General features: G+C 48.0%; 2 long non-coding RNA genes across 2 annotated transcripts; both read left to right on the top strand.

Moving 5' to 3' along the window:
• The first annotated feature begins 31750 nt into the window (after window positions 1-31750).
• Window positions 31751-43338, top strand: LOC135825086 (uncharacterized). Its single transcript, XR_010555013.1, has 4 exons — window positions 31751-32559; window positions 32787-32991; window positions 38219-38436; window positions 43152-43338. It is a non-coding gene; the product is annotated as an uncharacterized LOC135825086 (long non-coding RNA).
• A 16295-nt stretch (window positions 43339-59633) lies between these two features.
• On the top strand, window positions 59634-65704 carry LOC135825263 (uncharacterized). Its single transcript, XR_010555043.1, has 3 exons — window positions 59634-60295; window positions 60523-60727; window positions 65620-65704. It is a non-coding gene; the product is annotated as an uncharacterized LOC135825263 (long non-coding RNA).
• Window positions 65705-72089: the final 6385 nt, after the last annotated feature.

Raw genomic sequence — 72089 nt, 5'->3', positions numbered from 1 at the left:
CAATTGTTTGGTGTTACTCCTCGTCGAGGTTAAAGTGTTGACTTTTTCTCTATTTTTCTATATAGTTATGTGTTTTTCCAAATTTCCAACATTCCCTGTACTATCCTGAAGAGAAGGGAAAGAAAACGTTTGATAGAAAAGAAGTGTCTACTGAATTGTGTGGATTTGCGTCGTTGCATGCGAATAATAATAATAATAATAATAATAATAATAAACACCGGGGAGTGCTTGAGTCAAGTGATGCGGAGCCTGTCGAAACACTGTTGGGTATGGCTTTACCCACCTTGCAAGAAGAAATTATGTACAAATACCTCGGATTCATTGAATCGGCTGCGCTGCCGCATGGTGAGATAAAGAGCAAGCTTCGTGAGGATTATGGAAAGCGATTAGATGCGATCTTCAAGTCTGGATTAACGGCTGGATATTTAGCAAAGGCAGTAAACACATACGCGGTGCCACTGCTCACCTACAACTTTGGCATCATCAACTGGCGACCCGTTGAATTGGAGCAGCTGGATATCTTGCTCAGGGAAAAGCTCACCAAGAAGGGATGGCATCACCCTCGGGCTGACAGAGAGAGGGTGCATTTGGTGCGCGCCGAAGGCGGCCGTGGATTCCAAAGTGTGGTAGATCTACATGAACGATCCATCATCCAGATTAATAAATACATCGAGGGCCACCAAGACCACATTGCCATTGCTCTCCTAAAACAGTACCATCATAAAAAAGCAAAATACTCTGTCTCCAGTGATGCTGCAAAATATTTGGCAAAGATTGGTATGGAGGAGTCAGCCACAAAGGAGCAAATACGCCAGGGATACCAGCGGCATCGGGAGGAGACAATCAGAAAGAAACCTCTGCATGGCCAATTTTGGCTTATGCTGCAGGATGCTGAGCTGGATCGAGGGCTCTCCTTTGCGTGGTTGCGGTCTTCCGCTTTGCGTCCGGCGACAGAGAGTATTGTCATGGCCATACAGGACCAGGCTATCCCAACACGGAACTTACAAGAGATATTTAATCGAGGAACAGGTGTGTCAACGAAGGCGTGTTGCAGGATGTGTGGCAGGGACAAGGAAACGGTTTTCCACCTTATTGGAGCGTGTACAGCTTGTGCGGGGAGTCACTATATCAATCGCCACAACAGGTTAGCAAAATATCTCCACTGGACATTGTGCAGGAAGTATGGTGCATCGGACATTTCGAATACCGTATATTCTCTATTATAAGCGCCGTGCTTATATTTTTTCAACACCCCTCTACCCCGTGCTTATATTAGAGATCGCGCTTATATTGGAGACTGCGCTTATATTTTTTCAACCAATACAATCCATACAGAGCAAGAAGAAATACATGCTAGATATCATGCATGCAGCATTGATTTCCACCAAGACCATGCTAATAATAGAGACTGTGCTTATAATGTTTCGAAAGGTGCTCACAGTGTGCTAGTATTAGAGACTGTGCTAGTAATGGAGACCTGTGCTTATAATAGAGAATATACGGTAAGTACACAAGTCACCAACTCACCAACGTCGTGTACAGTGCTGAAACGGATGTGTCAATCTACTGGGAAGTGCCAATTCCAACAGCAGCGCCCGTTGGAGCAAACAGACCCGACATTATTATCAAGGGCAAAGATGAAGCGTTCCTTGTGGACGTAAGTGTCCCTCTGGATAGGAACATCCGCCGAAAATCTGTGGAAAAGATACAGAAATATCAAGGCCTGAAGCGTGAGGTGGAGCAGATGTGGCAGGTGCGGGCCAAGATCGTGCCAGTAATTGTGGGGGCATTAGGTGGATTAACCCCCTCGACTGCTGACTTTGTGAGGGAACTGGATGCCGGAGCCAGTGTATCGATCTTGCAAAAGGAGGCGCTCCTTGGCACAGTTGACATCATCAGGTCAATAACTCAGATGAAATAATAATTACACTCTACTAAGTTACATTGGTTTGCGAATGCCCATGGTTCGAACTATTAGTTGAAGCACCTATTATTTTGCAGAAAATAATTATGATCATAATATTAATCACTTGCCAATAACAAAGACAACAATAATACCATCAGCCCCCATTCACCGGTTTTGACGGTGCTTCACTGATGTTGAATGAGAAGAATTATATTGCTGCCTTCAGTGCTATTGTGTCGCTGAAGGGCTCGATTTCAGATTTGATGACGGTTACTTTTCAACGGATTTTGTTTTCTGATTTAGCTATCTTGCTATTACTGTACCTGCTTGTGTTAAGTCTCATTCTCGCAGATTAGTTCTATAATAGATTGTACATGCATCATTGTAGATTTGCTGTTCACAGTATTTCTCTCTTTTTTCTTTCTTTTTTCTCAGTCTCCCTTATTATACTTTCTTCACATACAACTGCAGTACTCCCCATGGTCTTAAATGACCCGGGATGCTGCATAATACAAACACAAAACCTATAAAGCCACCCCCATAATAATAATTTCAGAACTAAATATTGCGACAGAGCTTTCGGCCATATTTGCTGGTGTCTGTATGGTTCGGCTGAAGAGCGCGTGATTGTGATGAGTTGGGAATGCAATGAATAACAATAATAATAATTTTAGAATTGCGATCAACAGAACGAGCTGAACCGACATTTTCACAAAGGCTTTTATTGTATTCAAAAAAAACGAGTGGATACGAAGGCAGTGAAGAACATGGAAGAAAGAAAAAAATGTGATATGGAAGAAATGATGAACAAAAAATTGTACTTCGAACTAGTTTTCGCACAACACTCCTCAGGAAGCTACGTTGTACTAATGAAAAACAATCCAGAAAGATACTAATAAAGAGAAATGGAGTGAGAAGAAACAACACCTATTATTATTATTATTATTATTATTATTATTATTTGTGCTCCCGCGTCAATGGGCTCGCCCAAATTCGCTTGCACCGAACCATGCGAAAAAAGGCCACCCGCAGGCAGGCAGGCAAAGAAAAATAGAAAATGGTGTCACATAAACTAATACAAACAAGAATATCATTATTGATGACATTAATATACTGAATGAATGGCAAAGGCCATGTGAATACGGATAATACGGATAATCAGAGTACCAACAACAAAGAATGTAGCTCGAACCATTGCAGTGCCAACTTCCTTCACCAGTACTCTGCCTTGTACGCATCTGTAACTGCGTTGCACAGAGATGTCCATTCACGGCGATCCAGTGCTCGCTGAGCCATCAGCTGCAAGTCCCTTGGAGTCCTCAGACGGCAGCCGACTCGCTCCGCGTCTTGATTCAGCAGGACTGGTAGCGTGATCCGCGGCCGCCCACGGTATCCCGGCACGGAGCAGCCAAAGAATCCACACACCTCCCTAGCCGGTGTGTGCTCATCTGATCGCAGGATGTGGCCAAACAACCGCCATCTTGCATTCACCAGAATGTTGCCAAGTGGAGCAGCACTGCAGCGCTCGTAAACCAAATCGTTTGAAAGTCGGTTGGGCCACCTGATACCCAAGATATGCCGAAGTTGCCGCCGATGATACGATTCCAGCGCTTCAATTGTCTGTCGAGTGATGCCCCATGTGGAGCAGTTGTAAAGCAAGACAGGTAACACGAAGCAGTTATACAGCCGGACGCGCACCTCCAGACAACACCTATGACAATGATAATCCTAGCACTAAGGTAATAACAGGAAAAACTGCGAAAGCACTTTTAAAACGAACTTGTAAGGACTACTAGTATACTGTGACACAAGATATGACAACATGGCCAACCAGTGAGTGTGAGAGCGAGAATGATTGTGTGAGTAAGAGTGGGTGCGAGCGTGTGTTTTCTAGTAGGAAGTCATCAGTGTATAAGCATCTTGCATCTCGTCCTGATTGCTGTAAGGTTTATTCTGATTCTTCTTTTTCTGTTTTGTGCCGTGCTCGTCATGGTTATAAGTTGCAGTTGAGTGTGTTAGAAGCCGTTTGTCAACGTATTCATAAGCCTAATCTGTGTGTCCAGAAGGACAGCATTATTCGTTTGAAATTGTTTTAGTAGCAACTTGTTCTGTCTGTTTGGCTCTGGTTGGCCATGTTGTCATATCTTGTGTCACAGTATACTAGTAGTCCTTACAAGCTCGTTAAGTGCTTTCGCAGTTTTTCCTGTTATTACCTTAGTGCTAGGATTATCATTTTCATAGGTGTTGTTTCTTCTCACTCCATTTCTCTTTATTAGTATCTTTCTGGATTGTTTTTCATTATTACAACGTAGCTTCCTGAGGAGTGTTGTGCGAAAACTAGTTCGAAGTACAATTTTTTGTTCATCATTTCTTCCATGGTTGATAAATATGGTGGTAAAGACACACCTGGCAATATGGCGGTAAACACACGCCTGCCCACACACGCTCTCTAGGCTGCAAAGTTCTGGCACAGAGCTCTCCTTCTCACCACCACCACCATCAGTTCGCGCCTGGCGCCTGGTCGATGCATGGTTGGCGGTATCCGGCATAGCAGGCTGGTACATCAAGTAGTGCATGGCACATAGCAGATGACACAGCAACGACATAGCTCGATTGCGACGTACGTTTCGTCCCCGCTGGACTCATCAGGCAATCTTCTTCTTGGATGTCTTCACACGGAGCTTGACTCGGGAGAATGAATTTGAAGACACCACTGCAGCTGTACTTATGGTTGATTCCATATCACATTTTTTCTTTCTTCCATGTTCTTCACTGCATTCGTATCCACTCGTTTTTTGAATACAATAAAAGCCTTTGTGAAAATGTCGGTTCAGCTCGTTCTGTTGATCGCAATTCTAAAACTATTGTCGCCTCGACGCCTATTTACATATTTCAGATTGAGGTACACACAAAATCGGATAGATTTGCTGAATGCTGTGCTGAGGAAACGTTTCTACTGCCGTAATGTCGCGTATAACGTTTCGTTTCTGACACGGTGTCTGAACACTGGTGTCTGTCCCTGTGGTGTTCAGAAACGCGTTCAGAAGACCAAGGCCTATCATTCCTTATCAATAGAGAGAGTATTTCTCAAAGATGATATTGCCAGGTCGCGTGACTCTTTGTCTAATGCCCGTGTCCAGTTTAAGTACTTATATGACCGTGCGCGTTCGTTTTTGTCTGCCCATGACTTCCTACGCTTCTCGCTGCTCTTATCTGAAAACGATGATAGACAACGCATACGACTGATCGCTAAGTATGACAAGACCTTCACCTGGCTTCGAAAGAAAAGATATGGCCAGGTTACCTTCAATCCAAACAGCATCATCAACATGTCAGCCGTGGAATTGACTGATGTGCAAAAAGAACTCCTTTCCCGTGGAACAGACTTCGGAATTCCGCCTTCTTGTAACAACAAAGAAATCGTCATGACAGAATTTGAACTGTTTTACAGGAAACTATTATGCTTTTCGCCGATTTCCGAGGCTCAACAGTCGGTGTGCGCAGCTAAACTTGGAGCAGAGGCTGAAGAGCATTCCGAACAATTACCAGACCGAAGTTCTTTCTCATTATCTCGCGAGCATCTCAAAGCCCGTAAAGAATTGCGAGCGAATAAGGACATCATCATAACCAGACCTGACAAAGGTCGTGCTACAGTCATTATGAACAAAGCTGACTATGTTGACAAAATGATTGTCATCCTTGCTGATACATCTAAATTCCAAGCAATTGGCCCAGTTGGACAGTTTGACAGAACCATGAAAGTAGAGGCAGAGCTTATCAATTACCTAAAGAAATTAAAAGCCGACAAGAGTATCTCTACACATGAATTTGACTTGATGAAGCCGGTCGGATCAATACGTCCTCGCCTTTATGGTCTACCAAAAATACATAAGCCTACATGTCCTGTCCGGCCAATCGTCTCCATGACAGCTTCGCCACAATATTCAATCTCTAAGTGGTTGGGTAGGTTGTTGAAAGTTGTGGAGGAGCACTACTGCCAACACACTGTTAAAGATAGTTTTGATTTCGTAGAGAAGCTACGGGCCCGACCTGTTCCAACTCACTCACATATGTGTTCGTTCGAAGTAGTGAGTTTGTTCACAAACGTACCGCTGGAGGAGACAATTGATATTTGCGCGGATGTGTTGTACCGTGTTGACGAAGTTGACACTCCGTGGCTACCTGAATGTGCTTTTCGACGTTTGATGTTGTTAGTCACAACTGACGTCGAGTTTTCGTTCAATGACGTGATGTATAAGCAGATAGATGGAGTAGCCATGGGCTCTCCGTTGGGTCCCGTGTTAGCTAATGTCTTTGTCGGTTACTGTGAGTGTAAGATTGATGCGTCTCTATGGCCGAGTCTGTATTTCCGTTTCGTTGATGACTCTTTCACATACTTTGATTCCATAGAAGACAGCGAGGTCTTTCTTGGTGCTCTCAACAGCCTTCACCCTTCCCTCCGCTTCACATGTGAGCACGAGCAGTCAAGCACGTTATCCTTCCTCGACGTACTTGTTGAGAAAACCGAATTTGGTAGCGTAACATCGGTGTATCGTAAACCGACATTCACCGGACAATACATTTCCTATGACTCGTACTGTTCATCTAATTATAAAGTCAACTTAGTAAAGAATCTCGTGGATCGCGCCAAACGGATCTGTTCACCTTGTAAACTCAGTGGTGAGCTCGAATTTCTCCGTTCAGTTTTCACCAAAAACGGATACCCAGGCGACGTGTTGGCAAACCTGTTGTCTACAGCCCCCACGCCGAAACATGAATTGATAGGGCCTGCTCGTTGTCCTGTCTTTTGGTGCTTACCATGGAAGGGCAAGAAGTCTGACAATGTGAGTCGTGAAGTTCGTGCGATCATCAAACAAACCTACTATGCGGTACACTTCATACCCGTCTACACAACGATGCGTTCGTTCACGGTGTTGAAGGACGTCCTACCAACCCATCATTTAAGTCATGTAATCTACAACTTTGAATGCCGGAATTGTGCTAGCCGGTATGTTGGTAAGACTGTTCAGCACCTGAGCGAACGCATCAAGCAACACACTCCTTTACACATTATCCCACGCAGCGCACAACTGGAGCGTCCCACGCGGGGAAGACCCCGTAAACAACCACTACCTCCGCCAACACAGGACCTAGCGTCTCGCTCGACAAGTCCATCATTGGCTCCCGTGGCCATGACCAAGTCACTCCCTCCACCAGCGGAGGTGGATGTGGCTTTGGCGACGCCACGTGTGTTGCATGCAGACACGTTTGCATCAGCATCGCTTGCTGCATCACCGGCAGAGACGACAACAATACCTACCTCAATATCAACGAGACCCAGAAGAACAACTGCTAATTACACCATGACCTATTTCAGTACGAAATTACCGAGCCAACGGAATACACAACAGGAACGTGAGACGAGGGATGGGAGGAGACGGGACCTGATTGCTCCGAGGCAGGACGTCGTTGAGGAGGATTCGGCCAGTGAGTCCAGTGATTCCGGTGAGTGTGAGAGCGAGAATGATTGTGTGAGTAAGAGTGGGTGCGAGCGTGTGTTTTCTAGTAGGAAGTCATCAGTGTATAAGCATCTTGCATCTCGTCCTGATTGCTGTAAGGTTTATTCTGATTCTTCTTTTTCTGTTTTGTGCCGTGCTCGTCATGGTTATAAGTTGCAGTTGAGTGTGTTAGAAGCCGTTTGTCAACGTATTCATAAGCCTAATCTGTGTGTCCAGAAGGACAGCATTATTCGTTTGAAATTGTTTTAGTAGCAACTTGTTCTGTCTGTTTGGCTCTGGTTGGCCATGTTGTCATATCTTGTGTCACAGTATACTAGTAGTCCTTACAAGCTCGTTAAGTGCTTTCGCAGTTTTTCCTGTTATTACCTTAGTGCTAGGATTATCATTTTCATAGGTGTTGTTTCTTCTCACTCCATTTCTCTTTATTAGTATCTTTCTGGATTGTTTTTCATTATTACAACGTAGCTTCCTGAGGAGTGTTGTGCGAAAACTAGTTCGAAGTACAATTTTTTGTTCATCATTTCTTCCATATCACATTTTTTCTTTCTTCCATGTTCTTCACTGCATTCGTATCCACTCGTTTTTTGAATACAATAAAAGCCTTTGTGAAAATGTCGGTTCAGCTCGTTCTGTTGATCGCAATTCTAAAACTATTGTCGCCTCGACGCCTATTTAAATAATAATAATAATAATAATAATAATAATAATAATAATATTGACTGGTTTTGAGGGAAAGAGACAAACGGGAAAAGTCTGAAGAAAAAATTGACTGTCACCACCAGGAATAATAATAATAATATTAACTGGTTTGAGGGAAAGAGATCATAATAATAATATTATAGAATCGCCGAGAATTTACCAAATCTTCCAATATCTCACCAATTTTGAAGCCAATACCCATATATGCCAACAATTGTTCTAGCCGACTTTCCCATAAATTCCAATTTTGCAACCGATTTCGAACAATTACATGTAGCTAATTTTGCAGCCAAATGATCTGATGTATTTTTGAGCCCAGCGAACAGCCGAATAGGCACAAACCGGCCGATTTTGGGAAAGCCTACGTACAGTGGTCACATCAGAGGTCATGACCGGTCAGTGAACTCTGATGCATGCAGCTGCATAGTGCATGCTGTAGGATACTAGCAAGAGTAGATAAACAGTTTGTTTATCTACTCTTGATAGTACTATACTGTACTACAATGCCGACGCTACAAAAAAGTAGTCTGCTACTTACATACATGTACATGAAGATCTCCGTACCGCCGTGTAGATCTACGGGTTGCGCCGCGCCGGTGCAACAGCAGCTGCGTGGTCGTCATGGATACCCGTTTCGCGCCTTCCTGGCCTACATTCTCAGTAGTCCTGAGTACTCAGTAGCCTCGAACTCCATAGCAGCAGCTGCTGCGCATACTCCTCATCGGAAGAGTTTGCACGAGCAGTTTTTCGGTCTTGGTCAGAGAAGGTGGAAGCACTTTACTCTGCTCCCGTTTGTAGACGGTCAGTTTTGTCCTAAACCCTTTTTCCTGTCAATGCAGTGTACTCAGTCCGTTCTTGAAGAGTCCCTACATCGAAGTGACAAAAGATTCCAAGTTATAGTGAGTTTCCAGACCGCGTAGGGGAAAACGAAACGAAGAGTTTATTCTTGAATCTCCAGAGAACCCCTTGTCTCCTTACCGCCAGTAGTTCTTCGTTGCCCCTGCCCATGACGGGTAGAGATGAGTAGATCCAGTAAATGTTTTCAAGCAGTTGAACCGAGGAGCTCTAAGTTGCGATAAAGACGGACTTGATTGCAATACTCGATACCATCATGTGAACTTCCGTCCTTTTCAGCAGTAGCTTGTGTAGCCATTTTGGCAATATGTTGCGCAAGAAAGCAGTAATCGCCAGGTATTTCTCCGTGACTTCAGCCGGGTGTCGGACACGGAAACTGCACACATAGCGAGGTGAGCTATGCTGACATTGTGCATTCTCTCTGTCATCAAGCGATAGTTTTCATAGTGCGCTTTGTGCTGGCTTGCATCACAGCTCTAGGCCGTTCAGTGACTTGTCTACTAGTTCGAAGTACATGATATTGTGTAGTTTGGTGTGAACGCTTGTGGGCGGCTTTCCCAAAGGGATGTCGACTAATGTCGTCGGTGCCGTGCGTTCTGTATGGTGTTTTCATTTGCAGCTTCGATGGCCGGTGATTTGAGCAACATGTTCTCCGCGTTACACTTCGCAGAGCAGAGCTGATTGCCGAGCAAGAAGTAAGTTTTGGCGAGGTGCTGAGAAGGACCATCAGATAGCGACAAGAAGCGGGGAATCGTCTGCAACGACATCCATCAGCGCTGCTCAGCGTCAGCTCTGGGAATGGCCGTTCTGGGCCGTCGCCGTTCGAAGACGCAGCAGGTAAGAGGATTTGCTATGCGTTTCGTACTTGAGGTTGGTGAGCAATTGTCTGTTGGTTGTGCAGTGAGTTCATCATACAGTTGAGCTCCATTAAATCCGACCCGGAGTGCAAAGGTGGTGCCCTGGACTGGTTCCGATCACATTGCATTTTATTTGTACTTGCACGTGTGCAAATTCCAGCCGCATTCGTGCTACTTTCAGGGCGTCAAGCGTGTGCTAGTCGAGGGCGCAAAAAATGCACTCTGGATCGGATTTTATCCAGCACACCTGTACTCTTCTTTCCTTGTAGACACGCGGTGAAGTGAGAGAAAAAATAACGTTTTTCCGAGAATAGGGATGGCCGTTTTGCGGGCGTGTCTCTCGCTTCCTCACTACAGTCAACTACACTTGTAACGAACTCGCATGATATAGGGAATTTCGTGATAAAGCGACGAATCCTTGTCCAATTCACAGTTTGAACCCACAATGTAAGTGCATCCCTGTTCCAGGCGAACCTCACGATTGCGGATACTCAAGGGACTAAGGTCAAATGTCCTCAATTTACAGATGTCCTCAATTCTCAGCAACTTGCACCCAGCATCATACAGTATGTATGTCATTTTGTTCGTTGCAATGGATGCAACCATCATAATACAGTACAGTCAGACCTCGCTTATCCGGTCCTCTTTTATCCCGATCCCTCGTCATTCGGCAGAAAATCGTTGGTTACCGATTTACAGCATATGTCATGCATACATACAGTGTGTGTGTGTGTCCGATTATCCGGTTCCCTCGCCTATCCGGATGGTTTTTTTTGTGGAAAAGGGATGTGTGCGGTTAAGCGAGGTCTGACTGTACATGTCTCGAGTAGGTGCTTTATGTACATGAGCATGATCCCATCCAGGACTGAGGTTGCCACATACTAGTGTACACTCCTGTAAGATAGTATGACACATGGCACATAGTGCATGAACCCTGGTGCACCAGCCAGTATGTCCGCATTTGCCAGGCTGACATCAGTGCAACACACTTTGTATTTGTATTTTATTATATTTAAGGATTTCCCAAAGGCTTTGGGCCTGTCGAGGGGATCTCCTGCAAGAAGAATGAAATGAAAACTTTATGTAGAGGGAGCAGTTAATCGAGGATAGGCTAAGGAGATAGATGGAGGCATACAAAATCTGGTAATTAAGGAGTTGGGATACCGTCAGTGTAATGAATATATCTTACCTAAACACAGTACTATGGGGCACGCGTGTTAGTGTCCGCATTTCGCATTTCGCAGGTGACCGCATTTTCAAGTGTCATCGCATACAGTAAAACCTATGACTAACGACCACCCCTTGGTGCCAGAGAAAGCGGTCTTTAGTGGTAGGTGGTCCTTAGTGGTAGGTGGTCTTTAGTGGTAGGGGGTCCTTAGTTAGGTGTTTTCACCGCACATCCATAAGGTTCAACTCGAGTGACAGAAACTCGCCCAAACATGCTGTAAGTTGCAGCCTGCAGGCACGGTGACCAGGTGACTGGTGTACGCCATGTTCGATTGGGAATAAGGACCGAACGCTACATCCCAGCCTTTTCGGACCAAAACCAGTCGACTCAGCGTCAAAAGGACTACAAAATATGGGCCAATCGCGGTCTTCCGGGCTTTTATAAGAACGAAATGTGTAAATGAGATAGGCATTGTTCATACCTTGCTCCAGAATGTGCGTTGCCACTTTTCTGTACCACTTACATGACTTGCGAGTGGCCGTATACAAAGAGATCATGCCATCATTCCAATCCACTCCTCCCAGATGCAGATTGTAGTCGTTCACACACGTCAACTTCCGAATGAGACTCTTCTCGCAGTCGGTTACCTGGCCCATGCATATTCAGGAAGGTAGCATGCCAGTTCAATACTGCTGTACCAGTTGTCGATGGACAACTGGTATCCCTTACCCAGCAGTGGCTGAATAGTCGGCCCTTCCAATATTTGGCCACCTGCCGACCCTTCCAATAGTTGGTTAGGTGCGCCACATCCATCAAATGGATGACAAGGGCTTGAACCCCCACCAGCCTTTCTCCACTGTAAACAAGAAAGAAGCCGCAGAAAGCACAATGTCATAGAGCTCTATTGCTGGGGGAGAGAGCTGTGAGCACTGCACTCTTACCAAGTATCACAATATAAAATAACCAAGAGGCGACGCTTGATGGACCGCCTCAAGTGCTGGAAGAGGGGTATTACCCCTGTCAGTTTAGCCCCACAATGACACGTGAATGCCATTTTAACTTGATGATACGGAAGTGAAGGTGTGAACCGCAAAGCAAGACCTTTCACAGCGTCTTGGTATTCCGACTGCAGAAGCAGTCCGACCTGCCGGTCCTTCCAGTATCGGTTTCGATGGGCCGCATCTGCAAGGTGTGCGGTCACGGCTGGGGCCCCCACCAGCCTTTCTCCACTGTAAAAACGAAAGAAACAGCAGAAAGCACAGTGTCAGTGTCCTGATAGTCGGACTGCAAAAGGAGTCCGACCTGCCGGCCCTTCCAGTAACGGCTCAGGTGAGCCACATCCGCGAGATGCGAAGCCACAGCTGAGCCTCCCACCAGCCTTTCTCCACTGTAAAAACGAAAGAAACCGCAGAAAGCACAGTGTCATAGAGCTCTTTTGTTTGGGGAGAGAGCTGTCAGCACTGCACACTTACCAGGTATCGCAATATACAATACAGGGTCCTAATACGCTCTACGGCGTCCCGGTAGTCGGACTGCAACAGCAGTCCGACTTGCCGACCCTCCCAGTAACGGGTTAGATGGGCCGTACCCGTGAGGTGGGCGACCACGGCTGGGCCTCCCACCAGCCTTTCTCCACTGTAAAAACGAAAGAAACCGCAGAAAGCACAGTGTCATAGAGCTCTTTTGTTGGGGGAGAAAGCTAGGAGCACTGCACACTTACCATTTGTCACAATATATTATAAGAAAGAGGCGGCGCTTGACGCACCGCCTCAGGTGCTGAAACAAGGGTATAACTCCTGTCAGTTCCACACCGCAGTGGCAAGTGAACGCCATACTGTAAATGTAATGATACTGAAGTGAAGGTGTGAACCGCAAAGCAAGGCCTTTACCTTCTTCCTGTCGAATTCGCTCCCCAGCTGCATACCGACATCATCGGCTAAAATCCAATCATACCAAGTAATGCAAAGGTCATCAGTTGACCTTTTGGACTTTTCAACTCTTATCCAAAACCACCAAGAGGAAAAAACCCAGGATGAAGAAGACGTCAGTTGTCGAAGCGTTTGTGGAGGAGTTGTTACATTATTCTCAGTAAATAGATATGGCTGATACATTCGGTGTAGACTTGGACGACCGGTCGTGGTCTCTCACCACGGGTCCTTTACTAATAGAAAGGCGGGCGCCAATAAGAACTGTTGTGGAGTTGGCATATCAAAAAGCGCAGCAAGAAATTTGGCACGTCGATGGTAGACTCCATCGGGAGGACGGATCAGCTCTTGTTGATAGTAGGGGAGTCCGCCTGGTGCTATGGAGGTCGCCTTCATCGCTTTAATGAACCTGCTTGGATAGGACGGGGTAGCATCGAGTACTACCTCAACGGCGCCCGTCATAGAGCCGACAGTGTCGGACACGGAAACTGCACACATCGTGAGTTGAGCTATGCAGATCCCAGACCTTCACACATCATCAGGATACTGATACGCTCCACGGTGTCCTGGTAGTCGGAGTACAGAAGCAGTCCGACTTGCCGGCCCTTCCAATATTTGCCCAGGTGGGCCACATCCATCAAATGGGTGGTAAGGGCCTGAACTCCCACCAGCCTTTCTCCACTGTAAACACGAAAGAAACCACAGAAAGCACAGTGTCATAGAGCTCTATTGTTGGGGGAGAGAGCTGTCAGCAGTGCACACTTACCAGGTATCGCAATATACAAAAACCAAGACGCCTCAACGTCAACATCAGGCACTTGCAAGTCGTCACCAGGCACGAACCAGTCATCATCGTCTTCATCCTCCAGGTAGGGTCCTGATCGCTCGCAGCATCAACAAAGATGAATTGGATGGCCTCTTCCTCCGTGAAGCGACGACGCGACATGACCGAAATGTGAGCGACCCGACCAAAATGTCGATAATTTGGAATAGTCAAAATTTGAAAATTGCATTGTACTCAAGGACTCCCTGGGCCGCGTTCACGCGGCCTACGGGCGAAGTTCGACCTGCAGATGACGCACACCCACGTGCGGGTGACAGCCATCCACTTTAGCACTCTACATCTAGTCCACGGGTGCAGTATTGGACAGCTCGCGATGTAGTGTTTTCATGACCTATATATACGTCATAAGTGGACGGGCGTCATTCTCAATGACGTATTTATACGTCATTGGCCCTAAAAGGGTTAAAGGGGAAGTTCACCATAAAATCAAAATTTCAGAACCTGTAGGGAAAAATCGACTGTTTCCAATTGCGGAAGTCCGAGGTTGATCTGAGCAACCGTTCTGGAGTTATAGCATCTGGAAGTTTAGACTAAATTCGATGACGTCATGATGACATCATAATTTATGACGTCATGTGAGATAAACTGATTTTTCAAAATTTGATATGGGATATATGACACCTTACTGGTATCTAAACTGGAAACATATCTCCCAGAAAGCTTGTTGCAGCAACGAAAAACGACATAAATTGGCTATTTACCATCTATGGACCACTTGCCAGAGACCTTGTTCACATGTGACATTATTTCTGATTCTGTTTTTCTCATACTCCCCTCGCTGGGAATACATATTTCTGTTCTCTTCATGCTCCCATCCCTGGGAAATATGTTTCAGATGCATGCAGAGACAAGTCAAGTCGGACGCACCTGTTTCGCCACAAAACCTGACCAGGGAAGTGGTATGACTGTTTTTGTGTGTGTGGGGGGGGGGGGGATGGGTGGGTGGATGGGTGGGTGGGTAGATGGGTGGGTGGGTAGATGGGTGGGTGGGTGGATGGGTGGGTGGGGGGATGGGTGAGTGGGGGGATGGGTGAGTGGGGGGATGGGTGAGTGGATGGGTGGGTGGATGGGTGGGTGGATGGGTGGGTGATCTATGTCCAATGAATCTCATAAGCCATTAATTGGTTCAAACGTGTTCAATTCTTGGCTTATTTTCTCGTTTTTAGGGAAATCCTTTGGGGAGGTGGTGCTCCGGGTTCTGTTGTGTATACATGGATGGAAAATAATGTTCTACATAGGATGAAAGCTAGCGTGGATATCAGTTAGACGTGTGCACACGTCAGGCAGTTTCTTGGGATCGGGAGAGCTTGATTTGACTGAATTTGACTGACACTGCACAAGAGGTAAATAATTCTTGTTCTTGCTGTGAACTGAAAGAAGACGACGACTAATGCGCAAGGCGCTTGCGCATAGAGAAAAGAGGCAGGAAAAAACATGGAGGACGTAGCTAAGAGGTGAGTGAGTCAGTAGAAATAATAAACTCGCGGCCCAGCTTCGGTGTGGGAACGCGGAAACAAAACCGGGATAGAGAACACAAACCATGACGTGTACTGCAAATAATCTCAAGACATTGAGCATCATGTCAACGTCGTGACAAGACTGTTAACCCTTTATGGGTCTCACATAAGCGTAAGGGTCGTATGTGAACCTTACAGTAAAATCGCATTTTCGGTGAGTTTTGTTGCTAGGAGACAACTAAAATGGTGCTCCATGCGTAGCTGAGGTCCAAGGCTTTCCAACGGTGTAAAAAACAACCATACTTACCATATACATTTTGCAGTATCAATCGACTGAAGTCTGGTGAAATTGGAAAAGACGATCATCCGCCATGTGCGCATTTCGAGAATGGGAGTGCATCTCTTGAGGCCGTGTCAGAAAAGCTTTCTGAGGACACTGACGGCACCAGTCTAGGCTGGATGTCCCTGGAGTATTTCCAGTGTGATGTGGTGAGAAAGAGAGCTCCGTTGAGTCCTCCTTGCTCAAATAAATCGTCCCCGAATGAAGAAATCAAATTTACCAAACAGCGAGGAAGCACAGCAACAGCAACTCTTACAAGGACTTGTCAGGTGCGATCAGCTGATTCGCCTGGCCGTGAGAATCACGGCATGCGTGACATCGCGCCTGAGTACTCATCTGAGCGAGAGTGAATCTGATGCGAGCGGCGCTGAGGTGAACGAATCAAAATTGTGATATTGTAGAACTGTTGCTGCTGGTGCATCGCCGATGGCGAGGTATTGGAGTTCAAGGACGGAATTAGGAGCATATTTTCTTCACCAAGACGTAGCGCTTACCTGATTGTTTATCATAGGACTTCAGCCTCATCACGAACTTGGTATGCACTTTGTGCTGTGATTTTTTGGTTTTTGTTCATAATTGTATTTTCTCTCAACTTGAAGGGCTACCACGGGTCATACCCTTGCCTGGACATAGTCATATTTGTGTTTTCTGGACTCGTCCAGGCATACAGATTTTGAAAATATATAGTTTACCCATAGTTTACCCCCATACACACACTTGAGAGGGATGAAAAGCGTTTCTTCTGTAACTCTGAGTTTCACGGTTTTAACCGATCATCAGACAGTACTACCTCTCAAAATTCTCACCATCAGCCGTCACATAACCTTCTCACCACTTGCAGTCGCCGGTGCGGTGCTGCTCATAATTACCCCATTGTCCTTCTTCTTGCCTCCCTCAGAAGAACATGTAGTTTACCCATACATAGTTTACCCAAACTCACAGAACTTGAGTTATGGCTGGTTGTTCGTACGCGTGTTTGCATGACCAACCCTTACGTACATTGAGTAAGACCCACAAAGGGTTAAGATGACCGGTAAAAATGCATTTTCGAAAGGATCATTTTACAGAAAATTGTTTCAACGTCCAGTACACGGCTGTTACGACGCGGCCAGAATCCAAGATGGCCGCTGGAGTCACGCGAGCAAAATGAAGCGCCGCTTTGATCGTGGACTCGAATCTAGGTCTACGATTTTTTTCTTTTTTTTGGAAAGGAGCATTGAACATTGTCATTGGATTTGTTTTCGTCTTCGAAGCATCTCGTTCATGGAATTGTACTTTGTGATTTCTTGGATATTTTGAACAGAAATAAAAGTAGATGGTGTAGTGCTTCATCTGTCTAAACTCTGAATGGACTGCCGGTTTAGTTGAGGGACACTGGCAGCACTGGTTCTATGGAATCAACACATGGGGTCAGCCCAGGATCTCGGAACGACCAATCGTACGAAGCATGACCATTGTGATTATTACCTGCCCTCCTCGAGCTTCAATACCCGGTACCTGTAGTCACTGCTTGGAGCTATAACACTAACAGTAGAAGCATATTGCAGTGATGCAGCGAATTGCCAGCCTGAGGAAACCCGCCACTCACACGCTTCCACAGTGATACAAACTGAAGCTCTGGCACAGCACAGAGGATGGAATTTTGCTGTGCACCAACAACCTCAGGCTGGAAATAAGCTACAATAGTAGTAGTAGTAGTACGTGTATATGTGTTGTAGTACGTTATTGTGTGTACGTCGTGTTTACGTTGTGTTGGTGCATGCGTGTGTTGCCAGGTTGCTGTGGTGTGAAAAGCAGTCTTCGTCTTGAGTTCGTCATGTCCAGTTGTTTTTCCGTAGTCGTCTTGTAATAACGAAGACTGCTTTTCACACCACCGCAACACGCGCATGCACCAACACCACGTACACACGACGCACACAAAATAACGCACTACAACACACGTGGTCGTCGGAATGTACTAGTGCTATGTTCAGGGCTCTCTGCTACGCTTGCGTCTCTGCGTCCGTGGCAGAAGCAGAGTGTGCTGTGGCAGCGCATTCAAGATGTGTGCTTGTGCACATGCATACAGCCGGTTAGCCGTGTTTCGTATGGAGGAATGATTTCGCTCCAGCTGATTGAAGGCAGCATGGATGGACTCTGCCCCCTGCTCATTCAGTAGCCCCATGCCCATTTGTAAATTTTCCAAGCAGCTGACTGCATGGGCCTCAAGAAGGTGAAGCTTTGGTGTGACGTTGCCACGACCACGCGAGACAACTTCCTGCGGCAAGCTGCAAGAAAAGCAGAAATATTGGCACGCAGTTGTGAGAGCGAGTTAACATTTGGACTTACACTGGTGGACAATCCTACATGACAAGCTGCAAATTTAGAAAATAATGAAACATAGCGGTCCTTAACAACAGAACCGAACTTGCACCAAACACGTCATTTGATCTCTCTGTCCTGCACTCGCACCTTCTGCACTAGCCTCTGCTCTCTTGGAGATGACATGTGCGGGTGCAGAACAGAGATCACTTAACACTTTCTCCTGCAATGTGTAAAGGAGGACGTCATGGATGACCGTCTCCGTGCAGTACGACCACTGCAATCGGTGGAAGTTGTGAGAACAATTCTCAACGTGGCTCTTTAGGTCGCAAAGCCTCACCTGCACTGGGCAGCCTGTTAGCGGCGCCTCGTAGAAATCGCACTTCAAGACTGACTGCTTGATGATGTCAGCCACAATAGTATGTGGTGACACTAAATTATCTAGACAAAGTGCATCTTTGCAGTGCGGACATTTCGTGCTTTGCTCCAGCCAACATGAAATGCACTTCGCACAAAACAAATGTTTGCAGCATGGTGTTTCCAGAGCAGCGTCTACAAACAACGAACAAATGCCACACATTAATAAATAATTATTGTTCATGCTGCTCACGAAAGCGACTTGGGACAAGGTCAGAACCAGTTTTCAAGCTACCAGTCGCTTCTTCGGTGACATTGTCAACAGGAGTCAGGGTGGTGCTGATGGGGATGGGTGATGGCTTTGCAAACGGCACCTCACATTTTGCAAGTTTGGACGGTCGTCCAATCACACCCGACCCACAAACACTACAGTTACTATCCTGTGCTTCCCACAGTTTCATTGCCCCCCCCCCCCCCCCACACACACCCACTAATCCTTGCATACCTCTCTTTATTCTCCTGAGCATTCTTATACCGTCGTACAACTGCCATGCATGACGCACAAAATAATTCAGGATATACATCAGCATTTTTTTGGTCTTTTTTAATAGTTGGAAAACAAGATTCTAACTCAGTAATATGATCCGACACAGCATATTTCTTAGAGACGCCTTTCTTCGCTATATTACTAAACTTACAACCACTAACACGGCACATCTGGCGAAGTAGCTCCCTATGCCTATCCATAAGATTGTTTTTGGTATTTTATATTTTTAGACAGGCAATTACAAACTGACCTGAAAAAACAATCGTAAAGGAGCGTAAAGCTACGAGGACGACTCCTCACACAACATAAAGACCTTACCTTCGTACTCCAACAAGAACTGAAGTTTACAAAAACGAGGCACCCACACTAATAGCTGCCAGAAGTCGCTGGAGACGATCGATGACATCCACACAGTGAAGCACAAGAAGAAGAAGAACGATCCGGCACGGACAACTATTTCGACTTCGACAATTTCTTTTGAGAGAACAAGCTGCACGTGAGTGTAAAACACCAAAACCTTCGTAGTAATCGGCCTGAAACAATACTCGGGGCCCCTAACACGACGGCAACTCGTGAGATACTTCCCTAAAACAATGAGGCTGTCAAGGACAAATTTCAAACATGTCAAGGAGTCCTCAACGCATTCTCAGCAGGTCACCTGCGGCCTCGTGCCCAGAGGATTCTGGCCGCATTCAATGCATGCATAACAGCCGTGAGTATGGAACGTTTTATGCACCGTTAGGGACTGAAATAATCGTGAGTAAAAACACACTTTTGTCGTCGGGGTAGTTACCTGCCCGGATGATACACCCTTCCGATTACTCTCACATCACACAGAGGACTGATAATAATGGAGGTTGCTCATTGAGACTCTCAAGAAGAAGGCATCAAGGAAGGAAATGCGTACAGCATAAATAAAGCGTGCATGTGTAGTCTCGGTTGAAAACAAACTGCCTCTTCTACGCTCTCGCCACGCCACATATGCAAGAGGACTTGTAAATTGGTTGTACTCAGTTGGAGAGAGATCTTTTTCTAAACCACACTTCACGACTCGAGGAGAGAACGCCCAACTGACAACTAACAACTAACGACTGTCTCTGAGACAAGATGAGCCAACAGCATATACAGTGAAGGCGTACAACGGGGACAAGACGAGCAAGTGTGTACACAACGGGGACAGAAGACGGTGCAGCCCCATGTACGCAGGAGTCAAAACAGCGCAGCAGCGTGTACCGTGGCTCAGCAGCATGTACAACAAAGAGACACAAAAGCAGCAGCATGTACGACAAAGAGCTACAAGCGCAACCACATGTACAACACTATCCCCCACCAAAAAAAAGACATCCATTCCTGTGGATGGGAGCAAAAGGGAAGTGTATAAAAAACGGAAGAAGACAGACCGGAGAAGAAGACAGAAAGACAGGGGAGATAATGTGAAACAACATATGTACAGGCGACAATTAAACACAAAAGAAGTGGGGCCACAACTGTTGAACGCATGACGAGTAGGCCAGGAGGGTTAACACCAGTCGGGAGCTCCTCAAAACTGTGCACCATCAATCGGAACCTGCAAGCAACACATTGTACAAGGGACCCTGGCTGGCGAGCTGTTCGACCTGTGTTTGTCCCTTTGGATCTTGATTGTTAGAACAGCACCAACCCAGTACGCCACCCACCAAGCAGTCAAGACAAACAAAAGTACAAATGCATGAGAAAACAGGTTATGCCGACGGACCCAGCGGCGCTGCCAGGAGCGGCGAGACCGACGGCACGCACCGACTGAGAAGACTGGGGCAGCAGGACCAGGTATCCAGGCAGCTTGCAGCACAGGACGCACACTGGACGGGTGACCGAAAAACCGATGAAGCTACGGAAACTCAGAGAAACAGAAGGACACACACACACAGACAGAAACACGGACTGACGCAAACATCTCAGCTATACCAGGAGTCAAAATATCAGACGAGAAAACCCACAAGAACAAATGGCAGAACAGCAACGTTGAACACGCCTACGGAAACAGTGGCAATCTATCAATGAGGACACTAAGTTAGATAGCACCCAAACAAATCGGTCACCAATACGCAAACAAAAATTAACGTAGAAAAACCACAGGGCGCTACCCTGAATAACCACAGGTCTCTAACCTACTGGGACGCACAAAGGCCAGCCAGCAAAACACCGAAACCGACCACCGCAAGGCGAACAGATCGGTCACCAATACGCAAACAAAAATTAACCTAGAAAACCACAGGGCGCTACCCTGAATAACCACAGGGCGCTACCCTGAATAACCACAGGGCGCTACCCTGAATAACCACAGGGCGCTACCCTGAATAACCACAGGCCTCTAACCTGAAAACCCCATAGGGATTGAACCTGAATATCACGCGTGAAACACATCCGCTCACGAAACAAAACAAAAAAAAACCGTCCTGGTCCTTACTGGAATGCACAAAGGCCAGCCAGCAAAACATGGAAACCGAACACTCGCAAGGCGAACCGATACAAATAAGCGCTGGATCCCACCAGCCCACCAGGCAGACCGTGGCTCACCATGATCGGACGCCCCCCTAGGTGAAATGGAGAGACCCACGTTCCAAAACACAATGACAAAACGACACGCTCACAGACAGATTGCCACCCGGACCGTCAACGAGACTCTCAGAAGCATGTCACATCACTTGGCGACAGCCATTCCACATGATCGGTGGAGCAACACGGCGGAGCACTAAAACTCTCTACACAAAACATGAATACTAGTAGAACGAAAAAGAAAGCACTTGTACTTGAAACTGGAAACGACGTAGTGTTACCACATCGAGTAAATCGACGGGGACATCTACCAAACTGAAACAAATCGAACGACACAGGATCGGAGCAGTCCGGCGACAAGGAATAGACGTGCACCAGTGCCCAACACGGCGCGAGTAACAATGAGCAAACGAGAGCAAAGCTACCCATGCTGACGACCAAGCAATACGACGAGCATACACTACAGAACGGACAACAGAAGGTGTGAAAACACAGTGCACACGACCACACGAACAACCAGAGGGCGGAGGGCGACAATGTACACTGGTTCAAAACACCGCACACAGAGTTGCTCCACAAGGACTGTGTGCAGTAAAAGCTTCTCAGGTATGTAGTTTGATAAGATTGGTGAGACATTTGACACCTCTGAATAGCCTGCATACATGCGGTGGAAGGGTTTATCGATCTGTAACAGCAGGTAGATCTACACCTAAATTGCCTTATCATACGACGGTTCGTGCTCACGATTGCACGATACTATGGTTCTATGATGCGCGACAAGACCCTTCTACAGTACTGTCGGGCGCTGAAGAACGGTTCACTGAAGAACGTCCAGGCTAGAATTTCACCAATTTTTTTAGAACGGTATAGCTAGATATGTTTACAGATAGGAACGGAATCGTAATGTACACTACAATATACACTAGGTCCCTCGGACGTATAACTCTGTACTAGTACATGTACGGACCGTACCATAGGATAAGAATGAAACTGCTGCGTTCGCTGAAAATAATATCATCCTCGACTAGAACACTGACCCCCCAGTTCTTCGACACCCGAAAATACTGTAAACCCGTTTCGAAATGCATTACAATAAGAAAAATAATTCAAAAATAAATTAAAATACAAAAATAAGTAAATGAATGCGAAACTATAAGATACTCCCTTACTAAGAACACTTGTAGAGGGGTTGTTGAAGGCCCTTCACCTTCTGCCAATGTCCATGGGCCTTGAGGTGATCGACAAACGGTCGATTACCACTCATGGTTTTCCACACGAGTTACACGTGAAAAACATACTCTCTAGTAGATGAAGTTTAGAGGTGAAATGTGATAGATCAAGGCACGACCAATTTCTTTATACCCATAATCTCCTAATGAGAACTAGGATGTTCATTGGTTGAGGGGTGTGGCGCGCGCGCGCTGTACATACATGTGCAGTTATACATGTTATACATGACATGTATAACCCCCCATGACCCAAGAGGCAAGAATGTGCAACTCCTACATTGTTACGGAATCTCGGCCATTCCGTTCCCCGGGAAGACTTGTTTGTTACATTATTATATTATTGACATGACGGAAATGGAGACTAAACTCAGAGGGACGAACAAGAAGACTGACAAAAGGACTGTCGACTACAAAATCGCGCATGCTCATATCACACATGCACGCGACTAGACGAGACAGTTTGGGGGAATGCCATCACACAGGAAAACAACACATCATTTCATAACAACATGCAATACCCTTTCTATGGTGTTCGCCGATAGCACTTGGTGCAGTGTTCCAGATGATCATTTGCAGCTCCGTTCTAGCGAGCAGCGGAGTAATAATAATAAAACCACTCACTGTCAGAAACTTACTCAGCGTGTATGCAACACATCTGCTTGATCACTGCAGATTTTCGGATTGCACGCACGCTATCCCCAGTTGTAGGTAGTACAAAAAATACCTGAGATACGTGATTTGAGTTTTCACCATCGGAGACCCAGTATGAAGAGTTGCACACTCTTGGGAGTTACATTGTATATACTCTTGGTGTATAGTTCGAGAAAGAAATGATTTATGTCTAAAAGAATTATATGAGCGGAAAGCTAGAAAAACTCTACATCACATCAACCATTCAATAGAAGAAACCGATTCGCATCTCGATCTGATATCACAGTTCAAAGATTCCAAACCTGAACAAAAAAGACTCACCGTGACGGGGGCGTCTTTCTGCTTTCGAAACATCTCTTGTTCTCCAAGGTCGTCACCTCCCCTTGGTTTTGTTTGAGACGTCTAGACACAGCCTTGTTTACAAAGGTCAATTGAGAATGCAACTCCTACATAGACACAGCCTTGTTTACAAAGGTCATTTGAGACGTCAAGACACAGCCTTGTTTACAAAGGTCATCGTGGCGTGATCTATGACCTCGATATGAAGTAGTCTCAACCTGGTGTTTCATTATCGACTCCTTTGCAGTGTGAGAAGCTAAAATGGCGTGAACAACTTCTGAGCCGTGTAGAGCAGAGAAATGGTATTTATTTTCATGCGATAATGAAGAATTCTCAATCCGTCGCCTCAGTGCTAGCAAGACAAGCAGGGATCTTGACCCGATGATAGCACATCCCAGAAGATTCGATATGTCACCACTCACTGCTGCTGAGTATATCTGCAGGGTCACCAGTCTGATCTTGAATGTGAAGAATAGGAAACAGCACCTTCCTAAAATCGTCATCGGTAGTGTGGAGGACTACGGAACTATTAGTGAGACTGATGATGGTGTCATACTGCGAAGGTGGACTGATGGTAGACACTCATTCTACAAGCTTAGTGAAATGCGTGACGAACCGTGCTCTCAACACATCATCGACCTCTTCGCTGATGCGACCTATTTGGATTCCAGCTACGTAATGCAACTTGTCAAGGAGGTGAATGAGAATGAAGTCTATCGAGTTCATGATGTGCGTGTACGACATAGTACCAAGGCCGTTCAACTCCGTGCCGTTGCAACAAGAGTAACGCGGATTCGTGTGTGAGTTGGTACGATCGACATCAGCGAGTATGGATTCGTCTCGAAATTACCAGAGTCGACTGTTGACACGATGGAGGTGCAAAGGAGGTCGTCGACTGACAGTTCGATTGCTGACTGGGTGAAACCATTGGTGCACATCAGAGAGTCCGACAACTCCACCTCGTACTGCGTGTAACGGAAGAGGTCATGGGTGAATCCATCCTCACACGTATTCGAAGAGTAAACTTTGTAGTCTCTCATCTGATACCAGCTTGATGAAATAATGATAACAAGAACTGAATTGTATATACTACCTTTCTCCTCCACTCCATTGCGATCTTCAGTGTGCGTTCCATTATTCTTTGTAATGACATGTATCGTATCTGTAGCATTCATATGAGGACAATAAGCGAGGAAGTGGCCAAATTCTCCGCAGCCATAGCACGCACGGTCGGGCTGCATGGCTCCTCGCAAACCTCCGCGTCCGAAACGGCCGTGACCACGGCCACCTTGCAGCTGGCCTTGCTGTTGGCTGACAAAACCGTTTGTGACACCGACAGCTCTCTCCAGTGCGGAGGGATGAGAATCAACATTTTCAAGGGTGCCGGCCAGGCGATCACGTTCTGTGTGTTCCTGGTCGCCATTTCGGTTCTCCGTGGCAACGCTCGGCCGGATGGGACTGTACTCCGAGTGCCTGGGTCGACTGGGCGCGGGAGTCGACTGTTGTTGGTGTCGCGGAGCTGTTGCAAACACGGGCTGAGCGTATCCCGATCGGGATTGTTCGCGGGCGTGGATGGCACCCACCTCAATCGCCTTTTGGACGGCTGCATCCAACGATGTAGGTCGTGGAGATGCAAGTGCCAGACGCAGGTCTTTCGTGCCCTGGCCGTCGATGAACAACTGGAGCAGCATTGAGTCCAGGAGCGGCCCACTCTGCCCGGGATAAGCATGGCGTGCCAGACGTCGCAGCTCCTGCGCGAACGCATACTGGGTTTTAGTGGCCAACTTCACTCTCTGTCGGAGCGTCGCCTCGTGCATAAGGGCCAGTTGCGGAGGTTCCAGTCTCGCGCGCAGCCCTTTGACTGCCTCGCGATAGGTGATGTTGGGTGAGTTGGCAACGATGTCCGTCAACATCTCGCGCCGGCAACTGGTGCAAACATTGTTCATGGGTGTAGCCCGACAGGGCACATGCGTTATCAAAGTGGCTCATATAATTTACAAAATCTTGTCCAGGTTGACTGCCAAATGTGTCTGGGAGCAAGATGGGTTTGGGCTGTGGACGTGCATGTAGTGCGCCCGTGTCCATGGTGTCCGGCAAGCGAAAACGATGGGACAACCCCTGTACCGGCGAACTCTCGCGCTCTTCAGCAAAGCTTATGTCACAGCCAGCTTCAGCGAAGCTACGCTCTAACTTTTCTTGTCTCTTGGATTTCGCTGAACGGCCCATTGTGAACAAAAAATTGTTTTTGTGTTTTTGAATTTTCGAAAAAAATAATCTCTGCAAAAATTTCCCGTGGATTCGATATCGACGAGTCGATCAACGATCTAGATCTACGTATGTAACCTATCGTGCGTAGCGGCAAACAACTAAATTTTGCAGAGACAATTCCTAATAGGCAACTTGTACCGGAATCTCAGCCATTCCGTTCCCCGGGACGCAGGACACAAAGGACAAGACTGGTTTGTTACATTATGTTATATTTACAAGACGGAAAAGCAATCTGCTCTGGCAGAGACGAACAAGAAGACTGACAAAAGGACTCTCGACTACAACATCGCGCATGCTCATATCACACATGCACGCGACTAGACGAGACAGTTTGGGGAATGCCATCACACAGGAAAACAACACATCATTTCACAACACCTGCCCCCTTGATGTCATTCCACAAAATAATAAACCGACACCATGTTCCACATGCACAACAGCAAAAGGAACCACAGCAGAACAGAAAAACGAAAACCAACCATCAACCTAGAGCCGACGCTCTAAAATAATATCCGGGCCACGAAACAGGGCCAAACAAAAACCTACAGCCGACGCTCTACAACCAGGCCACGCCACACAAGGCCAACCGAAACACGGGAGCCGAGGCTCCAACAAAATAATAACATGCGCACAGCCGCACGAAATAAATCTACAACAAAAACAATGGAGAACAACAGAACGAATAGAAGAGCAACAGACCGACAGCAACCAAACTGAAACAACACAGTAACAAGCAACGAACTGAACAGAGAGAGAGAGAACACAGCGAGCAAAACAACAAGACGAACAACAAGGACGACACACAGTCGGTAACGCCAGACTCGTCCACTGTCCTCTGGCGAGCCACGGCCACACGCTCCGTCGTGGTTCCTGCCCTAACAGGCTCCAGTCCACAGTGACTGTTCTAGTCCATCACCTTCTCTGCCTCCTCTCCGCGTCGTCTTCCCCTCCCACCAGCTCTTCACCTCCTCCGCTCCCACGCTCTGTTTACATCAAAGTAACAGTTACTTCGTTGTTGACGACGACGAACGGACTCATTACAAACTAACTCATTCTCTGCGTCCCGGGTTTCGGCACCACGTTGTAACGGAATCTCAGCCATTCCGTTCCCCGGGACGCAGGACACAAAGGACAAGACTTGTTTGTTTTACATTATTTATTGACAAGACGGAAATGGAGACAACACTCAAAGGGACGAACAAGAAGACTGACAAAAGGACTCTCGACTACAACATCGCACATGCTCATATCACACATGCACGCGACTAGACGAGACAGTTTGGGGAATGCCATCACACAGGAAAACAACACATCATTTCACAACAAACTACTCGTACTCTATCTACGGACACAGTGTAGACTCTACTACCGGTACACCCAGCTAACAGATATCCTAATAACAGACAACAGACAGCAGTCAGTATGCCATCATGCACAAAACACGGACACAGAAAATGTTCTGAAAATGTTTGGCCAGACAGGTTGGCGCCAATGCGTGACCTATGGACTGTAAACAATGCATGCAACAAGAAAACGACGAGCAGAAAGAAACACAATACAGAAAGGAAAATATCGACGAAAAGAGTGGATGAGGATATGGTAGTTCACTTGCGTGGGACTCCGTGGGTCTTCGTAGTAGGCGATCTCCGAAGGCGTACACACTCCGCCAGCGATGTAGACGCAGTTGACGTTTTCCGCTGCCACCAGTGTAGGCTCCCGGCTAATGAAGTCCCCTCACACCAAAACACATGGGTTTTATAGTATTGAATTATGGCAGTACAAGAGTGTAGACAAGAAGGAGAACAGGACAACGACCACTCAAGACAGCTAGAACAGAACAGAACTGGAGACCCACTGGAGCATGGGCTCTTCTATGTGAGTGGCTCTCATCGCCAAGGGGAACGAGCGGGAAATACGAATAGTGAGTATACAGGTGGTAGCATAAATATTTAATACAGCTATTATGTTCAGGGCAATACGGACAACCCAAGTCACGACCACACATCGAAAACTACTGCTCGCTTGAAGACTGTATAAAGTGTATTCACAAACAACAACAAATCTGAAAACTCTGAAAAAGAAACTAAACAAAAAAGCCACGAGGTCCGCGCAGCACCTTGCGCACCAAGATCATCTACGAAAATGGAGGCATCGCAGTTCGCCTTCAAGAAAACAGCAACTATTGCAGCGAAGCGGTGAAAACTGCAAGAAAGCGAAAGCCATAGATCACGGACACAACAGAAAAAGTCTGTCCCAAAGAAAGCGCATCGCTAGCCGCGCAGCATTGTTCACACACAGCGCACAGTTCACTGTACATTTGGCAAAAAAAACATAAAAGAAAATCAAGACTGTTCAAAGCGCAAAAAACACATGTTCACGTCATGTTCAAGGAAATTCGAACGAAGAGAAAAAGAGAGTAGAGAAGTTTAGAGAAGCACAAGAACGACGAAATGGAGAAGAGAAACGTTCTTGAGATGAAGAGTAGAGAGAAGAGCAGAGAGAAGAGAGAGACAGACTGGAAAGCAGTTCTACAGAAGACGTGATAGAGAAGAAAGGTGAGAGAATAGACAGAACGAAAATAGCAAAGACAAAGTCCACAACAAATTCAAAACAATGTCGATCTTGTTCACAAGTTCAACCATCAGGCAGGAACATATTACATATCTATCAAGAACTGACCTTTGTGACGTGTGTATGAGCATGACCATTTTCGAAAATTGCATGGGGAGGTGGGAGCATTCTTCTTTTTATACCCACTCCCGTCCGGGGCAAGGTGGGGGTACAACCCCCCTTCACCCGAAAAATCATATTTTCACGTAAAAACCGGGCGCCCGGTTTTTACCCCAAAAATGGGGTACTATCAATAGTACCCCATTTGGGCTGGGGGATGGCCCGGTCATCAAACCGGCTTGATACATACTACTATGTACTAACAGGAGCGAGGTTAGAACGAGAGTACTTGTACACAAGAGAACAACACAGGACTTCAATGCCATGGCTTAGATGGGAAACAATTTGAAAATCCCAAATCTAAAACTAGTAGAACTAGGCACAAGCCACAAAACATTACGCAGGGCAGACAAAGCATGCTCACCTGAGTAGGAGCTCCGAGGACAGGGTTGAGCAAACGGAGCAAAGCGCAGCCATGCCGAGGACGCGTGGAGAAGACAAGATTTGAAGCCTTGGCGAAAACAAAAACGATCTCAGGGTCATGGGGAACGATGCCACTAGCTGGGCGCCAATTGTCGTCCGGGGGGGGGGGGGGGTATTGACCTGACGATAGCCCTTCTGATTACTCAATCACATCACAGGTACATCCCACGTACACCACACTCAGACGACAGATATTCGTCTTTACTCCGAAGAGAGTCTCAGGAAGAAGGCAACGAACAACAAGAATGCGTACAAATGCACGCATGTGCAACCTGCGCAGTCCGCACAACGAACACGCGGACCCAGCACACACGTGCCAAAAGGGGCAGGGACAACATATGCACTCCAGAGTAATGCACACCGCACCAAGATTACAAGCGACCTAGCATGACCGTCTTACAACACTGCACCTGTAACATGTGACAGTTCTGTACAAAATGCAACAGGAGAAATCATGCAAATTCGTTAACACAATGAATCTCAATGAGGGAGACCACGTCCGACCCCACATTGGGAGGGGAGGGCGCACTGTCCGGTACAGTCCACTAGCCAGCGACGGAGCAGCAAGGGCAGCGAGACACTCGGCGAGAGCAGCGAGACCAGCAGCAGCGATACACTGCTGGCGATGGCGCTGCAGGCATCGCCGGCTGGGAGCGACCGGAAACGAAAACGGAAACAAAGCCGGACGCAGGCCCTCGGGAAGCGAACTGAACAAATCCTTCCACCAGCTCCTCTGCCTCCTTTTCCACTGTCTTGAATATCACCAACTCCTCTGTCGATCTCCTCCGTTGTCACACTTTCGAATCTTATTTTCACGATACTTGTTGACCACGACAAGTAGACTCGCCCTCTGCGTTCCGGGTTTCGGCATCACGTTGTTACGGAATCACAGCCCTTTCATTCCCCGGGAAGCAGGACACCAAAGAGAAGACTTGTTTGTTACATTATTATATTATTGACATGACGGAAATGAAGACTACACTCAAAGAGACGAACAAGAAGACTGACAAAAAGGACTGTCGACTACAAAATCATGCATGCTTATATCACACATGCACGCGACTAGATGAGACAGTTTGGGGAATGGCATCACACAGAAAAACAACGCATCATTTTTACAACATCAGCAGCAATACTACATTGACTGTTCGTCGGAAGAAGAAGACAGAAAGGCCACAGCGAAGACATGTGCACAATATACATGCATTGTGCATGCACATGAAACTTTGCAACGAAAACAACACGTCCACAAACTACATAACTGTGCTACATCATACAATGAGCAGCAAGACTACACTAACTGGTCTTGGGCAGAATATTGACAGCTTACACCGCTACAGGCGTGGTGGTGCGTGGCAGTGGCCGACTAGAATCTTGCTGCTCCGTCGGCAAGTAAGTGCCATCTGGAGCTGGGGCGGCGGGTGCTGCGGCTGCGTGGGGCATCATTGCTGAACCGGTGGTGACAGAGTTCCCAGGTGAGACAGGTTCAGTGCATGTACAGGCTCCTCGATCCATCAGACCTTATCAAGGCTGTCCTTAAAAGTTTGCTGACCACCAAATTGCTGGTCAAACAAACGAAACCGGTTCATTGAACTGAATGAGCAGCACAGAGATGAATAAATGGTTCTCCGTGGACATGCCAAGCCAATAAATGGCAGTAACTGAAAATGGTGCGACGACAATTGCAACCATCTATGGACCACTTGCCAGAGACCTTGTTCACATGTGACATTATTTCTGATTCTGTTTTTCTCATACTCCCCTCGCTGGGAATACATATTTCTGTTCTCTTCATGCTCCCATCCCTGGGAAATATGTTTCAGATGCATGCAGAGACAAGTCAAGTCGGACGCACCTGTTTCGCCACAAAACCTGACCAGGGAAGTGGTATGACTGTTTTTGTGTATGTGTATGTTTATGTGTGTGTGTGGGGGGGGGGGGGGGGAAGTGGGTGGGTGGGTGGGTGGGTGCGTAGGTGGGTGATCTATGTCCAATGAATCTCATAAGCCATGAATTGGTTCAAACGTGTTCAATTCTTGGCATTTTTCCTCGGTTTTTAGGGAATTCCTTTGGGGAGGTGGTGCCCGGGGTTCTGTTGTGTATACACGGATGGAAAATAATGTTCTACATCGGGTGAAAGCTAGCGTGGATATCAGTGACACTGTTAAGATGACCAGTAAAAATGCATTTTCCAAAGGAAAATTTTACAGAAAACGACGACGCGTACAGTACATGTACTTGCAAATCTCCACGACGCGCTGGATACTCCGAGCGAGGAGCTGGAGGTAAGGGAGCTGCGATCTCAGCTTGATGAGCGATCCCTGAGGTGAGCGATCTCGGGCGTTCAGCAAAATCGAGCTGATTCCGAGTAGCCGATTACTTTCTTGTGGCTTGCGCTGCTCTTGCCTGCACAGCGTGACAAGATAATCTATTTTGATGCGGCGCTGTATCAATCCAAATCACCCACCTGTCGCTCTCGAAATTCACTCGAACTCTAGCTAGACCTTTCAGGTACCAGCAAACTAACTAGCTAACCAAAATTGGGATGAAATGGGTGGCCAAGTAAGCATTGGCGACATATAAACAAAGCTGAAAGATAAGCGACAATATCGCTGACGCGGACCAAGTATTTTGGAGCCCAGCGAACAGCCGAATAGGCGCAAACCGGCCGATTTTGGGAACGCCTACGTACAGTCGTCACATCAGAGGTCATGACCGCGTACCGCGTACCGGTCAGTGAACTCTGATGCATGCAGCTGCAGAGTGCATGCTGTAGGATGATACCAAGAGTACATAACCCCATATGTACTCTTGATACTAATACCAAGAGTCTATAACGCGGGTTATGGACTCTTGATAATACTAGTACTAGTGGTGGCATTAGTGGCGATGCTAGTCTGCTACATACATACATGTACATCTAGATCTACGTGTACGGGTTGCGCCTCGCCGCGCCGGCGCAACAGCAGCTGCGTGATCGTCATGGTTACCGGTTTCGCGCCTTCCTGGCCGGCTACACTCTCTACTCGTCTCAGGACAGTAGAATCGAACTCCTTAGCAGCAGCTGCTGCGCATACTCCTCATCGGAAGAGTTTGCACGAGCAGTTTTTCGGTCTTGGTCAGAGAAGGTGGAAGCACTTTATTCTGCTTCCGTTTGTAGACGGTCAGTTTTGTCCTAAACCCTTTTTCCTGTCCAGGCAATGTGCTCAGTCCGTTCTTGACGAGTCCCTACGGCGAAGTGACAAAAGATTCCAAGTTATAGTGAGTTTCCAGACCGCGTAGGGCAAATCGAAACAAAGAGTTTATTCTTGAATCTCCAGAGAACCCCTTGTCTGCTTACCGCCAGTAGTTCTTTGTTGCCCCTGCCCATGACGGGTAGTGATGAGTAGATCCAGTAAATGTTTTCAAGCAGTTGATCCGAGGAGCTCCAAGTTGCGATAAAGACGGACTTGATTGCAATACTCGATACCATCATGTGAACTTTCGTCCTTTTCAGCAGTAGCTTGTGTAGCCATTTTGGCAGTATGTTGCGCAAGAAAGCAGTAATCGCCGGCTATTTCTCCGTGACTTCAGCCAGGTGTCGGACACGGAAACTGCACACATCGCGAGGTGAGCTATGCTGACATGCTTCATTCTCTCTGTCATCAAGCGATCGTTTTCATTGTGCGATTTGTGCTGGCTTGCATCACAGCTCTAGGCCGTTCAGTGACTTGTCTACTACTTCGAAGTACATGACATTGTGTAGTTTGGTGTGAACGCTTGTCTGCGGCTTTCCCAAAGGGAGGTCGACTAATGTCGTCGGTGCCGTGTGTTCTGTATGGTCTTCTCAATTGCAGGTTCGATGGCCGGTGGTTTGAGCAACATGTTCTCCGCGTTACACTTCGCAGAGCAGAGCTGATTGCCGAGCCAAAAGTAAGTTTTGGCAAGGTGCTGAGAAGGACCATCAGATGGCGACAAGAAGCGGGGAATCGTCTGCAACGACATCCATCAGCGCTGCTCAGCGTGTGCTCTGGGAATGGCCGTTCTGGGAAGACGCATCAGGTAAGAGGATTCGGTATACGTTTCGTACTTGAGGTTGGCGAGCAATTCTCTGTTGGTTGAGCAGTGAGTTCATCATACAGTTGAGCTCCGTGAAATCCGACCCGGAGTGCAAAGGCGGTGCCCTGGACTGGTTCCGATCACATTGCATTTCATTTGTACTTGCACATATGCAAATTCCAGCCGCATTCGTGCTACTTTCAGGGCGTCAAGGGTGTGCTAGTGGAGGGCGCAAAAATGCACTCTGGATCGGATTTTATCGAGCATAACTACTTCTTTCGGTAAAGGTATCGTTTAGGGTCCCAAATTATTTCAGTGGGCCAGCATGCAGAGCCCCAGGCATGCACATTACACACACGAGACATGCATAGTACAAACAGAGCATGCGCAGTGCAAACAAGGCATGCACCAGACAGTCGAGGTCAACAAGGTCATAATAATTAGGAGCATTCAGAGCTCAACCACAACTTGGTGAGTTTCCATTTAACTCTAGCTGCTGTCGTGTTAACCTCGACTGGCTCGAGTGCATTGACCTTGTTGACCTCGAGTGCATTGCGCATGCCCTGTTTGTACTATGCATGTCTCGTGTGTGTAATGTGCATGCCTGGGGCTCTGTAGAGCATGCTGACCCACTAAAATAATTTGGGACCCTAAACTATACCTTTACCCTTCTTTCCTTGTAGACTCGGGGTGAAGTGAGAGAAAAATAATATTTTTTCCGAGAATAGGGATGGCCGTTTTGCGGGTGTGTCTCTCGCTTCCTTACTACATTCGACTACACTTCTAACGAACTCGCATGATATAGGGAATTTCGTGATAAAGCGACGAACCCTTGTCCACTTCACAGTTTGAACCCACAATGTAAGTGCATCTCTGTTCCAGTCGAACCTCACGATTGCGGATACTCAAGGGACTAAGGTCAAATGTCCTCAATTTACAGATGTCCTCAATTCTCAGCAACTTGCACCCAGCATCATACAGTATGTATGTCATTTTGTTCGTTGCAATGGATGCAACCATCATAATACAGTACAGTCAGACCTCGCTTATCCGGTCCTCTGTTATCCGGATCCCTCGTCATTCGGCAGAAAATCGTTGGTTACCGATTTACAGCATATGTCATGAATACATACAGTGTGTGTGTGTATCCGATTATCCGGTTCCCTCGCCTATCCGGATGTGTTTTTTTTTGGTGGAAAAGGGATGTGTGCGGTTAAGCGAGGTCTGACTGTACATGTCTCGAGTAGGTGCTTTATGTACATGAGCATGATCCCATCCAGGACTGAGGTTGCCACATACTAGTGTACACTCCTGTAAGATAGTATGACACATGGCACATAGTGCATGAACCCTGGTGCACCAGCCAGTATGTCCGCATTTGCCAGGCTGACATCAGTGCAACACACTTTGTATTTGTATTTTATTATATAAAAGGATTTCCCAAAGGCTTTGGGCCTGTCGAGGGATCTCCTGCAAGAAGAATGAAATGAAAACTTTATGTAGAGGGAGCAGTTATTCGAGGATAGGCTAAGGAGATAGATGAAGGCATACAAAATCTGGTAATTAAGGAGTTGGAATACCGTCAGTGTAATGAATATATCTTACCTAAACACAGTACTATGGGGGCACGTGTGTTAGTGTCCGCATTTCGCATTTCGCAGGTGACCGCATTTTCAAGTGTCAGCGCATACAGTAAAACCTGTGACTAACGACCACCCCTTGGTGCCAGAGAAAAGCGGTCTTTAGTGGTAGGTGGTCCTTAGTTAGGTGTTTTCACCGCACATCCATATAGGTTCAACTCGAGTGACAGAAACTCGCCCAAACATGCTGTAAGTTGTAGCCTGCAGGCACGGTGACCAGGTGACTGGTGTACGCCATGTTTGATTGGGAATAAGGACCGAACGCTACATCGCAGCCTTGACGGACCGAAACCAGTCGACTCGGCGTCAAAAAGACTACAAAATATGGGCCAATCGCGGTCATCCGGGCTTTTATAAGAACGAAATGTGTAAATGAGATAGGCATTGTTCATACCTTGCTCCAGAATGTGCGTTGCCACTTTTCTGTACCACTTACATGACTTGCTAGTGGCCGTATACAAAGAGATCATGCCATCATTCCGATCCACTCCTCCCAGATGCAGATTGTAGTCGTTCACACACGTCAACTTCCGAATGAGACTCTTCTCGCAGTCGGTTACCTGGCCCATGCATATTCAGGAAGTGGACTGACTAAGTGTCTTCCAGCTACACGAACATCATCCCTGCATGGCTTCGATGGGCAAACTCTCCCTTAGCCCAGCTTCAGGTTCACGACACGCTTCGGCAGTCCCTGACGGTTCTTCCAAATCGTGCAGCAGACGGCGGTGTTGTTGTTTGTAAGGTAGCGTGCCAGTTCAATACTGCTGTACCAGTTGTCGATGGACAACTGGTATCCCTTACCCAGCAGTGGCTGAATAGTCGGCCCTTCCAATATTTGGCCACCTGCCGACCCTTCCAATAGTTGGTTAGGTGCGCCACAACCATCAAATGGATGACAAGGGCTTAAACCCCCACCAGCCTTTCTCCACTGTAAACAAGAAAGAAGCCGCAGAAACCACAATGTCACAGAGCTCTATTGTTGGGGGAGAGAGCTGTGAGCACTGCACACTTACCAGGTATCGCAATACACAATAAGGAAGAGGCGGCGCTTGATGCACCGCCTCAGGTGTTGGAACAGGGGTATAACCCCTGTAAGGTGGACGCCGCAGTGGCACGTGAAGGTCATTTCTGCAGACTGTTTTCAGGATAATGATACTGAACTGAAGGTATGAACCGCAAAGCAAGACCTTTATCTTCTTCCTGTCGAATTCGCTCCCCAGCTGCATACCGACATCAACCGCTAAAATCCAATCATACCGAGTAACGCAAAGGTCATCAGTTGACCTTTTGGACTTTTCAACTCTTGTCCAAAACCACCAAGAGGAACAAACCTGGATGAAGAAGACGTCAGTTGTCGAAGCGTTTGTGGAGGAGTTGTTACATTATTCTCAGTAAATAGATATGGCTGATACTTTCGGTGTAGACTTGGACGACCGTTCGTGGTCTCTCACCATGGGTCCTTTACTAATAGAAAGCGTCAGGCGAAATAGCACGTCATCGTACATTTGAGATCAGCGGGAAGAAGATGACGACGTCCACTAATTTAGTATCTGTGCACATGAATCTACTGTGTGTGTGACTCTGTGTGTCAGCTATGATATCATCTTCTGTGGTTCCATGCCTAGCATGTACGTCTGAACCATCCTGCAAAGTTCGAATGACGTAGGTTGAGCGATCGCTCCGCGAAACATACTTTTTGAAATTCTCTTCATAGTATATCTTCCACCATTGAAATTTCGAATTTCTTCAAAAAAAGTGCTGAGAGGGGTGGCTTGCAACCTCGATATGGCTTGTTCCAGGCATGCTTTGGAGCCATCTTCTGTTGAAGTAGTGGCGGGGATCTGCCCTGCAACTGCTACAGAAAATGATTCGATCTGAGAAAGGGTGAGACCGCGAATCTCGGTTGAATATTGAGTATTTCAAGCCTTTTCACGACGAAGATGGAGTTCTTTTTGGAGATGGACGTCGCGGCAAAGGACAAGTTGTCCGACGTCTGGCGACTCTTGATAATACTAGTACTAGTACTAGTAGTGGCATTAGTGGCGACGCTAGTCTGCTACATACATACATGTACATCTAGATCTACGTGTACGGGTTGCGCCTCGCCGCGCCGGCGCAACAGCAGCTGCGTGATCGTCATGGTTACCGGTTCCGCGCCTTCCTGGCCGGCTACACTCTCTACTCGTCTCAGGACAGTAGAATCGAACTCCTAAGCAGCAGCTGCTGCGCATACTCCTCATCAGAAGAGTTTGCACGAGCAGTTTTTCGGTCTTGGTCAGAGAAGGTGGAAGCACTGTATTCTGCTCCCGATTGTAGACGGTCAGTTTTGTCCTAAACCCTTTTTCCTGTCAATGCAGTGTACTCAGTCCATTCTTGACGAGTCCCTACAACGAAGTGACAAAAGATTCCAAGTTACAGGTCGTCCCTCGTTAATACATAATCTCTGGGACTTGACAAATGTTATGTATTAACGGGGTTTATGTACTAAACGAAAGTGTACATAACTTGCTTGTGTACCAGTATTTTTCACTTTTTTCAACTTTTTTGAGTGTTTCTTGCTGCCGTGAGTCCATGACTAGGGAGCGAGATATTCTTGATTCCCTCGATATAACATAAAAAATTATGTTATAACGGTCACAGTCAGCCAAGATTCTACAGTTTACATGCCCAGCTAGCTGCGCCTGAACAGTCACTCGGAAAAAAAACAGAGCTTTGTCGGTGTGTGATGTGCGCTCTGATTTCTGAGCTAATCGCATCCACAAGTAGAAACCAGAACACGATGTGCCTCCACTGGAAGGCCAAAAGACCAACAAAATTATGTACTATTGAGGTAGGTGGCATGCGGGTACGGAGAAATGTTATGTACTAACGGGGTTTATGTACTAACGAATTATGTACTAACCGACATAATTTGTATGGAAGTGATCACGTTTCGTCCGGGACTTGAGATTTCTTATGTACTAACGGGGTTTATGTACTAACCAGACTCGTATTAACGGGGGACGACCTGTATAGTGAGTTTCCAGACCGCGTAGGGCAAAACGAAACGAAGAGTTTATTCTTGAATCTCCAGAGAACTCCTTGTCTCCTTACCGCCAGTAGTTCTTTGTTGCCCCTGCCCATGACGGGTAGAGATGAGTAGATCCAGTAAATGTTTTCAAGCAGTTGATCCGAGGAGCTCTAAGTTGCGATAAAGACGGACTTGATTGCAATACTCGATACCATCATGTGATCTTCCGTCCTTTTTCAGCAGTAGCTTGTGTAGCCATTTTGGCAGTATGTTGCGCAAGAAAGCAGTAATCGCCGGCTATTTGTCCGTGACTTCCGCCGGGTGTCGGACACGGAAACTGCACACATCGCGAGGTGAGCTATGCTGACATTGTGCATTCTCTCTGTCATCAAGCGATAGTTTTCATAGTGCGCTTTGCGCTGGCTTGCATCACAGCTCTAGGTCGTTCAGTGACTTGTCTACTACTTCGAAGTACATGACATTGTGTAGTTTGGTGTGAACGCTTGTGTGCGGCTTTCCCAAAGGGATGTCGACTAATGTCGTCGGTGCCTTGCGTTCTGTATGGTGTTTTCATTTGCAGCTTCGATGGCCGGTGATTTGAGCAACATGTTCTCCGCGTTACACTTCGCAGAGCAGAGCTGATTGCCGAGCCAGAAGTAAGTTTTGGCAAGGTGCTGAGAAGGACCATCAGATAGCGACAGGAAGCGGAGAATCGTCTGCAACGACATCAATCAGCGCTGCTCAGCGTCAGCTCTGGGAATGGCCGTTCCGGGTCGTCGCCGTTCGAAGACGCAGCAGGTAAGAGGATTTGCTATGCGTTGCGTACTTGAGGTTGGTGAACAATTGTCTGTTGGTTGAGCAGTGAGTTCATCATACAGTTGAGCTCCGTGAAATCCGACCCGGAGTGCAAAGGTGGTGCCCTGGACTGGTTCCGATCACATTGCATTTCATTTGTACTTGCACGTGTGCAAATTCCAGCCGCATTCGTGCTACTTTCAGGGCATCAAGCGTGTGCTAGTTGAGGGCGCAAAAAATGCACTCTGGATCGGATTTTATCGAGCACAACTGTACTCTTCTTTCCTTGTAGACTCGCGGTGAAGTGAGAGAAAAAATACTTTTTTTCCGAGAATAGGGATGGCCGTTTTGCGGGTGTGTCTCTCGCTTCAATACTACAGTCAACTGCACTTGTAACGAACTCGCATAATATAGGGAATTTCGTGATAAAGCGACGAACCCTTGTCCAATTCACAGTTTGAACCCACAATGTAAATGCATCTCTGTTCCAGTCGAACCTCACGATTACGGACACTCAAGGGACTAAGGTCAAATGTCCTCAATTTACAGATGTCCTCAATTCTCAGCAACTTGCACCCAGCATCATACAATATGTATGTCATTTTGTTCGTTGCAATGGATGCAACCATCATAATACAGCACAGTCAGACCTCGCTTATCCGGTCCTCTGTTATCCGGATCCCTCGTCATTCGGCAGAAAATCTTTGGTTACCGATTTACAGCATATGTCATGCATACATACAGTGTGTGTGTGTGTGTGTCCGATTATCCGGTTCCCTCGCCTATCCGGATGGTTTTTTTTGTGGAAAACGGATGTGTGCGGTTAAGCGAGGTCTGACTGTACACGTCTCAAGTAGGTGCTTTATGTACATGAGCATGGTCCCATCCAGGACTGAGATTGCCACATACTAGTGTACACTCCTGTAAGATAGTATGACACATGGCACATAGTTCATGAACCCTGGTGCACCAGCCAGTATGTCCGCATTTGCCAGGCTGACATCAGTGCAACACACTTTGTATTTGTATTTTATTATATAAAAGGATTTCCCAAAGGCTTTGGGCCTGTCGAGGGATCTCCTGCAAGAAGAATGAAATGAAAACTTTATGTAGAGGGAGCAGTTATTCGAGGATAGGCTAAGGAGATAGATGAAGGCATACAAAATCTGGTAATTAAGGAGTTGGAATACCGTCAGTGTAATGAATATATCTTACCTAAACACAGTACTATGGGGGCACGTGTGTTAGTGTCCGCATTTCGCATTTCGCAGGTGACCGCATTTTCAAGTGTCAGCGCATACAGTAAAACCTGTGACTAATGACCACCCCTTGGTGCCAGAGAAAGCGGTCTTTAGTGGTAGGTGGTCCTTAGTTAGGTGTTTTCACCGCACATCCATATAGGTTCAACTCGAGTGACAGAAACTCGCCCAAACATGCTGTAAGTTGTAGCCTGCAGGCACGGTGACCAGGTGACTGGTGTACGCCATGTTTGATTGGGAATAAGGACCGAACGCTACATCGCAGCCTTGACGGACCGAAACCAGTCGACTCGGCGTCAAAAAGACTACAAAATATGGGCCAATCGCGGTCATCCGGGCTTTTATAAGAACGAAATGTGTAAATGAGATAGGCATTGTTCATACCTTGCTCCAGAATGTGCGTTGCCACTTTTCTGTACCACTTACATGACTTGCTAGTGGCCGTATACAAAGAGATCATGCCATCATTCCGATCCACTCCTCCCAGATGCAGATTGTAGTCGTTCACACACGTCAACTTCCGAATGAGACTCTTCTCGCAGTCGGTTACCTGGCCCATGCATATTCAGGAAGTGGACTGACTTAGTGTCTTCCAGCTACACGAACATCATCCCTGCATGGCTTCGATGGGCAAACTCTCCCTTAGCCCAGCTTCAGGTTCACGACACGCTTCGGCAGTCCCTGACGGTTCTTCCAAATCGTGCAGCAGACGGCGGTGTTGTTGTTTGTAAGGTAGCGTGCCAGTTCAATACTGCTGTACCAGTTGTCGATGGACAACTGGTATCCCTTACCCAGCAGTGGCTGAATAGTCGGCCCTTCCAATATTTGGCCACCTGCCGACCCTTCCAATAGTTGGTTAGGTGCGCCACAACCATCAAATGGATGACAAGGGCTTAAACCCCCACCAGCCTTTCTCCACTGTAAACAAGAAAGAAGCCGCAGAAACCACAATGTCACAGAGCTCTATTGTTGGGGGAGAGAGCTGTGAGCACTGCACTCTTACCAAGTATCACAATAGAAGATAAACAAGAGGCGACGCTTGATGGACCGCCTCAAGTGCGGGAAGAGGGGTATTACCCCTGTCAGTTTAGCCCCACAATGACACGTGAATGCCATTTTAACTTGATGATACGTAAGTGAAGGTGTGAACCGCAAAGCAAGACCTTTCACAGCGTCTTGGTATTCGGACTGCAGAAGCAGTCCGACCTGCCGGTCCTTCCAGTATCGGTTTTGATGGGCCGCATCTGCCAGGTGTGCGGTCACGGCTGGGGCCCCCACCAGCCTTTCTCTACTGTAAAAACGAAAGAAACAGCAGAAAGCACAGTGTCAGTGTCCTGATAGTCGGACTGCTTTTGCAGTCCGACCTGGTGGCCCTTCCAGTAACGGCTCAGGTGAGCCGCATCCGCGAGGTGTGAGGCCACAGCTGAAGCGCCCACCAGCCTTTCTCCACTGTAAACAAGAAAGAAACAGCAGAAAGCACAGTGTCATAGAGCTCTATTGTTGGGGGAGAGAGCTGTGAGCACTGCACACTTACCAGGTATCGCAATACACAATAAGGAAGAGGCGGCGCTTGATGCACCGCCTCAGGTGTTGGAACAGGGGTATAACCCCTGTAAGGTGGACGCCGCAGTGGCACGTGAAGGTCATTTCTACAGACTGTTTTCAGGATAATGATACTGAACTGAAGGTATGAACCGCAAAGCAAGACCTTTATCTTCTTCCTGTCGAATTCGCTCCCCAGCTGCATACCGACATCAACCGCTAAAATCCAATCATACCGAGTAACGCAAAGGTCATCAGTTGACCTTTTGGACTTTTCAACTCTTATCCAAAACCACCAAGAGGAAAAAACCAGGATGAAGAAGACGTCAGTTGTAGAAGCGTTTGTGGAGGAGTTGTTACATTATTCTCAGTAAATAGATATGGCTGATACTTTCGGTGTAGACTTGGACGACCGTTCGTGGTCTCTCACCATGGGTCCTTTACTAATAGAAAGCGTCAGGCGAAATAGCACGTCATCGTACATTTGAGATCAGCGGGAAGAAGATGACGACGTCCACTAATTTAGTATCTGTGCACACGAATCTGCTGTGTGTGTGACTCTGTGTGTCAGCTATGATCATCTTCTGTGGTTCCATGCCTAGCATGTACGTCTGAACCATCCTGCAAAGTTTGAATGACGTAGGTTGAGCGATCGCTCCGCGAAACATACTTTTTGAAATTCTCTTCATAGTATATCTTCCACCATTGAAATTTCGAATTTCTTCAAAAAAAGTGCTGAGAGGGGTGGCTTGCAACCTCGATATGGCTTGTTCCAGGCATGCTTTGGAGCCATCTTCTATTGAAGTAGTGGCGGGGATCTGCCCTGCAACTGCTACAACAAAAAAAGATTCGATCTGAGAAAGGGTGAGACCGCGAATCTCGGTTGAATATTGAGTATTTCAAGCCTTTTCACGACGAAGATGGAGTTCTTTTTGGAGATGGACGTCGCGGCAAAGGACAAGTTGTCCGACGTCTAGTCTGCTACATACATACATGTACATCTAGATCTACGTGTACGGGTTGCGCCTCGCCGCGCCGGCGCAACAGCAGCTGCGTGATCGTCATGGTTACCGGTTTCGCGCCTTCCTGGCCGGCTACACTCTCTACTCGTCTCAGGACAGTAGAATCGAACTCCTTAGCAGCAGCTGCTGCGCATACTCCTCATCAGAAGAGTTTGCACGACCAGTTTTTCGGTCTTGGTCAGAGAAGGTGGAAGCACTTTATTCTGCTCCCGTTTGTAGACGGTCAGTTTTGTCCTAAACCCTTTTTCCTGTCAATGCAGTGTACTCAGTCCGTTCTTGACGAGTCCCTACAACGAAGTGACAAAAGATTCCAAGTTATAGTGAGTTTCCAGACCGCGTAGGGCAAAACGAAACGAAGAGTGTATTGTTGAATCTCCAGAGAACCCCTTGTCTCCTTACCGCCAGTAGTTCTTCGTTGCCCCTGCCCATGACCGGTAGAGATGAGTAGATCCAGTAAATGTTTTCAAGCAGTTGATCCGAGGAGCTCCAAGTTGCGATAAAGACGGACTTGATTGCAATACTCGATACCATCATGTGAACTTCCGTCCTTTTCAGCAGTAGCTTGTGTAGCCATTTTGGCAATATGTTGCGCAAGAAAGCAGTAATCGCCGGCTATTTCTCCGTGACTTCCGCCGGGTGTCGGACACGGAAACTGCACACATCGCGAGGTGAGCTATGCTGACATTGTGCATTCTCTCTGTCATTAAGCGATAGTTTTCATAGTGCGCTTTGCGCTGGCTTGCATCACAGCTCTAGGTCGTTCAGTGACTTGTCTAATACTTCGAAGTACATGACATTGTGTAGTTTGGTGTGAACGCTTGTGTGCGGCTTTCCCAAAGGGATGTCGACTAATGTCGTCGGTGCCGTGCGTTCTGTATGGTGTTTTCATTTGCAGCTTCGATGGCCGGTGATTTGAGCAACATGTTATCCGCTTTACACTTCGCAGAGCAGAGCTGATTGCCGAGCCAGAAGTAAGTTTTGGCAAGGTGCTGAGAAGGACCATCAGATAGCGACAGGAAGCGGGGAATCGTCTGCAACGACATCCATCAGCGCTGCTCAACGTCAGCTCTGGGAATGGCCGTTCCGGGTCGTCGCCGTTCGAAGACGCAGCAGGTAAGAGGATTTGCTATGCGTATCGTACTTGAGGTTGGTGAACAATTGTCTGTTGGTTGAGCAGTGAGTTCATCATACAGTTGAGCTCCGTGAAATCCGACCCGGAGTGCAAAGGTGGTGCCCTGGACTGGTTCCGATCACATTGCATTTCATTTGTACTTGCACGTGTGCAAATTCCAGCCGCATTCGTGCTACTTTCAGGGCATCAAGCGTGTGCTAGTTGAGGGCGCAAAAAATGCACTCTGGATCGGATTTTATCGAGCACAACTGTACTCTTCTTTCCTTGTAGACTCGCGGTGAAGTGAGAGAAAAAATAACGTTTTTCCGAGAATAGGGATGGCCGTTATGCGGGCGTGTCTCTCGCTTCCTCACTACAGTAAACTAGACTTGTAACGAACTCGCATGATATAGGGAATTTCGTGATAAAGCGACGAACCCTTGTCCAATTCCCAGTTTGAACCCACAATGTAAATGCATCTGTATTCCAGTCGAACCTCACGATTGCGGATACTCAAGGGACTAAGGTCAAATGTCCTCAATTTACAGATGTCCTCAATTCTCAGCAACTTGCACCCAGCATCATACAATATGGACGTCATTTTGTTCGTTGCAATGAATGCAACCATCATAATACAGCACAGTAAGACCTCGCTTATCCGGTCCTCTGTTATCCGGATCCCTCGCTATCCGGAAGAAAATCGTTGGTTACCGATTTACAGCATATGTCATGCATACATACAGTGTGTGTGTGTGTGTGTGTGTGTCCGATTATCCGGTTCCCTCGCCTATCCGGATGTGTGTTTTTTGTGGAAAAGGGATGTGTGCGGTTAAGCGAGGTCTGACTGTACATGTCTCGAGTAGGTGTTTTATGTACATGAGCATGATCCCATCCAGGACTGAGGTTGCCACATACTAGTGTACACTCCTGTAAGATAGTATGACACATGGCACATAGTGCATGAACCCTGGTGCACCAGCCAGTATGTCCGCATTTGCCAGGCAGGAAAGCAGTTAATCGAAGATAGGCTAAGGAAATAGATCGAGGCATACAAAATCTGGTAATTACATCTGGTAATTAAGGAGTTGGGATACCGTCAGTGTAATGAATATATCTTACCTGAACACAGTACTATGGGGGCACGCGTGTTAGTGTTCGCATTTCGCAGGTGACCGCATTTTCAAGTGTCAGCGCATACAGTAAAACCTATGACTAACGACCACCCCTTGGTGCCAAAGAAAGCGGTCTTTAGTGGTAGGTGGTCCTTAGTGGTAGGTGGTCCTTAGTTAGGTGTTTTCACCGCACATCCATATAGGTTCAACTCGAGTGACAGAAACTCGCCCAAACATGCTGTAAGTTGTAGCCTGCAGGCACGGTGACCAGGTGACTGGTGTACGCCATGTTCGATTGGGAATAAGGAACGAACGCTACATCGCAGCCTTTTCGGACCAAAACCAGTCGACTCAGCGTCAAAAGGACTACAAAATATGGGCCAATCGCGGTCATCCGGGCTTTTATAAGAACGAAATGTGTAAATGAGATAGGCATTGTTCATACCTTGCTCAAGAATGTGCGTTGCCACTTTTCTGTACCACTTACATGACTTGCGAGTGGCTGTATACAAAGAGATCATGCCATCATTCCAATCCACTCCTCCCAGATGCAGATTGTAGTCGTTCACACACGTCAACTTCCGAATGAGACTCTTCTCGCAGTCGGTTACCTGGCCCATGCATATTCAGGAAGGTAGCGTGCCAGTTCAATACTGCTGTACCAGTTGTCGATGGACAACTGGTATCCCTTACCCAGCAGTGGCTGAATAGTCGGCCCTTCCAATATTTGGCCATCTGCCGACCCTTCCAATAGTTGGTTAGGTGCGCCACATCCATCAAATGGATGACAAGGGCTTGAACCCCCACCAGCCTTTCTCCACTGTAAACAAGAAAGAAGCCGCAGAAAGCACAATGTCATAGAGCTCTATTGTTGGGGGAGAGAGCTGTGAGCACTGCACTCTTACCAAGTATCACAATATAAAATAACCAAGAGGCGAAGCTTGATGGACCGCCTCAAGTGCTGGAAGAGGGGTATTACCCCTGCCAGTTTAGCCCCACAATGACACGTGAATGCCATTTTAACTTAATGATACGTAAGTGAAGGTGTGAACCGCAAAGCAAGACCTTTCACAGCGTCTTGGTATTCGGACTGCAGAAGCAGTCCGACCTGCCGGTCCTTCCAGTATCGGTTTCGATGGGCCGCATCTGCCAGGTGTGCGGTCACGGCTGGGGCCCCCACCCGCCTTTCTCCTCTGTAAAAACGAAAGAAACAGCAGAAAGAACACAGAGTCCTGATAGTCGGACTGCAAAAGGAGTCCGACCTGCCAGCCCTTCCAGTAACGGCTCAGGTGAGCCGCATCCGCGAGGTGTGAGGCCACAGCTGAAGCGCCCACCAGCCTTTCTCCACTGTAAACAAGAAAGAAACAGCAGAAAGCACAGTGTCATAGAGCTCTATTGTTGGGGGAGAGAGCTGTGAGCACTGCACACTTACCAGGTATCGCAATACACAATAAGGAAGAGGCGGCGCTTGATGCACCGCCTCAGGTGTTGGAACAGGGGTATAACCCCTGTAAGCTTAATGCCACAGTGACAAGGGAAAGTCATTTACAGGGTACTGATACCGGTCACAGCAACCTGATAGTCGGACTGCAAAAGCAGTCCGACCTGCCGGTCCTTCCAGTAATGGGTCAGGTGGGCCCCATCCGCCAGGTGTGCGGCCACGGCTGAGGCTCCCACCAGCCTTTCTCCACTGTAAAACGAAAGAAACCGCAGAAAGCACAGCGTCATAGAGCTCTTTTGTTTGGGGAGAGAGCTGTCAGCACTGCACACTTACCAGGTATCGCAATATACAATACAGGGTCCTAATACGCTCTACGGCGTCCCGGTAGTCTGACTGCAACAGCAGTCCGACTTGCCGACCCTCCCAGTAACGGGTTAGATGGGCCGTACCCGTGAGGTGGGCGACCACGGCTGGGCCTCCCACCAGCCTTTCTCCACTGTAAAAACGAAAGAAACCGCAGAAAGCATAGTGTCATAGAGCTCTTTTGTTGGGGGAGAGAGCTAGGAGCACTGCACACTTACCATTTATCGCAATATATGATTAGAAAGAGGCGGCGCTTGACGCACCGCCTCAGATGCCGGAACAGGGGTATTACCCCTGTCAGTCGGACACCGCAGTGGCACGTGAACGTCATTTGGGCTGTTTTCAGGATAATGATACTGAAGTGAAGGTGTGAACCGCAAAGCAAGACCTTTACCTTCTTCCTGTCGAATTCGCTCCCCAGCTGCATACCGACATCATCCGCTAAAACCCAATCATACCAAGTAACGCAAAGGTCATCAGTTGACCTTTTGGACTTTTCAACTCTTATCCAAAACCACCAAGAGGGAAAAACCAGGATGAAGAAGACGTCAGTTGTAGAAGCGTTTGTGGAGGAGTTGTTACATTATTCTCAGTGAATAGATATGGCTGATACATTCGGTGTAGACTTGGACGACCGGTCGTGGTCTCTTACCACGGGTCCTTTACTAATAGAAAGGTGGACGCCAATAAGAACTGTTGTGGAGTTGGCAGATCAAAAGGCGCAGCAAGAAATTTGGCACGTCGGTGGTAGACTCCATCGGGAGGACGGACCAGCTCTTGTTGATAGTAGGGGAGTCCGCCTGGTGCTATGGAGGTCGCCTTCATCGCTTTAATGAACCTGCTTGGATAGGACGGGGTAGCATCGAGTACTACCTCAACGGCGCCCGTCATAGAGCCGACGGTGTAGGACACGGAAACTGCACACATCGTGAGTTGAGCTATGCAGATCCCAGATCTTCACACATCATCAGGATACTGATACGCTCCACGGTGTCCTGGTAGTCGGAGTACAGAAGCAGTCCGACCTGCCGGCCCTTCCAATATTTGTCCAGGTGGGCCGCATCCATCAAATGGGTGGTAAGGGCTCGAACTACCACCAGCCCTTCTCCACTGTAAACACGAAAGAAACCACAGAAAGCACAGTGTCCTAGAGCTCTATTGTTGGGGAAGAGAGCTGTGAGCACTGCATACTTACCAGGTATCGCAATATACAATAACCAAGACGCCTCAACGTCAACATCAGGCACTTTCAAGTCGTCACCAGGCACGAACCAGTCATCATCGTCTTCATCCTCCAAATAAGGGTCCTGATTGCTCGCAGCATCAACAAAGATGGATTCGATGGCCTCTTCCTCCGTGAAGCGACGACGCGACATGACCGAAATGTGAGCGACCCGACGAAAATGTCGATAATTTGGAATGGTCAAAATTTGAAAATTGCATTGTACTCAAGGACTCCCTGGGCCACGTTCACGCTGCCTACGGGCGAAGTTCGACCTGCAGATGACTCACGCCCACATGCGGGTGACAGCCATCCACTTTAGCACTCTACATCTAGTCCACGGGTGAAGTATTGGACAGCTCGCGATGTAGTGTTTTCATGACCTATATATACGTCATACATGTAAGTGGACGGGCGTCATTCTCAATGACGAATATAATTATACGTCATTAGCGCTAAAAGGGGAAAAAAGGGGAAGTTCACCCTAAAATCAAAATTTCAGAACCTGTTGGGAAAAATCCACTGATTCCAATGGCGAAAGTCCGAAGTTGATCTGAGCAACCATTTTGGAGTTATAGCATCTGGAAGTTTAGACTAAATTCGATGACGTCATGATGGCATCATAATTTATGACGTCATTGAGATAAAGTGATTTTTCAAAATTTGATATGGGATATATGACACCTTACTGGTATCTAAACTGGAAACATATCTCCCAGAAAGCTTGTTGCAGCAACGAAAAACGACACAAATTGGCTATTTACCATCTATGGACCACTTGCCAGAGACCTTGTTCACATGTGACATTATTTCTGATTCTGTTTTTCTCATACTCCCCTCGCTGGGAATACATATTTCTGTTCTCTTCATGCTCCCATCCCTGGGAAATATGTTTCTGATGCGTGCAGAGAAAAGTCAAGTCGGACGCACCTGTTTCGCCACAAAGCTTGACCAGGGAAGTGTTATGACTGTTTTTGTGTATGTGTGTGTGTGTGTGTGTGGGGGGGGGGGGGGGGGTGGGTGGGTGGGTGGGTGGGTGGGTGGGTGGGTGGGTGCGTAGGTGGGTGATCTATGTCCAATGAATCTCATAAGCCATGAATTGGTTCAAACGTGTTCAATTCTTGGCATTTTTCCTCGGTTTTTAGGGAATTCCTTTGGGGAGGTGGTGCCCGGGGTTCTGTTGTGTATACACGGATGGAAAATAATGTTCTACATCGGGTGAAAGCTAGCATGGATATCAGTGACACTGTTAACTTTACCATCCGACCAAATTTCCCCAGCAGTCCCAAATGCAATAATTCTCACCTTATTCTGAGAATATCTTCGGTTCTAATCAACCAATTTTCACAATCTTGGGCATTCTGGAAAGCTCTCCACGAGCTGCGTATATTGAGCTCAAACAGGACACTACTGAGATCACATATCCAGCGCCAGGGAGCTTCAAATGCACCCCATCGCTGGATATACGAGGAAATTCTCTCCTCGCCAGCCATTTCTCGCTCCTTCATCGTAAACATTCCAAATTTGTTGCTTGAGTTTCTTTTCATGCTGCCCACGCGCTCAAAGCATGTCAAAGTGGACTCAGCATGTCAGGAGAGGGGAAAATCCCCGCTCAAGGTCAGTCACTCGGAAAGAAATTCGACTTTTGCCGTAGCTGAAATGTCGAGCGCAATATCTTTGGAATGCGACATCGCAGCTCTTTACCGATTGATGCAATGGAAAGCTGGGCTCTTCGGCTTCTTCCTAGATACTTAGTTCTTTAAATTCCGACAAGAATCGATCGAGTTACGAATTTTTTAGTGTATGCATGTCCATCGATCTCTAGAGATCGATTCAAGTACGATCGGATGGTAAAGGGTTAAGATGACCAGTAAAAATGCATTTTCCAAAGGAAAATTTTACAGAAAATTGTTTCAACGTCCAATATGGAACGTTTTATGCACCGTTGGGGACTGAAATAATCGTGAGTAAAAACACACTTTTGTCGTCGGGGTAGTTACCTGCCCGGATGATACGCCCTTCCGATTACTCTCACCACACACAGAGAGGACTGATAATAATGGAGGTTGCTCATTGAGAGTCTCAAGAAGAAGGCATCAAGGAAGGAAATGCGTACAGCATAAATAAAGCGTGCATGTGTCGTCTCGGTTGGAGAACGAACTGCCTTTTCTATGCTCTCGCCACGCCACATATGCAAGAGGACTAGTAAATTGGTTGTACTCGGTTGGAGAGAGATCTTTTTCTAAACCACACTTCACGACTCGAGGAGAGAACTCCCAACTGACAACTAACAACTAACGACTGTCTCTGAGACAAGATGAGCCAGCAGCATATACAGTGAAGGCGTACAACGGGGACAAGACGAGCAAGTGTGTACACAACGGGGACAGAAGACGGTGCAGCCGCATGTACGCAGGAGTCAAAACAGCGCAGCAGCGGTACCGCGGCTCAGCAGCATGTACAACAAAGAGACACAAAAGCAGCAGCATGTACGACAAAGAGCTACACGCGCAACCACATGTACAACACTATCCCCCACCAAAAAAAAGACATCCATTCCTGTGGATGGGAGCAAAAGGGAAGTGTATAAAAAACGGAAGAAGACAGACCGGAGAAGAAGACAGAAAGACTGGGGAGATAATGTGAAACAACATATGTACAGGCGACAATAAAACACAAAAGAAGTGGGGCCACAACTGTTGAACGCATGACGAGTAGGCCAGGAGGGTTAACACCAGTCGGGAGCTCCTCAAAACTGTGCACCATCAATCGGAACCTGCAAGCAACAGATTGTACAGAGGACCCTGGCTGTCGTCAGTTTAATTCGACGAACTGCGGCTCTCCTCGCCACTCCACACGACAACCAAAAGACTCGTGCACACTGGGAGAGAGAGCGTTTTCTCGAACTTGCTTTCAGTAAGGGGACTGGAGAACTGCGCTCCAACAAAACGGACAAGAGAATATATTATGGGGACGTGGAGAAAAGAGGGGAAAAAGTGGGGTGAGGGATACTAAAGAGGTGCCTGTGCAAAGTACAACAAGGCCTGAACAGGACGGGAGACAAAGACGAACGACGGGGAAATACGACGGACACAAGACGGCAACCAGACAAATACAACGGAGACAAGACGAGAAAATGTGTATGCAACGGGGACGAGATGATAAATAATGCATACGGAGGGGACAGAAGACGGTGCAGCGGCATGTACTAAGCATTCCAAGACGGCGCAGCGGCGTGTACCACGGATCAGCAGCATGTACGACACAGCGACACATACGCAGCCACGTGTACGACAAAAGAGACACAAGCGCAGCCACATGTACGACAAGAGACACCCGCGCAGCCGCATGTACGACACAGAGCTACAAGCGCGACCACATGTACAACACTATCCCCAACCAAAAAAAAACATCCACTGCTGTGGATGGAAGTGTATATATAAAAAAAAAAAACAGGAGAAGACAGACCGGAGAAGAAGACAGAAAGACCGGGGAAATGAAATGTGAAACAACATAAATAGGCGACAATAAAACACAAAAGAAGTGGGGTCACGACTGTTGAACGAATGACGAGTAGGCCAGGAGGGTTAACACCAGTCGGGAGCCCCGCAAAACTGTGCATCAATCAAATGGAACCTGCAAGCAACAGATTTTGCAGAGGACCCCGGCTGGCGAGCTGTTCGACCTGTAGTTGTCCCTTTGGATCTTGATTATTTGAACAGCACCAACCTAGTACGCCACCCACCCAACAGTCGAGACAAACAAAATTACACATGCAAGAGAAAAAATGCAGCTTACGCAAGATCGTTATAGCAATAAATGTCCACCAACGGAACAACATCGGATAAGTCCTCCAGGACAGGAGGCGTAGCCGGCCGCGGTGCAGGAGAAGAGGGTGCGGATAGTGCTGACAGTGAATCAGGTGACATGCATGGTGCTGTGTGCTGTGCTGCCCGGCGGACTCTGCGGCGCTGTCTCGAGCGGCGAGACCGACGGCGCACACGGCGAAGCAACGGGAGTGCTGGAGGTGCCGGTGGACAGAGCGGGGGAGGCAACGGAGCAACCGGTAGAGAGCACTCCGACCCCGTCATGGCAAAATAGATAGACGTCGGGGCCGCGGCGGCGCGATAACTAGAACGAGCAAAAAAAATGACAAAAAAACAACCGAAACAACTGGAGCACGCAGCCTCAAGCAATCACCACCCCTTCCACGGAAGCTGACCCTGTCCTGCCTCTAAGGCGACGTAACCCCCAGGCGACAACACACATGAACGTCTGGGTCGGGGTGTACCAGGCCGGGGCGGGGACTGAGGGGAACCCGGAGGAGACGGGGGCGTACCCGGAGGGGAACCCGGGGGTGAAGGAGGAGGGGTGGGGACCGAACCCGGGGGCTGAACCAGAACGGGAGCCGGAGCCACAGGGTGGGGTGCACCAAACGGGGCAGGCAAAAACATGGCTGGACCCCCCATAGATGGCATCGCCGTAATTTCAGGCGGAGACACTCCCTGCTGTACCCCTGGGGGAACCACTACCTTACCGTGGACAGCCCGTAACCGATCGGTGTGTACCGTTAAATGCTTAGCATGGCGGGCCGAAGGGGGGGGGGGGGTCCCACCCGTACAATGGAACACACCACTCCCTTAATTACTTCTACCTGCCATGGCCCAGTCCAGGGGCGAAATAGCTTAGGGCTGGCACCCGGGGGCGGAACTGCATGGAGCCAGACATAGTCACCTGGTTGAAAACTGGGGGGTTTCACCCGCCTATCATAAGTAGATTTAGCCACCCGATGTGCCACTCCCAGGCGATCCCGGACTACACCAAACGCCCTAGCCAAAGATGACCGCAAATTTGTGATATATGCGGGCAGAGGCGTAACTTGAGGGACCCCCGGGGCAGGGAGAAAAAGATCAAGGGGTAAACGGGCCTCCCTCCCAAATAGCACAAAATGAGGGGTGAATCCCGTAGCACGGTGGACACCCGTATTGTAAGCAAATTGTACCAGAGGAAGGTGGCGGTCCCAGGATGTTTGGTCGTCCGCGACATAGGCCCGGAGGGCCACCTGAATCGTGCGGTTTGCCCTCTCGACAAGACCATCTGACTGTGGCCGGTAAGGGGTGGTGCGGGACTTACAAACCCCCAACAATTTACATAAAGAGGAGATTAGGCGGCTCTCAAAATTAGGGCCCTGGTCCGAATGTAATTGGCAGGGGACTCCAAACTTCAAAAATACCCGGTCAACCAAACGGTCTGCTACGGTCTCGGCCTTCATATCCGGGAGGGGAATAATTTCTACCCACTTAGAAAAATAGTCTGCTACCACTAACACATACTTATTACCACGAGCCGTGAGGGGAAGGGGTCCCATGATGTCCATCGCCATAACTTCAAATGGGGCACCTACGCAAATAGTACCAAGCGGGGCTTTCACAGCCCTGGGCGGATCTTTACCGCGCTCGCAAGTCGTGCAGCTTTTGCAATAGAGGGCCACATCCACGGACATCCCCGGCCAATATGCTACCGATCTTAAACGGGCTAATGTACGATCCTGGCCAAAATGGCCAGAAGTGCGGCCGGCGTGCGCCTCATTTAGAAATTTGGTGTGTAAAACTGCCGGAACTACTAATTGCCGTGCTAGCGATGGCAGTGTTTCGCGGTAGAGAACTCCCTCGGTCAGAGCTAGGTTCTCAGTCTGTGACATGAGGGCGCGCACGACGGGGCTGTCCCCATCCTGAATGGGCTGAGCGGCCGCCAGCCGATCTACAACTACATGGATATCCGCATCCGCCTGTTGTGCCTGAAGAATTTCGGAGACATCTGGCGTAGAAAAACTAACTGCATTTACGGACGGCTCCGCTTCGAGCTGGCGACTCAAACCGTCGGCGTTTCCATGTTGCAACCCGGGGCGATGCTGTACAGTGAAATGAAACTCAGCCAGCGTGCTCAGCCATCGCGCAGTCTGTCCTGTTGGATTTTTAAAATTCATTAGCCATCTCAGGCTACCATGATCTGTGCGCAACAAAAATGGCCGTAACAGAATGTATGGTCGAAAAGTGCGGCACGCCCAAACTACCGCCAGCAACTCCAATTTGGTGATGGTATAGTTCTTTTCCGCCGCCGAACACGACCGACTTATGTACGCTATGGGGCGCTCCAGGCCATCATTAGTCACCTGTGACAGTACCGCACCTAGGCCTGAAACGCAGGCATCCGTATCCACAATAAATGGGCGCGAAAAGTCTGGAAAGGCCAAAATGGGTGCTGAACTAAACGCTGTGCACAACTTTTTGAACGCTAACTGATGAGCCTCTGCCCAGACAAATGGAGTCTCTTTTCGTAACAGGTCATGCAGTGGATGGGCCACCGACGCAAAATGCGGAATAAACCGTCGATAGTATGACGCAAATCCGAGAAATGATTGTAGAGACTTAAGAGACGCTGGCTGCTTCCATTCCTGTACCGCTTTAACTTTTCCCGGGTCCGTGGAAATCCCCTTAGCCGAGACTACATGCCCTAAGAAATGGACCTCGGCCAGCAGCAAATGGCACTTTCTAGGTTTTATCTTAAGCTTCGCTCGTCGTAATGCAGTTAGCACAGCCTCTAAACGGCGGAAGTGCTCCGCGAATGTGCGAGAAAACACAATAACATCATCGAGATAAACTAGACAGTAGAGGGGGGAAAGGCCCCGCAGCACGGCATGCATCATCCGCTGGAACGTGGCAGGAGCATTGCAGAGGCCAAAGGGCATGCGGCGGAATTCAAATAGCCCCTGTGGAGTGATGAACGCCGTTTTCTGCTGATCCTTCCCCTCCACTGGCACCTGCCAGTAACCCGACTGTAGGTCTAACGTGGAAAAATACTGTGCCCCACCCAGCCTATCCAGGGTATCGTCAATCCTAGGCAAGGGGTACGAATCCTTGTGCGTGGCATCATTTAATTTACGGTAGTCGACACAGAACCTAATTGAACCATCTGGTTTTTGTACCAACACAATCGGACTAGCCCACGGGGACACGCTAGGGGATATTATACCCTTGTCTAACATTTTCTCGACCTCTTCGGCCACAATCTTGACCCTGGGAGGGGGGAGGCGTCTCGGCCCCTGACGAATTGGGCGTGTAGCGCCGGTGTCGATGCAATGAGTCAAGAGGGGGGTCTCTCCCACATCACAATCATCTACGGCTATGACATCATTAAAACCGTTCAGTAAACTGACCAGAGCTTGGCGTTGTTCCGCAGTGCCAGCAAACCGAGAGAGATCAAAGCGATCCGCTGGTGTTGAATCGGACGTCGCTGACTGCACGCCCACTGCCACACCCTCGTCTGTTGAGACATCCGGCCGAGGGTCCTCCACCGGTAGGAACTGCCCTAGATGCATACCACGCTCCAACCACACCGGCACATCAGACACATTGGTTACACACAAGGGGACACTACCCGAAGGAGATACAGCGCACACAGCACGGGGTAGGGCATACCCCAAATCAGAATCAACAACAGCTTCTACCAGACCAATCATCTCGGGAGGGGCGTTGACTGCGCCCCGCAACAGCAATTGTGACCATGGGGGAATTTCCACAGCAGACACTAAGGAGATGGAGTAGCCCAGTTCCGGCGGAGCAGCAGGGGGGCAGACCCTGGGAGGGACCACCGGGGTAGGGGAATACACAGGCCACGTGATGCCACCCCGAACAATAAACGCAATGATAAAACTAAAAGCTAATGCGAGTTTGCACACTAATATCAGCCGAGCTGAACTGCAACCACTTGCTATTAAAAGCAACAGGGTCGAAAACCCAAACCACAACGTGCTCTGCACGTCACCGCCGAACCTTGCGGCATGAACCGGAACTACATCCCCCCGTCCCCTAGACAATGGGACGGTGTTACCTGCTAACTTTAAACGGGGTGACCCATCCAGGTGTAGCGAAAACCCATGGGCTGCCAAAATGTCGGCACCCAACAAACACTCCTCAGTTAACCCCGCGACAGCTAAAACACGGGCGGAAAACGAAATATTGCCAAACTTAAATGTCAGGGGTAAACAGCCCTTCATGTCAAGGGTACCCCCGCCTGCAGTGTACAGTGCCGACACACCCAACTCTGAAGCGGGTCGTAATAGATGCTCCGCATGCAATTTCTGCACTACCGCAAAATTCACCAAGGTAATGGCCGCACCCGTGTCGACCAGACATGATACCACCGAGTTACACACATCAGTACTCAACTTACCGGGCGCGAAGAGACTGGTGCCAGCACGGTGGATGTAGAAGGGTACAGCATCGGTGACGGCCGTGACAGCACCCACCGGGAGGGCATCCGAGGACTCGACCGGAATAGACGGAGGGGAGGGCAGTGGAGCGGCAGGTGGAGTGCAGAGGTGGGCCTCCGCCGGAGAATGCTCGAAGGCACATATGTCACACACATCACACGCATCAGACACAGAGGCAGCATTAGCAGGACATCCTACATCTGGGACCGTAACAATACCACCCTCAGGCGCCGGGGACAACAGGTCCGGACACTCGGGCGCAGCCGAAGCTGCCAAATTCTCGGTTTCCCCCAAAGACAAAGGGAGGAAAGGGTCACACAATTCCATGGTATCATCGGTAAAGATCGGCAAAGCCACAGCAATACACTCCTCATCACATTCATCAGTTGGCTGTGGTTCCATGGTCGAGGCGGCAGGAAGACCCGCACCAGCCGCCTCGCCTAGTTTAAATCCTGTTGAGGGTGGGGGAGCCTACCCGACCCCTGTTGTGGCTTTTCGGGCGCCTGGCGCTTAGTGGAAAACGGTTGTCGGCGGCCTTGCGGCTGCGGCCGCCACTGCCGGCACTCGGCCCTAATATGCCCTAACTTCCCGCATTCATAACAACGGGGACCCTTACCCCTCTGGTAGGACCCCGGATCACCCCTGGTTTCACACAAAGTCTCCAGGAGACGGGTCTGGGTGGCGCACAATTTCTCGAGACTATGGAGCCGAGACTCTACCTCAGGTGCCGCGGCCGCTACGAAGACCGGCTCGCTAGCGGGGTGAAGCCTATCCTGAGTTTCCAGAACTACCGCTTTCTGGACCGCTTTCAGTAAGGTTGTTGGTTCGTGGTCCCCCACCCGTCGTCGCATTTCTGGGTCTAATGCATCAAGAAAAGCCCGGACTGAAACCGTGTCCGCAATGGTGGAGGGGGCCCCAGGGTAGGCTTTTGCCACTAAGACTTGGATGGCGTCCCCGAGTTCCGTTAGGGTTTCGCCCACCCGCCGTTTGCGAGCTTGGAGCTCGGTTTGGCGTAACAGTTCCTTCCCCTGGTCCCCAAACCTAGCCTGCAATGCCTGCTCAATGGTTCCTCTATCTCCGCGTTCGGTTGCGGTCAGGGACTGCAGCATCAAAGCAGCACTGCCGGTGAGGCTTTTACACAGGATAACCCGGGCCATTAGCTCGAGTTTTTGCCGTGACTCTGCATCCACTGTATCGTTTGGTTGCGCCACTGGAACATACCCATTAGCTTCTAGGCATAGCACAAAGTCGTTTAGGAAGGACTGCAGGTCCTCCCTTGATGAGCCCGCAAATGGCTTGGGCATGAGCCACTTGCCCGCGCCCTCAACAGTGACCTTACTCTGGGCTGGCTGAGACATAATGAGTATACCACTACCAGTACGAGACCCCGGATCAGGTGGTGTTACGAAACAGTAATTTTTTATTTAATTTTTTTTTGTTCAAAGTGCCAAACAATTTTTTTTTTTTTCAAAATTTTTTTTCTAACAACACGGCATTCTGCAGGGCAAGTAGGTACAACGACACAAGATTTACGAAAGACAGATTGCACTGTTAGACCGACTGGCTGGAGCTACTGGAAAGTAGGCCTCTAAAATTACGGTACATACGCTCAATGAACTATCGAAGGGACCACGGACCTAAGCCGGGACCCAATACCATGCACGCTTGGACAAGAAACGACACACAAAGCAAACTAGCAAGACCGGGTGCTCACCTGAGGAGGCGCGCCAATGCGGGGCCTGGTCGTTCGTAGTACGTCATCGATACGGAGGTACGGCGAGGAGAAGAAGAATACGAGCTGACGGCGACGCGTCGACGAGCTTCAGGGTCGTGGATTCGATGTGTTGGGCGCCAAATGTCGTCAGTTTAATTCGACGAACTGCGGCTCTCCTCGCCACTCCACACAACAACCAAAAGACTCGTGCACACTGGGAGAGAGAGCGTTTTCTCGAACTTGCTTTCAGTAAGGGGACTGGAGAACTGCGCTCCAACAAAACGGACAAGAGAATATATTATGGGGACGTGGAGAAAAGAGGGGAAAAAGTGGGGTGAGGGATACTAAAGAGGTGCCTGTGCAAAGTACAACAAGGCCTGAACAGGACGGGAGACAAAGACGAACGACGGGGAAATACGACGGACACAAGACGGCAACCAGACAAATACAACGGAGACAAGACGAGAAAATGTGTATGCAACGGGGACGAGATGATAAATAATGCATACGGAGGGGACAGAAGACGGTGCAGCGGCATGTACTAAGCATTCCAAGACGGCGCAGCGGCGTGTACCACGGATCAGCAGCATGTACGACACAGCGACACATACGCAGCCACGTGTACGACAAAAGAGACACAAGCGCAGCCACATGTACGACAAGAGACACCCGCGCAACCGCATGTACGACACAGAGCTACAAGCGCGACCACATGTACAACACTGGCTGGCGAGCTGTTCGACCTGTGTTTGTCCCTTTGGATCTTGATTCTTAGAACAGCACCAACCCAGTACGCCACCCACCCAGCAGTCAAGACAAACAAAAGTACAAATGCATGAGAAAACAGGTTATTTCGACGGACCCAGCGACGCTGCCAGGAGCGGCGAGACCGAGAGAATGTTTTTAGCCGATTTTCCCATAAATTCCAATTTTGCAGCCGATTTTCGAACAATTACATGTAGCTAATTTTGCAGCCAAATGATCTGATGTACTTGGTCCGCTTCAGCAATATTGTCGATTATCTTTCGACAATTTGAACTTAGACTTTGGACATGAACGCGTGCACCTGAAGTGATATATCTTGGTACGATGGAAGGTAAGGTATAGAATGACAACTAGCTGCGAGGAATTTATTGTCCAAGGAAGGGTTCCTACTTTTTTCGGTCCTCCTCGTCGCTGCTTTCGGCGCTGGCGACAAATATTTTGCTCGGGATCGACTCTCTTGCTTTTGCAAGCTCATCTCTCTTCCTCTCCGCTGCCTGGCTATTTTCTAAAGAGAAGTCGATCGTGACGGTCGCCTTCTCTCTAGGACTTCGCCTGGGCAGCACGACAGCCTGTGTGGTTCAAATCAGACGCCATTCTTTGCAAGATTTTATTTTGAACGACGACGACGACGACGCGTACAGTACATGTACTTGCAAATCTCCACGACGCGCTGGATACTCCGAGCGAGGAGCTGGAGGTAAGGGAGCTGCGATCTCAGCTTGATGAGCGATCCCTGCGGTGAGCGATCTCGGGCGTTCAGCAAAATCAAGCTGATTCCGAGTAGCCGATTACTTTCTTGTGGCTTGTGCTGCTCTTGCCTGCACAGCGTGACAAGATAATCTTTTTTGATGCGGCGCTGTATCAATCCGAATCACCCACCTGTCGCTCTCGATATTCACTCGAACTCTAGCTAGACCTTTCAGGTACTAGCAAACTAACTAGCTAACCAAAATTGGGATGAAATGGGCGGCCAAGTAAGCATTGGCGACATATAAACAAAGCTGAAAGATAAGCGACAATATCGCTGATGCGGACCAAGTATCTTGGAGCCCAGCGAACAGCCGAATAGGCGCAAACCGGCCGATTTTGGGAACGCCTACGTACAGTCGTCACATCAGAGGTCATGACCGGTCATGACCGTGTACCGCGTACCGGTCAGTGAACTCTGATGCATGCAGCTGCAGAGTGCATGCTGTAGGATGATACCAAGAGTACATAACCCCATATGTACTCTTGATACTAATACCAAGAGTCCATAACCCGGGTTATGGACTCTTGATAATACTAGTACTAGTAGTGGCATTAGTGGCGACGCTAGTCTGCTACATACATACATACATACATGTACATCTAGAGCTACGTGTACGGGTTGCGCCTCGCCGCGCCGGCGCAACAGCAGCTGCGTGATCGTCATGGTTACCGGTTTCGCGCCTTCCTGGCCGGCTACACTCTCTACTCGTCTCAGGACAGTAGAATCGAACTCCTTAGCAGCAGCTGCTGCGCATACTCCTCATCGGAAGAGTTTGCACGAGCAGTTTTTCGGTCTTGGTCAGAGAAGGTGGAAGCACTTTATTCTGCTTCCGTTTGTAGACGGTCAGTTTTGTCCTAAACCCTTTTTCCTGTCCAGGCAATGTGCTCAGTCCGTTCTTGACGAGTCCCTATGGCGAAGTGACAAAAGATTCCAAGTTATAGTGAGTTTCCAGACCGCGTAGGGCAAAACGAAACAAAGAGTTTATTCTTGAATCTCCAGAGAACCCCTTGTCTGCTTACCGCCAGTAGTTCTTTGTTGCCCCTGCCCATGACCGGTAGTGATGAGTAGATCCAGTAAATTATTTCAAGCAGTTGATCCGAGGAGCTCCAAGTTGCGATAAAGACGGACTTGATTGCAATACTCGATACCATCATGTGAACTTTCGTCCTTTTCAGCAGTAGCTTGTGTAGCCATTTTGGCAGTATGTTGCGCAAGAAAGCAGTAATCGCCGGCTATTTCTCCGTGACTTCAGCCAGGTGTCGGACACGGAAACTGCACACATCGCGAGGTGAGCTATGCTGACATGCTTCATTCTCTCTGTCATCAAGCGATCGTTTTCATTGTGCGATTTGTGCTGGCTTGCATCACAGCTCTAGGCCGTTCAGTGACTTGTCTACTACTTCGAAGTACATGACATTGTGTAGTTTGGTGTGAACGCTTGTCTGCGGCTTTCCCAAAGGGAGGTCGACTAATGTCGTCGGTGCCGTGTGTTCTGTATGGTCTTCTCAATTGCAGGTTCGATGGCCGGTGGTTTGAGCAACATGTTCTCCGCGTTACACTTCGCAGAGCAGAGCTGATTGCCGAGCCAGAAGTAAGTTTTGGCAAGGTGCTGAGAAGGACCATCAGATGGCGACAAGAAGCGGGGAATCGTCTGCAACGACATCCATCAGCGCTGCTCAGCGTGTGCTCTGGGAATGGCCGTTCTGGGAAGACGCATCAGGTAAGAGGATTCGGTATACGTTTCGTACTTGAGGTTGGCGAGCAATTCTCTGTTGGTTGAGCAGTGAGTTCATCATACAGTTGAGCTCCGTGAAATCCGACCCGGAGTGCAAAGGCGGTGCCCTGGACTGGTTCCGATCACATTGCATTTCATTTGTACTTGCACATATGCAAATTCCAGCCGCATTCGTGCTACTTTCAGGGCGTCAAGGGTGTGCTAGTGGAGGGCGCAAAAATGCACTCTGGATCGGATTTTATCGAGCATAACTACTTCTTTCGGTTAAGGTATCGTTTAGGGTCCCAAATTATTTCAGTGGGCCAGCATGCAGAGCCCCAGGCATGCACATTACACACACGAGACATGCATAGTACAAACAGAGCATGCGCAGTGCAAACAAGGCATGCACCAGACAGTCGAGGTCAACAAGGTCATAATAATTAGGAGCATTCAGAGCTCAACCACAACTTGGTGAGTTTCCATTTAACTCTAGCTGCTGTCGTGTTAACCTCGACTGGCTCGAGTGCATTGACCTTGTTGACCTCGAGTGCATTGCGCATGCCCTGTTTGTACTATGCATGTCTCGTGTGTGTAATGTGCATGCCTGGGGCTCTGTAGAGCATGCTGACCCACTAAAATAATTTGGGACCCTAAACTATACCTTTACCCTTCTTTCCTTGTAGACTCGGGGTGAAGTGAGAGAAAAATAATATTTTTTCCGAGAATAGGGATGGCCGTTTTGCGGGTGTGTCTCTCGCTTCCTTACTACATTCGACTACACTTCTAACGAACTCGCATGATATAGGGAATTTCGTGATAAAGCGACGAACCCTTGTCCAATTCACAGTTTGAACACGTCCTCAATTTACAGATGTCCTCAATTCTCAGCAACTTGCACCCAGCATCATACAGTATGTATGTCATTTTGTTCGTTGCAATGGATGCAACCATCATAATACAGTACAGTCAGACCTCGCTTATCCGGTCCTCTGTTATCCGGATCCCTCGTCATTCGGCGGAAAATCTTTGGTTACCGATTTACAGCATATGTCATGAATACATACAGTGTGTGTGTATCCGATTATCCGGTTCCCTCGCCTATCCGGATGTGTTTTTTGGTGGAAAAGGGATGTGTGCGGTTAAGCGAGGTCTGACTGTACACGTCTCCAGTAGGTGCTTTATGTACATGAGCATGATCCCATCCAGGACTGAGGTTGCCACATACTAGTGTACACTCCTGTAAGATAGTATGACACATGGCACATAGTGCATGAACCCTGGTGCACCAGCCAGTATGTCCGCATTTGCCAGGCTGACATCAGTGCAACACACTTTGTATTTGTATTTTATTATATTTAAGGATTTCCCAAAGGCTTTGGGCCTGTCGAGGGGATCTCCTGCAAGAAGAATGAAATGAAAACTTTATGTAGAGGGAGCAGTTAATCGAGGATAGGCTAAGGAGATAGATGGAGGCATACAACATCTGGTAATTAAGGAGTTGGGATACCGTCAGTGTAATGAATATATCTTACCTAAACACAGTACTATGGGGCACGCGTGTTAGTGTCCGCATTTCGCATTTCGCAGGTGACCGCATTTTCAAGTGTCATCGCATACAGTAAAACCTATGACTAACGACCACCCCTTGGTGCCAGAGAAAGCGGTCTTTAGTGGTAGGTGGTCCTTAGTGGTAGGTGGTCTTTAGTGGTAGGGGGTCCTTAGTTAGGTGTTTTCACCGCACATCCATATAGGTTCAACTCGAGTGACAGAAACTCGCCCAAACATGCTGTAAGTTGCAGCCTGCAGGCACGGTGACCAGGTGACTGGTGTACGCCATGTTCGATTGGGAATAAGGACCGAACGCTACATCCCAGCCTTTTCGGACCAAAACCAGTCGACTCAGCGTCAAAAGGACTACAAAATATGGGCCAATCGCGGTCTTCCGGGCTTTTATAAGAACGAAATGTGTAAATGAGATAGGCATTGTTCATACCTTGCTCCAGAATGTGCGTTGCCACTTTTCTGTACCACTTACATGACTTGCGAGTGGCCGTATACAAAGAGATCATGCCATCATTCCAATCCACTCCTCCCAGATGCAGATTGTAGCCGTTCACACACGTCAACTTCCGAATGAGACTCTTCTCGCAGTCGGTTACCTGGCCCATGCATATTCAGGAAGGTAGCATGCCAGTTCAATACTGCTGTACCAGTTGTCGATGGACAACTGGTATCCCTTACCCAGCAGTGGCTGAATAGTCGGCCCTTCCAATATTTGGCCACCTGCCGACCCTTCCAATAGTTGGTTAGGTGCGCCACATCCATCAAATGGATGACAAGGGCTTGAACCCCCACCAGCCTTTCTCCACTGTAAACAAGAAAGAAGCCGCAGAAAGCACAATGTCATAGAGCTCTATTGCTGGGGGAGAGAGCTGTGAGCACTGCACTCTTACCAAGTATCACAATATAAAATAACCAAGAGGCGACGCTTGATGGACCGCCTCAAGTGCTGGAAGAGGGGTATTACCCCTGTCAGTTTAGCCCCACAATGACACGTGAATGCCATTTTAACTTGATGATACGGAAGTGAAGGTGTGAACCGCAAAGCAAGACCTTTCACAGCGTCTTGGTATTCCGACTGCAGAAGCAGTCCGACCTGCCGGTCCTTCCAGTATCGGTTTCGATGGGCCGCATCTGCAAGGTGTGCGGTCACGGCTGGGCCCCCCACCAGCCTTTCTCCACTGTAAAAACGAAAGAAACAGCAGAAAGCACAGTGTCAGTGTCCTGATAGTCGGACTGCAAAAGGAGTCCGACCTGCCGGCCCTTCCAGTAACGGCTCAGGTGAGCCACATCCGCGAGATGCGAAGCCACAGCTGAGCCTCCCACCAGCCTTTCTCCACTGTAAAAACGAAAGAAACCGCAGAAAGCACAGTGTCATAGAGCTCTTTTGTTTGGGGAGAGAGCTGTCAGCACTGCACACTTACCAGGTATCGCAATATACAATACAGGGTCCTAATACGCTCTACGGCGTCCCGGTAGTCGGACTGCAACAGCAGTCCGACTTGCCGACCCTCCCAGTAACGGGTTAGATGGGCCGTACCCGTGAGGTGGGCGACCACGGCTGGGCCTCCCACCAGCCTTTCTCCACTGTAAAAACGAAAGAAACCGCAGAAAGCACAGTGTCATAGAGCTCTTTTGTTGGGGGAGAAAGCTAGGAGCACTGCACACTTACCATTTGTCACAATATATTATAAGAAAGAGGCGGCGCTTGACGCACCGCCTCAGGTGCTGAAACAAGGGTATAACTCCTGTCAGTTCCACACCGCAGTGGCAAGTGAACGCCATACTGTAAATGTAATGATACTGAAGTGAAGGTGTGAACCGCAAAGCAAGGCCTTTACCTTCTTCCTGTCGAATTCGCTCCCCAGCTGCATACCGACATCATCGGCTAAAATCCAATCATACCAAGTAATGCAAAGGTCATCAGTTGACCTTTTGGACTTTTCAACTCTTATCCAAAACCACCAAGAGGAAAAAACCCAGGATGAAGAAGACGTCAGTTGTCGAAGCGTTTGTGGAGGAGTTGTTACATTATTCTCAGTAAATAGATATGGCTGATACATTCGGTGTAGACTTGGACGACCGGTCGTGGTCTCTCACCACGGGTCCTTTACTAATAGAAAGGCGGACGCCAATAAGAACTGTTGTGGAGTTGGCAGATCAAAAAGCGCAGCAAGAAATTTGGCACGTCGATGGTAGACTCCATCGGGAGGACGGATCAGCTCTTGTTGATAGTAGGGGAGTCCGCCTGGTGCTATGGAGGTCGCCTTCATCGCTTTAATGAACCTGCTTGGATAGGACGGGGTAGCATCGAGTACTACCTCAACGGCGCCCGTCATAGAGCCGACGGTGTCGGACACGGAAACTGCACACATCGTGAGTTGAGCTATGCAGATCCCAGACCTTCACACATCATCAGGATACTGATACGCTCCACGGTGTCCTGGTAGTCGGAGTACAGAAGCAGTCCGACTTGCCGGCCCTTCCAATATTTGCCCAGGTGGGCCACATCCATCAAATGGGTGGTAAGGGCCTGAACTCCCACCAGCCTTTCTCCACTGTAAACACGAAAGAAACCACAGAAAGCACAGTGTCGCGACATGACCGAAATGTGAGCGACCCGACGAAAATGTCGATAATTTGGAATGGTCAAAATTTGAAAATTGCATTGTACTCAAGGACTCCCTGGGCCGCGTTCACGCGGCCTACGGGCGAAGTTCGACCTGCAGATGACGCACACCCACGTGCGGGTGACAGCCATCCACTTTAGCACTCTACATCTAGTCAACGGGTGCAGTATTGGACAGCTCGCGATGTAGTGTTTTCATGACCTATATATACGTCATAAGTGGACGGGCGTCATTCTCAATGACGTATTTATACCTCATTGGCCCTAAAAGGGTTAAAGGGGAAGTTCACCATAAAATCAAAATTTCAGAACCTGTAGGGAAAAATCGACTGTTTCCAATTGCGGAAGTCCGAGGTTGATCTGAGCAACCGTTCTGGAGTTATAGCATCTGGAAGTTTAGACTAAATTCGATGACGTCATGATGACATCATAATTTATGACGTCATGTGAGATAAAGTGATTTTTCAAAATTTGATATGGGATATATGACACCTTACTGGTATCTAAACTGGAAACATATCTCCCAGAAAGCTTGTTGCAGCAACGAAAAACGACATAAATTGGCTATTTACCATCTATGGACCACTTGCCAGAGACCTTGTTCACATGTGACATTGTTTCTGATTCTGTTTTTCTCATACTCCCCTCGCTGGGAATACATATTTCTGTTCTCTTCATGCTCCCATCCCTGGGAAATATGTTTCAGATGCATGCAGAGACAAGTCAAGTCGGACGCACCTGTTTCGCCACAAAACCTGACCAGGGAAGTGGTATGACTGTTTTTGTGTGTGGGGGGGGGATGGGTGGGTGGATGGGTGGGTGGGTAGATGGGTGGGTGGGTAGATGGGTGGGTGGGTAGATGGGTGGGTAGATGGGTGGGTGGGTGGATGGGTGAGTGGGGGGATGGGTGAGTGGGGGGATGGGTGAGTGGATGGATGGGTGGGTGGATGGGTGGGTGGATGGGTGGGTGATCTATGTCCAATGAATCTCATAAGCCATTAATTGGTTCAAACGTGTTCAATTCTTGGCTTATTTTCTCGTTTTTAGGGAAATCCTTTGGGGAGGTGGTGCTCCGGGTTCTGTTGTGTATACATGGATGGAAAATAATGTTCTACATAGGATGAAAGCTAGCGTGGATATCAGTTAGACGTGTGCACACGTCAGGCAGTTTCTTGGGATCGGGAGAGCTTGATTTGACTGAATTTGACTGACACTGCACAAGAGGTAAATAATTCTTGTTCTTGCTGTGAACTGAAAGAAGACGACGACTAATGCGCAAGGCGCTTGCGCAGAGAGAAAAGAGGCAGGAAAAAACATGGAGGACGTAGCTAAGAGGTGAGTGAGTCAGTAGAAATAATAAACTCGCGGCCCAGCTTCGGTGTGGGAACGCGGAAACAAAACCGGGATAGAGAACACAAACCATGACGTGTACTGCAAATAATCTCAAGACATTGAGCATCATGTCAACGTCGTGACAAGACTGTTAACCCTTTATGGGTCTCACATAAGCGTAAGGGTCGTATGTGAACCTTACAGTAAAATCGCATTTTCGGTGAGTTTTGTTGCTAGGAGACAACTAAAATGGTGCTCCATGCGTAGCTGAGGTCCAAGGCTTTCCAACGGTGTAAAAAACAACCATACTTACCATATACATTTTGCAGTATCAATCGACTGAAGTCTGGTGAAATTGGAAAAGACGACCATCCGCCATGTGCGCATTTCGAGAATGGGAGTGCATCTCTTGAGGCCGTGTCAGAAAAGCTTTCTGAGGACACTGACGGCACCAGTCTAGGCTGGATGTCCCTGGAGTATTTCCAGTGTAATGTGGTGAGAAAGAGAGCTCCGTTGAGTCCTCCTTGCTCAAATAAATCGTCCCCGAATGAAGAAATCAAATTTACCAAACAGCGAGGAAGCACAGCAACAGCAACTCTTACAAGGACTTGTCAGGTGCGATCAGCTGATTCGCCTGGCCGTGAGAATCACGGCATGCGTGACATCGCGCCTGAGTACTCATCTGAGCGAGAGTGAATCTGATGCGAGCGGCGCTGAGGTGAACGAATCAAAATTGTGATATTGTAGAACTGTTGCTGCTGGTGCATCGCCGATGGCGAGGTATTGGAGTTCAAGGACGGAATTAGGAGCATATTTTCTTCACCAAGACGTAGCGCTTACCTGATTGTTTATCATAGGACTTCAGCCTCATCACAAACTTGGTATGCACTTTGTGCTGTGATTTTTTGGTTTTTGTTCATAATTGTATTTTCTCTCAACTTGAAGGGCTACCACGGGTCATACCCTTGCCTGGACATAGTCATATTTGTGTTTTCTGGACTCGTCCAGGCATACAGATTTTGAAAATATATAGTTTACCCATAGTTTACCCATACACACACTTGAGAGGGATGAAAAGCGTTTCTTCTGTAACTCTGAGTTTCACGGTTTTAACCGATCATCAGACAGTACTACCTCTCAAAATTCTCACCATCAGCCGTCACATAACCTTCTCACCACTTGCAGTCGCCGGTGCGGTGCTGCTCATAATTACCCCATTGTCCTTCTTCTTGCCTCCCTCAGAAGAACATGTAGTTTACCCATACATAGTTTACCCAAACTCACAGAACTTGAGTTATGGCTGGTTGTTCGTACGCGTGTTTGCATGACCAACCCTTACGTACATTGAGTAAGACCCACAAAGGGTTAAGATGACCGGTAAAAATGCATTTTCGAAAGGATCATTTTACAGAAAATTGTTTCAACGTCCAGTACACGGCTGTTACGACGCGGCCAGAATCCAAGATGGCCGCTGGAGTCACGCGAGCAAAATGAAGCGCCGCTTTGATCGTGGACTCGAATCTAGGTCTAAGATTTTTTTCTTTTTTTTGGAAAGGAGCATTGAACATTGTCATTGCATTTGTTTTCGTCTTCGAAGCATCTCGTTCATGGAATTGTACTTTGTGATTTCTTGGATATTTTGAACAGAAATAAAAGTAGATGGTGTAGTGCTTCATCTGTCTAAACTCTGAACGGACTGCCGGTTTAGTTGAGGGACACTGGCAGCACTGGTTCTATGGAATCAACACATGGGGTCAGCCCAGGATCTCGGAACGACCAATCGTACGAAGCATGACCATTGTGATTATTACCTGCCCTCCTCGAGCTTCAATACCCGGTACCTGTAGTCACTGCTTGGAGCTATAACACTAACAGTAGAAGCATATTGCAGTGATGCAGCGAATTGCCAGCCTGAGGAAACCCGCCACTCACACGCTTCCACAGTGATACAAACTGAAGCTCTGGCACAGCACAGAGGATGGAATTTTGCTGTGCACCAACAACCTCAGGCTGGAAATAAGCTACAATAGTAGTAGTAGTAGTACGTGTATATGTGTTGTAGTACGTTATTGTGTGTATGTCGTGTTTACGTTGTGTTGGTGCATGCGTGTGTTGCCAGGTTGCTGTGGTGTGAAAAGCAGTCTTCGTCTTGAGTTCGTCATGTCCAGTTGTTTTTCCGTAGTCGTCTTGTAATAACGAAGACTGCTTTTCACACCACCGCAACACGCGCATGCACCAACACCACGTACACACGACGCACACAAAATAACGCACTACAACACACGTGGTCGTCGGAATGTACTAGTGCTATGTTCAGGGCTCTCTGCTACGCTTGCGTCTCTGCGTCCGTGGCAGAAGCAGAGTGTGCTGTGGCAGCGCATTCAAGATGTGTGCTTGTGCACATGCATACAGCCGGTTAGCCGTGTTTCGTATGGAGGAATGATTTCGCTCCAGCTGATTGAAGGCAGCATGGATGGACTCTGCCCCCTGCTCATTCAGTAGCCCCATGCCCATTTGTAAATTTTCCAAGCAGCTGACTGCATGGGCCTCAAGAAGGTGAAGCTTTGGTGTGACGTTGCCACGACCACGCGAGACAACTTCCTGCGGCAAGCTGCAAGAAAAGCAGAAATATTGGCACGCAGTTGTGAGAGCGAGTTAACATTCGGACTTACACTGGTGGACAATCCTACATGACAAGCTGCAAATTTAGAAAATAATGAAACATAGCGGTCCTTAACAACAGAACCGAACTTGCACCAAACACGTCATTTGATCTCTCTGTCCTGCACTCGCACCTTCTGCACTAGCCTCTGCTCTCTTGGAGATGACATGTGCGGGTGCAGAACAGAGATCACTTAACACTTTCTCCTGCAATGTGTAAAGGAGGACGTCATGGATGACCGTCTCCGTGCAGTACGACCACTGCAATCGGTGGAAGTTGTGAGAACAATTCTCAACGTGGCTCTTTAGGTCGCAAAGCCTCACCTGCACTGGGCAGCCTGTTAGCGGCGCCTCGTAGAAATCGCACTTCAAGACTGACTGCTTGATGATGTCAGCCACAATAGTATGTGGTGACACTAAATTATCTAGACAAAGTGCATCTTTGCAGTGCGGACATTTCGTGCTTTGCTCCAGCCAACATGAAATGCACTTCGCACAAAACAAATGTTTGCAGCATGGTGTTTCCAGAGCAGCGTCTACAAACAACGAACAAATGCCACACATTAATAAATAATTATTGTTCATGCTGCTCACGAAAGCGACTTGGGACAAGGTCAGAACCAGTTTTCAAGCTACCAGTCGCTTCTTCGGTGACATTGTCAACAGGAGTCAGGGTGGTGCTGATGGGGATGGGTGATGGCTTTGCAAACGGCACCTCACATTTTGCAAGTTTGGACGGTCGTCCAATCACACCCGACCCACAAACACTACAGTTACTATCCTGTGCTTCCCACAGTTTCATTGCCCCCCCCCCACACACACACCCACTAATCCTTGCATACCTCTCTTTATTCTCCTGAGCATTCTTATACCGTCGTACAACTGCCATGCATGACGCACAAAATAATTCAGGATATACATCAGCATTTTTTTGGTCTTTTTTAATAGTTGGAAAACAAGATTCTAACTCAGTAATATGATCCGACACAGCATATTTCTTAGAGACGCCTTTCTTCGCTATATTACTAAACTTACAACCACTAACACGGCACATCTGGCGAAGTAGCTCCCTATGCCTATCCATAAGATTGTTTTTGGTATTTTATATTTTTAGACAGGCAATTACAAACTGACCTGAAAAAACAATCGTAAAGGAGCGTAAAGCTACGAGGACGACTCCTCACACAACATAAAGACCTTACCTTCGTACTCCAACAAGAACTGAAGTTTACAAAAACGAGGCACCCACACTAATAGCTGCCAGAAGTCGCTGGAGACCATCGATGACATCCACACAGTGAAGCACAAGAAGAAGAAGAACGATCCGGCACGGACAACCATTTCGACTTCGACAATTTCTTTTGAGAGAACAAGCTGCACGTGAGTGTAAAACACCAAAACCTTCGTAGTAATCGGCCTGAAACAATACTCGGGGCCCCTAACACGACGGCAACTCGTGAGATACTTCCCTAAAACAATGAGGCTGTCAAGGACAAATTTCAAACATGTCAAGGAGTCCTCAACGCATTCTCAGCAGGTCACCTGCGGCCTCGTGCCCAGAGGATTCTGGCCGCATTCAATGCATGCATAACAGCCGTGAGTATGGAACGTTTTATGCACCGTTAGGGACTGAAATAATCGTGAGTAAAAACACACTTTTGTCGTCGGGGTAGTTACCTGCCCGGATGATACACCCTTCCGATTACTCTCACAACACACAGAGGACTGATAATAATGGAGGTTGCTCATTGAGACTCTCAAGAAGAAGGCATCAAGGAAGGAAATGCGTACAGCATAAATAAAGCGTGCATGTGTCGTCTCGGTTGAAAACAAACTGCCTCTTCTACGCTCTCGCCACGCCACATATGCAAGAGGACTTGTAAATTGGTTGTACTCAGTTGGAGAGAGATCTTTTTCTAAACCACACTTCACGACTCGAGGAGAGAACGCCCAACTGACAACTAACAACTAACGACTGTCTCTGAGACAAGATGAGCCAACAGCATATACAGTGAAGGCGTACAACGGGGACAAGACGAGCAAGTGTGTACACAACGGGGACAGAAGACGGTGCAGCCCCATGTACGCAGGAGTCAAAACAGCGCAGCAGCGTGTACCGTGGCTCAGCAGCATGTACAACAAAGAGACACAAAAGCAGCAGCATGTACGACAAAGAGCTACAAGCGCAACCACATGTACAACACTATCCCCCACCAAGAAAAAGACATCCATTCCTGTGGATGGGAGCAAAAGGGAAGTGTATAAAAAACGGAAGAAGACAGACCGGAGAAGAAGACAGAAAGACAGGGGAGATAATGTGAAACAACATATGTACAGGCGACAATTAAACACAAAAGAAGTGGGGCCACAACTGTTGAACGCATGACGAGTAGGCCAGGAGGGTTAACACCAGTCGGGAGCTCCTCAAAACTGTGCACCATCAATCGGAACCTGCAAGCAACACATTGTACAAGGGACCCTGGCTGGCGAGCTGTTCGACCTGTGTTTGTCCCTTTGGATCTTGATTGTTAGAGCAGCACCAACCCAGTACGCCACCCACCAAGCAGTCAAGACAAACAAAAGTACAAATGCATGAGAAAACAGGTTATGCCGACGGACCCAGCGGCGCTGCCAGGAGCGGCGAGACCGACGGCACGCACCGACTGAGAAGACTGGGGCAGCAGGACCAGGTATCCAGGCAGCTTGCAGCACAGGACGCACACTGGACGGGTGACCGAAAAACCGATGAAGCTACGGAAACTCAGAGAAACAGAAGGACACACACACACAGACAGAAACACGGACTGACGCAAACATCTCAGCTATACCAGGAGTCAAAATATCAGACGAGAAAACCCACAAGAACAAATGGCAGAACAGCAACGTTGAACACGCCTACGGAAACAGTGGCAATCTATCAATGAGGACACTAAGTTAGATAGCACCCAAACAAATCGGTCACCAATACGCAAACAAAAATTAACGTAGAAAAACCACAGGGCGCTACCCTGAATAACCACAGGTCTCTAACCTACTGGGACGCACAAAGGCCAGCCAGCAAAACACCGAAACCGACCACCGCAAGGCGAACAGATCGGTCACCAATACGCAAACAAAAATTAACCTAGAAAACCACAGGGCGCTACCCTGAATAACCACAGGGCGCTACCCTGAATAACCACA

Source organism: Sycon ciliatum, chromosome 9 (assembly GCF_964019385.1).
Source record: "Sycon ciliatum chromosome 9, ocSycCili1.1, whole genome shotgun sequence".
Taxonomy (NCBI): Eukaryota; Metazoa; Porifera; class Calcarea; order Leucosolenida; family Sycettidae; genus Sycon; species Sycon ciliatum.
This window is presented reverse-complemented; position numbering and strand designations above follow the sequence as displayed.